The sequence below is a fragment of the Silene latifolia genome, chromosome 2 (genome assembly GCF_048544455.1).
Source record: "Silene latifolia isolate original U9 population chromosome 2, ASM4854445v1, whole genome shotgun sequence".
NCBI classification, from domain to species: domain Eukaryota; kingdom Viridiplantae; phylum Streptophyta; class Magnoliopsida; order Caryophyllales; family Caryophyllaceae; genus Silene; species Silene latifolia.
Genome location: NC_133527.1, coordinates 139,507,909 through 139,575,015, shown reverse-complemented (window position 1 = coordinate 139,575,015; position 67,107 = coordinate 139,507,909). Strand labels below are relative to the sequence as shown.

At 39.4% G+C, this 67,107-nt stretch overlaps 1 protein-coding gene and 2 non-coding genes across 3 annotated transcripts; 2 read left to right on the top strand and 1 right to left on the bottom strand.

Moving 5' to 3' along the window:
- Positions 1-13,671: 13,671 nt before the first annotated feature.
- Positions 13,672-13,778, top strand: LOC141644894 (small nucleolar RNA R71). Its single transcript, XR_012544496.1, has one exon. It is a non-coding gene; the product is annotated as a small nucleolar RNA R71 (small nucleolar RNA).
- A 2,620-nt stretch (positions 13,779-16,398) lies between these two features.
- On the bottom strand, positions 16,399-51,479 carry LOC141641382 (uncharacterized). Its single transcript, XM_074450047.1, has 7 exons — positions 51,358-51,479; positions 50,462-50,862; positions 50,067-50,375; positions 49,841-49,982; positions 23,456-23,789; positions 16,683-16,735; positions 16,399-16,609 (listed from the first exon to the last, which is right to left on the bottom strand). The coding sequence occupies exons 1-7, from the start codon at positions 51,477-51,479 to the stop codon at positions 16,399-16,401; spliced, it is 1,572 nt and encodes a 523-aa protein (XP_074306148.1).
- LOC141644470 (small nucleolar RNA R71) lies at positions 47,262-47,368 on the top strand. The gene has a single exon (XR_012544086.1). It is a non-coding gene; the product is annotated as a small nucleolar RNA R71 (small nucleolar RNA).
- Positions 51,480-67,107: the final 15,628 nt, after the last annotated feature.

Sequence of the window (67,107 nt, the reverse complement as noted above, 5' to 3'; positions counted from 1 at the left end):
GTTATATTACTTTTTATAACATACAGAGAGTTAATAATTCGTGAGAAAAAGAATGAGGTCCAAAGCTCAAGAATTCAATTTTTAAAGGATTTTGCAACTCAGTTGGTCCAAACAAGTATGTGACAGCAATTGGTCCGAAATTTGGGTCAGTTTGCAAAACTTACCATTTAATATAGAGACATCAAAAATTTTCGTGGCTTATCAATTTGAAAACATATGCGAATCTTCTGATCGATGGAGTTGGAATTATGCAAAAATTATTAATAAAATTTAAATGAGGATTTTTACAAAATCGTTGGTCAAAACATCATTGCACAGGAACTTCCTGACCACAGCCCACTAAAATATTTATTACCCCTAATCCGTATATCCTATAAGCATGAAACCAATGCCAAATGAACACTAACTCACGACTCTATCTCTCATAAAATTATCATCCATAGGCAATAAACAGAAAGGAAATGGCAGTAAGGTCAATTAAAGAGTAAAATCAAACAAAACGAGTTTCAGCACTGGGTCATTCTTTACTATGTTACAAGCTCTTATGAACGTACTATGTATACTAACCCATCCCCACTTAAATCTCACACTTTGTACTTACGTAAACATCTATCCCATAGAATCCCTTCGCATCTCGATCTACTCCTTACATCTAATCACGATTGCTATGACTAGAAACATGCAATTCAATAGTGTGTCTCATTATTATCACAATACTATACTAGCAGGGCTTCGGGATCACATAACCGCATATCACTAGACATAATAGTACTATCATCACATCATTCAACATCCATCCAGATAAATATCATCAATTCGCAATTATTTTCACGCTCACGATTACCACAATCCAACACTTCATTGATTATCAACCAGAACACGAAAATTTTATTTCTCATCTCCACAACATCATATGATCACGCCGTCATTCATACAAAATATTTACCGTAACGTTGTCCTGCAGCATGGTTAGAATATATGGGTGTCAAGGTATACATCAACTCGATTATATCCAAGGTTTTCCTTCTAACTACCCCATTCATTCAATTTCTCTCGGGTTACCTGGTTCAAAACTGAGAGGGCAAAAGAGCACGTATTAAGGGCGCCTTCTTAACCGCACTGTGAGCTCCTAACAGTTTATTCCCAGGGGTTCATTTTATTTAGACACATCCTACGTTCATTGGGTTCATTGGTTTAGGCCTGAGGATCGTTCTCTCTGATACCACTTTGTAACACCCCGATTTATAAAGGAGCCTCTAGCAAGACATTCCCTAATAAACCGGACTGTTACCATCTCGGTTTCCCGAGGTAGTGAATAACAAATTAAACTCCAAGGCAAATTACATAATTTCTTTAACTTAATTTTTACAAAACCTCATTTACATCAAATTACAAAGACTAACATAAATAAAAGTGAAAGTCTTCTAAATGATGATCTAGCTACTAAGTCTTCTGATCCAGTGTCTCACGCCCATCAAGCTCTCATCCTATCTCATAAACCTGTCAAGTCTGCTCCCCGATATTTGGATCGTCACAGGTGTTCATGAATACACAGGGTCAACCACGAGGTTGAGTAGGGAATACAATGAAACAACAAAATATGATATGCATGCTCCTCCGTCACCACCACCATCTCATCACAACTCATAACCCGGACCACCCAACCATACCGATCCCCGGTAGACTATATATCGACCGTAGCCGATCTGCCAGCTCGCAGCTGAGGACACCAGGGCAAGTCCTGCAGAACCCGCCTGAGCCTTATCACAACATCACAACGTATCACAACCACGTCACCACCACACCATCCTCCAAACTCCAATGCATATGAAATGCTCAACAGTAATCAATGCAATGCAATATGTAAATCATTGAACAGATCAGTTTTAAAATCATGCCAGCTACCAAATGTTGTGATAGTCAACTCAATATGATCGATTCGGTAAATCACAATCCAGTATATAGCATAAAGCAACAACCACGAAACAATCATCGTTCACAACTTGGTCATATGAAACACAACAAATCGACACCTTTCAACAACAACGATAATAAGTCAAGTGTATTTCCCTACCTTTTCGCAATCCAAGCACACAAGCAATCAATTATGATCCTTCACATATCCATCACCTACATAACATAATTATGTATAATTACCACCTACTCAATCAAATAATCATGCACATAACCTAGACTCATCATAACTTACTAGGAATATCAACTTAAAGGACAAACACGATTTTTCCTGATTTTCCAGCACATGACAGACTCGGAAGAAAATACATAACTAATTCCAGAAAAATCAAATTGATACAGGGCCACTTGGATTGGAACCCCATGAGTCTTAGCTACAAATTATATCTAACGTATTTTTCTCAAATTCCAAACTTATCAAGGGTTTTCAGTCTGATTTCCAAAAACTGACAGAAACCGTCGCATAAAAAGTATTGATTCATAAAACGAGTTTAAAACATTACTTTGCAGTAATTCCAAATCCTATTATCATCTAGACTATACAAAGATGATGTATGAAGAAGCCTCATAACTGAATCGACATAAAAATTAGGGTTTCAAATCATTTTCCACAACCAAATCAGATTCGCTGACTTTTCAGCGACATGTTCATAAATAAATCACCTAGGACAAACCATAAAGAATTTGACTATGATATTTTATATGCATAAACTAGACATCAAATAAACAGGACTCTCTTTTCAAACTTTTTGAAGACGAACACTTTAAAACAGTATAAACAATGGAATGAAATCGACTTACAAACAGGGAGATCGAATTAGGTTGGAATCGATGAGAAATCTTCAATCAAATGAAAGGCTCGACAATTCTTCTTCCTCTCCCTCTCTCTAGGTTTAGAAATGGTTTTATGAATGATAAAATGAAATTAGAAATGACTCAACTGTTAAAAGAGGGGAGAGGGAGAGCGGCTCTTAGATTAGGTTTAGGGTAAATGATGGTTACATGTTCAAGGTAAGGCAAATGGTTTAACGGGTATGGTAATTGGGTAAATGTAGATGGGTAGATGGGTGATACGATTCTTGACCCAAAAGACAAAATGTGATGTAGCCCGACTCAACATATACGATATAAACCCGACTTAATAACATTCACGATATTACGATGCAACCAATATGAAATGTATAATAACTAATATATAATAATATCCGTTTAATCGATTATATAAGATACGGGGTATTACATTAAATGCACACGTCGTGATGAATCATATGCTTGGAGCATAATAAGTCAATAACAAGATAATTTCCATGATATGGCTTCTGGAAAGCCTTATAGAACATCCTAGAGATTCTTGAGAAGAATTAAGGATTCGTTCATATGTTTGAAGGGTTGCACAAACTTTAGTTTCCAAACTTAAAGGGATTTGTCGAAATCCTAGGCTGCTTTTTATTGACTAAGGAGTAAGAAACTAATACAAGTGTTTTAGTTTTATGCATTGCAAATTCTACAAAAGGAATCTAAGTAAATTGTGATAAAATCGTCAATGTAGGGATTAAGGATGAATCCCTCTGCAAAAGATTTTGTCACAAGTTTTGCGATAACAGTGGGAGTATCTTTCAAGTTAAAGAGCCCAAGTCTAGTAAGAAGTCTAGACATATACTTAGATAAATTCATGTCATTGGAGATGACATTGAATGGAAGGAAATAGCAATTGAAAAGTTGGAATATATGGATATAGGGTATATTCACTTTCCAAGCTTTTATTGCATTTAAGCTAGTGTTATTAATACACTAAAGATTATGGGATATGAAGTAGTAATAGTGTATTGACTATTCATATGTGATAATCGCATTTATCGTTTGAGTTTCATTAAACTCACCCGCTACCTTGTCGTATCCGAATGGATTGTAGAGACAAATTGAACCCCATTAAAGTGAACTGGATTGACATGGTATTCGCCCCTAGTTACTTATATGAGGTGACGTCTCGAAGTGACTAGAGTGTGATGCGATTGATGGCAAGTTCAAGTACCATAAAATCATATGGGATGACTAGTCGATCACATAGGCAGACTGTATGGGACACTGTCGGGCAGTGACCGCTTATAGAGTTCTGGTAATTCATAAAGCCTGGTCGTGGCAAGAGCTACTATAGTATTCTTATGAGTCAATTCTTTTGACTAGTGACTATTCGCCCAAGTTGGCACAACTTCTGATTAGCTTTGGTTTATACTCTACGATTTCGTAAATGAGGTCAAACTGGGTATATTTTGGGTTATGATGGACTGTGGCTGAACGAAGGGAATAGGGCGATAGGAATTGTCCACCCCTTGTCAGGGTTGTTTCACATCTCAAGGCCACTCGAGGAGTAGTTAACTGGAAATGCGTGGCCACGCTCGGAAGGTATCTATGGTAGATAATTTCGGTCAGACAGTTACTCTCCAGATCGAGGAAACCACTCAAGATATGATCAAATGTAAGTACGACCTGCAAGACACCTTGCATTGAGTGGGAGATTGTAATAGGAAAACAAAATTGGTGACGCACACTTGTCTCGGACAAGTGGGAGATTGTTGGAAAATGTGTCCTCAACAATAGTGCGATCACATGATTTAATATCATAATTAAATCTCATATAAAGAATACGTAAGGGATGATTCATTATATAGTCAATTGATCAACATTAATCGGTAACGATTGGCTTGCTAGAGTTTGACGTTACTGTCGTGGGACGGTGGTGGTCAGTTGATCCCTTAAGGTCACACCTAAAGGATGATGCCCTTATCTGTAAAGTTGATTAATTGTATGCCGATACAAGTTGATCAATTCCTTAAAATTGAACAATTCAATTGTGAGAGAGAATATTAATATCTTATTGTAATGGGATTAAATAAGATTTATTTTAGTAATTGAAATACTTTATTACTAAAATTGTTTATTGTTTGATAAACAATAGAGATAAGAATGAATGGTTAATTATAATTACAAGATGTTGTGAATTATAATTATATGACCCATTTTATTTATGTGCGTGATCAAGTATCACTAGTCAATTTGGTGTATGTAATTTAATTAATTTATAAAAATGATATTTATGTGATAAATGTGCATTAAATTAATTAATAACATGTAACATACTACATGTGACATATTGTGTGACAAATGACAAATTGACAAAATAAAATGGTAGTCCATTTTACATGAATGGACCGAAATGTAGGAGGTATTAGTGGGTTGTGCTTATATTATTTTATGTGATAAGATTTAAATAATAAGCCTAACCTACTCATAGCCTTACACTACCTATATTTTGATAAGAGTAAAAGCATAAAGGGGATTCCATTTTGGCCTCTTCTTATTGCCTCCCACCGGTCGCATGCCCTATATTGGACTACTCCAACCGTCCACCCTCCATTTATCTTTAGAGAATTTTAGTCTCTTATAATTATTCATTCACATGCATCATTTACTTATGCATCTTTCCTCTTTTCTCTTCCATCTTTCTCATAAACTTGAGAAATGATGATCCAAATTGTTCAATCACATTACTAATATTATTAATGTAATATATGAGTATTAGTAATCAATTTTAAGGTAAACTACTAAACAAATATCTAGCACATATTATTTAGTAGAGATAAGGGATAATCTTGGGTGCAATCAAGAGGAGTGGCTTCTATACTTGAAGTCTTTGGAGGATCATCCTATTACTCATCATAGCTCAAGAACAAGTGAAGGTAGGAGACCTTACTTGTGCCCATAAATCGAAATTTACAATGTAAGGGACATTGTTTTCTTATAAATCTTTTATTTTGTTATGCATGCACTAGATCTAAAGAACAAATAATTAAAATGTTAATTAGTTCACTATTAGAGGAGTCTAATAAGAGGTAAATAAACCTAATAGGTACCTCTCCTCTTTCCTTCTATCATATGCTCTCATTATCTTCACCTTAATCACAAGGAAACATCTACATCCCCCGAATTCATGTTAGCTTGGGGAAGGCTAGCAAGTCGAGTGTGTTTTTATTCTGCTTTGCATATTAGTTTAGATCTTGCAACCCATTAAACATCACTCCTAGTCCTTCTAGTTTTGTGCTTTGAGCCATTTTTATGGTTTGATTGGGTGATTTGAATAGTTGGCACATTGAGGACAATGTGATGTTTAGCTTGGGGGGGGGGGGGATTGCATTTGCATATAGTGTAGGTTGCATGTAGTGTAGACAATTTGAAAATTTTTGAGAGAATTTTTTGCTTTGTGCTTGCTTGTAACCTACTTTCCTCTTTGCTTATCCTAATAATGGCTTGTTGCTAATGATTTATTCTTTAATGATGGGATATTAGCTACATGGAGATGTCTTGACATAGTATGTGGGAGATGGAGAATGAACCGAATAGTCTTGATCTTGACTTGTGGCAAGCTACAAAATGGTAAGGTAGAGCCTCTTTTTGATCGATGCATCCATATCCGGTCTCTCTTAGGTGAGTGTAGGTGTCTCCTTATAATATGTGTTTCATCAAAACGCACAAGTATGGTTCTCATGTCATCTCTTGGTAAGCATGCATTCATTTGTTATAGCATTTTGAAGCCATTCACATGATAGTTTAGCCTTTTTGACCCCTTCACAAAATTTATCCCTAGCTACATCATTGAAATTGCCTACCCTTGTTGAGCTAGCAGCTTAGTTGGATAGTGTTTGGGTGCTCATTGGGATATGATTTATTGTTTGAAGTCATGTGAGCTTGGTCTTAATGCTCAAAAAAAAGGAAAAAAATGAAAAAAAAAAAAAGTTGAAAAAAATGAGAAAAAAAGAAAATGGAAAAAATGAAGAAAGAAAATGAATGAATGAATGAGAAAAAGCATGAAAAAAGAAGTATGCATTGAAAAAAGAAGAAGAAGAAAAGATGTAAGAAATTCTCAAGCATTATTCATATTATTTTGGAGAATTTTCTTATGATTTGAATTAAAAATTGGGTTATAATTGGGATTGAGCATCCTTGCATTTTGGTAGTTGCTAGATTGACTTAGCTCCACATTACCATAACTCTTTTGTCCCCCTTTCTTACCCATGTTTATTTGCCTTCTTCCTACCCACTTGGCTTCTTTATCATGCTTACATTTGATTGTCTTTGCTTGCTAGTTTTGACATGTTTACCATATTAGATTGCGGGCACATTGTTATAAGTTGAGGATAGTCGAGTGTTCATTCACAAAATTGTCCTTTCACAAATAAAAGAGTTTGAGTCCCCCGTGAGAGTCCATAAGTCAAAAGATCATGCAAGAGCTTAAAGGTTCATTTCAAGTTTTCCATGCTACGCCGTCCTGTAAATCTCATCCACGTTTTGCTTTATTCCTTGCCCATGTTGTTTCGGGTTTTTAAATCATTATGCGTGCTTAGCTTGTTTGGGATATTGCAATTGATGGGATTTGGTTTCTTGCTTGGGGACAAGAAAGAGTTTAGCTTGAGGGAGTTTGATATGTTCATTTTATATATACTTTATCCCTCATTTTAGCTTGGTTTCTATTCTCTATCGTACTTTAGTTAGTATGTTGTGAGCTAATCTTGTGTTCTATGTGTATTGGTTGCATTTGTTACCTTTTGTAGGAATCTAAGCATTTAGAGGCTTTTTCCTATCACATTAGCATACACCAAGTTCACTAAGCTAAGTGGAAACAAGATGGACCAAGCATGTCAATGAAAGGTGTTTCCAAGCCCAAGCAAGTGTGTGTGAGAAATGCAAAATGATCCTACAAGAGTCCAATAAGAAGTCCAAAAATCATGTGGAAAATATCAAAGCTTAGGATGCTCATTTGGATGCTCTTAGAAGGATTTATGAAGCATTAACCGGGTTCATTAAGGATCATTTATAGCAAACATTGGATTCCCTCGAGCATTAAACAAGAATTGAAGCCAAAATACCCGGAGACACACGACCCCGATCGGGGTGGCATGGCCCTGATCGGGGTTGCATCCCTCTTGAATGCTTACGTTTCTTCTCCCTCTCCTATAAATAGGAGAGGTATTCCAAGGCTTAGGGCATCTCATTTTCACGTCTCATTTTATTCTCCATAGCCTTAAGCATTACAATTTCTCTCAATAGTTTTCATATTAGTTTACAAATTAATTAAGCTTGTAGTTCTTAAACATTTGGTTTTTAATACATTTTCAAGCATTTGGTTATATATTGTTCTTCCATTCAAGTTCATCTCCTTAAGGTATTTATATCTAGTTTACATTTTCACATATCTATTTAGTTTACATTAGTTTATAATTAAGCACTCCATTTAGATTACTTTAGTTTAATTTCTTTTACACGTTAAAACATTTAGTTCATATAAATCACTCAACCATGTTTATCATTTCTCTTTATATAGTTTACAATTTACACCTTAACATGAGTAGCTAAATCTCTTAGTCTAAGGGCTAGGGGAGCCATGCAAAATCAAGTATATAACATGATAAAATAGGTTAATAATAATATTGTTCAAATTGCTTCTATCACATGCTTGTGCCATAACGTTTAATCTTTGTTTAAGGCCTTATTCAATTGATTAAGTTTGTTCATTCGTTCTATAAGTCGAGAGGCAAAGCATGTATAGTAGGACGACGTAGTCATGGAGGAGAGTTTATCTAGGACCCGGTCTATGGTAGACACTAATATCGTAAGGCGGGTATCTTTAAGCCTAAGCAATTGACAATGTTATTAGTACCGAATTTATCATAATCATATGTTTATCTTTGCATGCGTGACCCGAACCCCTTAGACTCCTTTTTATTATATAATTTACATTACAACCTTTGTTAATCATTTATCAACCAAACCAAACTAAAAACGAAATCGACCTTGATAAAAATCTACCCATAGCAATTCACGACGCAATTCCCGTTTCCTTGTGTTCCACCCCTATTACTACATTTATTTGTGTTTAGGGAATTTATCTTTGCATAGGTACGCGATAAGCCTATCACAGTGCAATAAGTAAAATGCAAGTTAGTGGGTTAAAATATTTACAAATGGTGGTTTAGAGAGGACTCCACCAAACTCTCATCCATGTATTAGATGTCAAGGTGGCATAGCCAGGGTGTTGTTGATGTTTCTCAACACCTTGAAGAAGTACTCGAAGTCTTGTTCATTGTTATAATTAAGATCTTCAATAGACCTTTGCACATGTTGTTCTTCATTGTGGTCTTGGGTCATAGCATTACCGAAATAAGGATAAAATAACCCTTCAAACTCATCATCCCACAGACCGTATACTTCATCTACTTGTTCCCCAATAATGTCATGAGTTGACAAGAGCAACTCTTCTTTCATCTTGTCATGGCCAATGATGCCTTCTTCTTTACTTGTCATGAGTGAGCTTTTCAATCTCACATTGTCGAAACTTTCCTGCTCTTTGGATTGATCATCTTGAGATTTATCCACTTTCTTTTTCCATATGGGTGGTGATTCTTTACCCATAGCTTGTTCTTTGTGTTGAGATGCCAACTTTTTCCTATAACTTTCTCGGCTATAATGATCAACCATGAAACATGGCTCATGTAGTCGGGGAGCTCTCATTGTCTTGTCAAGATTAAAAGTGATTGTTTCATCTCCCACTTCAAGGGTGAGCTCTCCATGTTTCACATCAATTACTGCTCCCGCGGTGTGCAAGAAAGGTCTTCCTAAGATGATAGGAATGTTAGAATCCTCCTCCATATCAACAATAACAAAGTCTACCGGGATGAAGAATTTGCCAATTCTCACGGGCACATCTTCCCATACCCCTAAAGGTATCTTTGTTGATCGATCCGCCATTTGAAGCGTGATATTGGTGCACTTGAGCTCTCCCATTCCTAGCCTCTTGCATACCGAGTATGGCATGACACTTACACTTGCTCCAAGATCACATAAAGCTTTGTTGATTGTAGTGTCACCAATAGTGCATGGAATAGAGAAGCTTCCCGGATCCTTGAGTTTTGGAGGTGAACTTCCTTGAAGAATAGCACTACTCACTTTAGTGAAAGCAATAGTTTCAAGCTTCCGGATGGATTTCTTCTTGGTAAGAATGTCTTTCATGTATTTTGCATAGGCCGGAACATGATTAATCAATTCCGTAAATGGGATTGAGACTTCTAAGTTCTTCACGATCTCCATGAATTTTCCAAGTGTAGATACCCAGTATCTGCTGAGACTCCAACAAACACCCGATGATTATCGGACTATAACATGTTTTGGAATCGCGATGTTTGATCGACAGTTTGTGTACAACTTTACGTCGGAAAACTTAAAACGATTTCTAAAATAAAACATTTTAAAACATTTCAAAAATACCTGGAGTGTTTAACGCACGACGACGGGGTCGCAATGACACTAACTAGAGTCAAAATCGACACCGGACCAAAAACCGACTCAAAAATTCAAATCCCGACTCCAGCAACGAGTCAAACCGAGTCAACCACAAAAAACCAAACATTTCAAATATTCTACCTTAAGTTTTCCCGGATTCATGTTGGTCAAGTACCAAACATGTGACTACAAAACCTAGGATAGAACAAATCATGATTGCGTTTGTTGTGACAGTGACAACACAACTCAAAAAACCGCGACGTGCTCGCGCCTCTTTGAGCAGCCCAAGTGGCCACGTCGCTCAAGACTCAAACAACCACTCATTCTCCTATAAATACCCCTCAAATGCCACCCATTTGAGACTTACGCGAGTGTCCGCCCCCTCTTTTCTCCCTTAAAATTCTCCACTCGACTTCTTAAGTCACAATCCGACGCGTATTTACGATATACCGATCGTAAATACAAGCCTTACACATTGTTTGGTACCGTCATCGTGCATTAAATCACTTGATCGACCACTTCGACTACTACACCATCACTAAACTTAAAACACTCTTTTTACTTACCAAAACGGTTTTAAACCGAGTTTTTTCCAATCAAACGAGTTGTTACACTTACGTCGGTCACTCGCCATAACCAAACATGTAAGTATGAGGGTGTAAAAATCCTCTTTTATTATGTTTTTATTTGTTTCATGACTATAACATGCTAAAACATGCTAAAACATGCATAACATGAACCAAAACATGGAATAAACGAGCCAAAACTGATTTTTGGTCTGAGGCAGAAGCCCCTTAGGTAGCCAACTTGCCCGCGCCTAAATGGGGTGTTCAAACCAGAGATCAACCGTGTTTGTTCTCGTCATTTCCCTTTAATCCATTTTTCATATTTGTAATCGGTTTCACCATTTCAAGTATTTTCGAACCCTTTTTATTTTATTTCACATGTTTTAACCATAAAGCATTTTTCACCCTTGGTTCCTCATACCATGACGGTTAAATCCGTGTTTCGGTGATAATATTTGGTTAATGACATTTAAAAGGTATTTTAAAACCTTTTATTTCATTTCTTTACATTTTCAAACAAGTATATTAGTCACCAACACAAAGTCATCCTTGGTTCTACATACCATGCCGGATTTTAACACGGGTACGATGATGAGTATCAACTAATTACATTCAAATGGACTTAAAATAATTAGTCCATAATTATTTTCAAAACTATTCACGTCAAGTTTGCCAAATCGAACCCGACACCGAATATTATCCAAATAATGATGATTATTCGAGTCTAGTTCTTCAAATCAACAAATGCGGTCTCTAACGACCCCCTTTTAAATCAAACCGGGTTCAAATACCCATTTTCAACACGTTTTATAACGTTTTCTAAAAGGTCAGAACACGGCACATAAACCGTGGGCTAACCCGCGCCTAAAAAGGCTCTCCATTTCTCACTTTCAAAACCAGAGGGAGGCCCCTTGTATCGCCGGCTGGCTCGCGCCTCATATAGCCGTCTGGTACAGGGCATGTTCCCTTCCAGCATTAGTACAAGACGATCCCGACTCCAGTTAGCCCGGATATAGGACGGATCAGATGACTATTCGATTATTCAAAACCATATTTGCAAAATGCCTTACTAAGACAAATGGATCATGTTATGCACCCTAAACCTAATACGGTAAATGGATGTTTAATTTCTGTCTTGCATGCAAATCAATCATTAATCCAACTCGACATCTTATACTTGATACTTGGATTAAATCAACCGACTTAGAAAGCTCTCACATGTTAGGTTTAAATTATTGGATGCGCATTCATGCATTTAAACCGTTTTATCAACTTTTGCATTCAACCAACCAAGATCGATCAGTAGAGGCCGCTAACGCGGGCGGGATTGGGTGTCTGATTAAAGGGCTTCCCAATACGTACCTTCACCTCTTACTCAGAAACTTTGGATAGTGGACGACCTTATCCAGGGCGTACGAGAGTCATTCTAGAGATAGGATGCTAAAGAGGGACGATTTCCTTATCTTTAGTACCTATGTCAAACGCTGCTTTGTGCTTCGATTTGACCGAGGTATAAAGTGGAATTCGAACAGGTTCCAGGCAACCCACAAATGCTTGGTGGCGACTCCGAACATCTCTAATCGTTTTGAGACCCTAACCGAGACGAAACCGACCGATCTAAAACGATCCGGTCGAAAGCATTTTTACGCCGTCGAGCGTGGCTTTCAAAAGACCGCTGCATGTCCATAGATCGAAGTGGGATCACAGGTGGGCCGTGTCCACACCAAGTTGTTCATCAAACTGAGGCTTAGCTTGACGACTTTGGAATGGAAGTCTAATCACAATAGGCTCTTTCTCTTTAGCCTTCTCTTCATTCTTCTTTGAAACTTCTTGAATGGTGGGTTCTTCTTCTCCAGAGTTTTCCACAACTCTTTCGTTGTCACTAGCATCCACAATGTCTTCCTCAATTTGCTTCTTTGGCCCTTTGTACCTTGTACTACTCCTCAAATGGATGTCACTCACCGATTCATGTCTTGGGGGATTACTTTGAGGTGGTAATTGCCCCTTTTGTATTTGAGGCTAGAAGATGCTAATTGAGACATTTGGGTTTCCAAGATTTTGGTGTGGGCTAGGATGTTGTTGATGGTGATGTATTTTGCTTGGCTATCTTTTTGTATTTGAGTGAAAAATTCTTGTTGGTTCTTTTGCATTTGAAGTACCGCTTTTTGAACATCAAAGCTTTGGTCATTGGGTTGGTATGGAGTTTGATTTTTATAACCTTGGCTTTGGTTGTAAAAGGGTCTTTGAGCTTGGTTTCTCATTGGAGGTGGGGTGTATGTTGGTTGAGGGTTTTGAACATTTTGGCTTTTGTATGAAAGGTTTGGATGAAATTTGGTGTTTTCATTATAATAGCTGGAATAAGGGGTACCACTCCTGTATGCTTGAAAAGCATTCACTTGTTCCCCTACATTCACTTTGGTCATGTCCCAAAGTTCCATAACTCTCACATACTCCACTTGGAATTGAGGATGATGCTACCATAGCATTAACATGTTGCTTGGGTGATTTGGAGGCCTCTTCAAGTTTAGCCATTGCCTTTTCAAACTTCAAATTAATAGTGTCAATGTGAGCACTAAGTTGAGCACCCAATTGAGTAATGGAGTCCACCTCATGCTTTCCTCTTCTAGTAGCCTTCCGAGGTCTACTATATTGTGAGTTATGGACCACTATTTCTTCAATCTTGTTCCATGTTTGATTGTCATCAACTTCGGTAAACATACCATTTGATCCCATATTGAGAATGTTTCGGGAGTCTTCATATAGACCATTCCAAAATTGTTGTACAAGAAACCACTCGCTAAGTCCATGGTGTGGATACGATTGGCAAGTGTCCTTGAATCTCTCCCATGCTTCACACAAATATTCCTCATCCCTTTGTTTGAACCCGGTGATTTGGGCTCTCAACATGTTAGTCGTTTCCGGAGGATATAATTTCTTGTAGAAAGCAAGTGCCAATTTCTTCCATGAATCAATACCAAGAGTAGCCTTATCTAGGCTCTTCAACCATTGTTTCGCGGAACCAATCAATGAAAAAGGAAATAAGACCCATCGAATTTGGTCTTGAGTAACCCCGGTTTGAGAGATCGCATCACAATAGTCACAAAAAGTCTCCATATGAGAATGAGGGTCTTCACTAGGCATCTCCCAAAATTGACTTCTCTCAACTAATTGTATAAATGCGGATTTGGCAATGAAATTACCGGTTAAATATTGTGGTGTGGGGGTACCATTTGATAGGTTCTCCTCGGTTGGTACGGAATGTGATGAAAATTTAGGCATTGTGGGTTGATTTTGTGGTTGGTTTTGTGTTAGGTTATCCTCTCCTTCTCTTGCAAAAGGGTTGGTAAACTCAATGTTATTTGGTTGAATGTCCACAATCTCACCAATACCTCTCAAAGTATTTCTAGCAAGTCTTCTATTGTTGGTCAAAGTTCTTTCAATCTGAAGATCAATGGGTAACAAGCTACCTTGTGATCTCCTGCACATGCAAAATATCAAACAACTCGAAAACAATTAGAACAAACCTTGAGGAGATTGACTTCCCCATGGTAAAGAAAGACACAACTAAAAACAATTAAACAAAATCAAATCAAGTTAACACCGTCTCCGGCAACGGCGCCATTTTTGGTCGGAGGTTAAAATCGTCGTCAAAAGTCACCTAACCAAAACAATATTTATAACTTTACAAACTACTCTTAGTAAAGAGGCAAGTAAAGATCGGATCCCAAGGGACGGGTATTGATGTAGGATTTTCAATTGCAAATGGTTGTGTCTCAGGGTGTCACAATTTGGGTTGAGGTAGGAGATCAACTAAACTAATCGACAATATGAACGTAAAGTAATAAAAATAAGAAAGATGATTAAAATGAGATGAAAACAATTGATTAAAAGCACTAGGGTGTCATGGGTTCATAGGGGATTCATGGGATTTGATCATACAAACATGTTCTCTACTAGATGCAAGCACTTATTGCTGTGATGGGATCGAGTTAGTGTATATCTTACAATCCCTAAGAAGGTTTGGGTCCCGGAGCCGAATCGATTAGATTGTACAACACCTACAAGTCGACTTAGTCCTTCCTATCCAACTATATGCATGATCTAATGAGACTCGAGTTGGTTTATGTCTTACAAGTCTCATTGAAAAGAAAAGTGATGGGTAAAAAATGCAAGGAATCATAGGCTCGCATTTTATCAAACATAACATGTGCATAAGTTGTAATCACAACAAGGAAGCAAATTAATTATGAAAACATATTAGATTAAGCATGAATCAATCCCCATGTTTATTTCCCCTAATTCCCCATTAACCCTAGTTAAGGAAACTACTCACTAATTATCAAGTTTAACATGCTAACAAGGTTGTCAATCATACTAGCAAGGCAAAACATGATGAACAAATGAAAGTGATTAACAATAATTAAAAAGGATTAAGAGAGAATTATACCTATGAAGATGATTCCAAATAATAAAGCAAAGAATAATAGAAGTACTTGATGATTGATGGAAGGTTGTCAATCCTCCAAATAAACTCAAATAATCTTCTAATTACCCAAAATAAATGATGAACAATAGAGAGATTAAGAAATGAGATTTGTATTAAGACTAGATTAAGAGTTGATTACAAGATTAAGGTGAGATTATTAATTGATTACAACTTGATTAATAGAGTATTCAGATTGTTTGCTAATCTAGGTAGTACAAAGGGGTATGTAAAATAAATATTAGGTACAAAGATTAAGGTTACTAAGGGCTTAAATAACTACTAAGACCCTTAAGAAAAGTTGAGGAAGTGCTCTTCTCCCAGGAGATGAGCATCTCCGTTTTGCTAGTCCCGCATAGATATGCTCGTCTCGAGCATCTTGGAAGCTAGCATGGTAGTTCCTGGAAGAAGATCCGAGTGGATCATTAGAGGAGACGCTCGGATTGTGAGGCTTCAAGTCGAGCGTCTTGAGCACGGGACGCTCGGATTGTTGTGCATGAGACATCCGGATTGCTTGCAATCCGCTCGGATCCTGGGTCAGGCACTTCTTTTCTCTTCTTTCCTCAACAATACGTGGGGATCTTGTTGAGGATGCAAGGATCCTTTCATCATTGCCCAATCTACTTTATTATCGTCTACCCTTTGATGCTTGGTCATTAAATGTGATCAATTTAGCTCCATTTCGCCATATAAATGATAGGTTTGCACTCCTCTCCTACCAAGGAAACAAAACCTCAAAGAATATGCAAAATGGGAAACTAAAGATAGTAAATGATCCAATTATGCACTATAAAGCATAGGAACGAGGCTAATTCGGGGACTAAATGTGCTCAAATATGAGTCACATCAACTAGTCTACCAGAATAAGAAATTTTTCTTTTGTTCTATCCTCTTATTCTAGCAACCATTTATTCAACCAGTATATTACAATCAATTTTTGTCAGTCTTTTATGTGATATGTTGACCGCAAGGTATTTGAAAGGAAGTTGACCTCTTTTGAACCCAGTGAGATCAATTATTGCCCCTACCACTGAATCTTTCACCCTATTCATATATATAAGACTTCTCACTACTGATAGACAGGCCAGTAGTAGCAGAGAACACTATAAAAATCTCCATGAAAATGGTAACAGACTTTACATCACCTTTACTGAAGAGGAGCAAATCGTCAGCAAACATTAAATGAGTCAACATCAACTTCTTGCACAATGGATGGTAAGAGAAAGCAGGAAGTTCAGCTACATTTTCCAAAAGCCTAGACAAGTACTCCATATAAATAGTGAACAAAAGTGGAGAAATGGGGTCCCCTTATCTAAGCCCTTTCTTACCTTTGAAATATCCATGGGTCTAGCCATTTAATCCAATGGAGAAAGAGGGAGAACTGATACATTGCATAATAAGTGAAATTAAATTGGGAGGATAGTTAAGGATGTTAGAAATAAATAATCTCATTATACAACATATTCATATATGTTACAATTAATTTAGTCATAAAATTAAATATAGATCTTGTGCATGCAAACATGAATAAGTATAGAGAAGAAATCGTTTTCCTTACTATAAAATTTCGGATCAAAGGGCACAAGTAAGATCTACTTCTTACTTGTTCTTGAGCTTTCCTTATATGGATGAACAAGGATTCAAAGATAGAATCCCTCCCAAAGATGAATACCCAAGATAACCTCTTAAAAGATTAAAATTACTTGATCTAGAATAATAATAATCTTTACTAAAATTGACCCAAAACTATTGTTTTTGTCTCTTGTAATTTCGGCCAAGAGAGAATGATTTTGGAGTTTTTATTTCCCTAGTTTTTCTTAGAGTGTTTTTGTATTTCTTACACTAGAAATATTATGTGAAGTATGAATGAGAAAATTAGAGAGAAAAACTCTCTAAAATGGCTCTAGAAAACCGGTGGGGGGAAAGAGGGAGAGCCAATGCATGGGGAAGTTATTCTTCTCAAGAAAACATAGGCTTGCATGGCTACAAGCTAGGTGTGTAATCATTTTGTTTCCACTTAAATAATTTACACAAATTAAACATTATACTCCCTCCAATATTTCGGTCCATATAAGATAAAATGGGTTCCATTTTATCTTTGTCAATTTATCAATTTGTCACATGTCACAAGTCATGTAAAATTGTCATGCATTTTTAACATATTAAAAATCAACGTATCAATAAAAATACGTCATGTACAAAATCGAATTAGTAATTCATAATTACTTGTACCAAAATGGTTTACCAATTATAAATCACAACATCTTGTATTTATAATAAATTATTCATTCAGTTTCAATTGTTTCCGTAAACAATAATTTCATCTAAGTAATAAAACAATTCGATCACTTAGACCGTATCTTATTTAATCAAATTACAACGAGACACGTAAATATTACTTCCAAAATCGTCCGTCAATTTTAGGTAATTTAATTGACTCGCATCGTCATACGATCAATTAAATATTCAATTAAGCGTGTTACCCTTTAGGTATGACCTAAGGGGATCAACTGATCACCACCGTCGCACGACAGTAATGTCAAACTCTAGTCACCCAATCATTACCGATATGTGTGGACCAGTTGACTGTAAAATATTACATCCCCCATGTATTCTTAAAGATGAGATTTAAACATGTGATCATCATGATCAACAGTTGTGATCGCATTATTGTCGGAGGACACATATTCCAACAATCTCCCACTTGTCCTCGACAAGTGTGCGTCACCAATTCTCTTGTCCTATTAATATCTCCCACTCAATGCAAGGTGTCTTTCAGGTCATACTTGCAAGTGATCATATCGAGAGTGGTTTCCTCGATCTGGAGAATAACTGATTGACCGGAATTATCTACCATAGATACCTTCCGAGCGTGGCTACGCATTTCCAGTTCATTACTCCTCGAGTGGCCCTGAGATATTGTTATAACCCTGACAAAGGGGTGGACAATTCCTATCGCACTTATTCCCTTCGTCTAGCCACAACATTTCCAGTAGGGTACGGTGGGATAGGCACATAGGATGGTGGGGGAATGGGCCTTGCCGGTATCCCGCGAGGTTGTGGAGGTGGGCGGGGTACTTCTTCTCTTAGAGGGGGGTTGCCGAGGATTTGGATGTCAAGAAGACAGCTCGACCTAGGCGGATATGGGCTCAACCTTGGGTCGGTACCGGGTATATTCCACCCCGAAAGAACAATAGAAGTGCACCCTTTTGTGAACCATTCTACACTCCCTTCTTGAGTGTAGGCACACCACCGGTGGTGGTTGAAGACATCATCCTCATCAATCAAAGTACTCTCCTCAAGGGGTGTATAAGTCCCATATTGGTTGAACCCGGGATAAAGGTAGTTTGCCAAGATAGTAATTAGACCTCTCATCACGAAGGTCTTAAGTTGGGTGTTTCCTTAAGAGAAATCAAAGAATCTCGTAAGCATCTCAAGGGGGGTATTGAAGTAGTACCTCCTTGTCCCCCGGACATTTAGATAGGACTCAAGGAATGTCAAATCGAGGAGAGTGCACCTATCTTGCTCATATCTCCCATTAATTATGCCGGCTACGAAACGTTCGGTGATTCGAATCACCGGGTGTTGAATAGCAAAGGTGTAGCATTGTTTTTGGTGAATGAAATCCCTCCCGGAAATAGCCTTCCATACTAGGTCCACATCAAAATCGGAGGGTTTGTTGATGTTGTTTGTTGGTACAATGAGACCAAAAATTTGAGCAAATTGGTCAAGTGATAGGCTATGGTCAATGTTGCACAACCTAAACTCCATACCAACATTCACCCTCGTGTTCGAGACAATACGAAGGCTACTCAAAAATTCCAAGGTGAGGCTAAGGTACGTCTCTTCATGGGCATGGAATAATTTTCCTATCCCTAGACCGTCAAAGAACATTTCGGTCTGGTACCTTATCCCTAGGGTTTCTAGCACCCTAGTATCAATAAACTGAGTCGGTTCGTAATGCTTACCTAGCAACTTGACGAACTTGGTACGGTGGGCATCGGATGTGAAGAGTACCTCCGGAAAGTACTCAAGTTGCTCCACCCATCCTCTTATCACGGGATGAATGTTTCTTGGTATCACCATTTGTTTAGGGGATGAAGAAGATGAGCCCTTGCATTTCTTGGTAGCGGCTTCAACAAGTTTCTTGGCTTTTCCCTTGATGTTCATCATTTTCGATTTGGGAAAGTTAGGGTTTTGTTATTTTTGTTGAGAAGGGAGTGTTTTGGGGATGAAGATGAGTAGATTGTGTTTAGATAAGATGAGGAAATGAGGGATGGTGGGGGTAGTTTTATAGAAAAGAGGGTCGGACGAGCGGCTTCGGGTCGGACCTGGGCGGATAATCTGAGAAAAATGTAGGAATCCGAGCGTCTTCGCGTGTGGGACGAGCGTCCTCTCCTAGGTGGTTCGAGCGTCGTGTGAAGAATCCGCTCGGATTTCATTACAGGGTCTTACCTTTTCTGGGAGAAGCAAAAGACGAGCGTCTTTGCTTTGGGACGAGCGGCTTAATCGGGACGGGCGTCCTCTTTTGAATCTGCTCGTATTTTTTTACAGTCCCAAAATTTTCTTCAGGTGTCAAGCAGGACGAGCGTCCTACAAGGAATACGGGCATCTTTTTCAGGATGAGTGTCTTGTGCTACAATCCGCTCGGATTCTGCTACAGAATTGGACACCACATGGAGGGAGGCTCAGGACGAGCGTCCAAGCCTCGGGACGAGCGTCTTCCACTGTTCTTCAAACTTTTCTTTCTTTTCTTTTTGCAAGACCGTACCCTTGCACCCTTTTGATATTCCTCCTTATCTTTCTCTGAAATTTTGCTCAATAAGAATGTAAGAAAACTCTCTCTCACTATTCTCATGTAAGAATTTGTAAACGAAAATACGAAAATGTACAATATTATACAAGGTAAAGGTCCTAGAAATATCTTACAAATGGTGGTTTGAGATAGGACTCCACTAAACTAGTTCAAATTGTAGAGGTTCTTGTCCATAGAGCTCAAGGCTCTTAGTAGAAGATCAAAAGCTTGTGAACAAGCTCCAAATAAGCATAAGTATGGTTTGCTTAACTTCAAGACGAAGCTTGGCCAAGGGAATTTGTCATTCATTCTTGTTTTCTTCCTCTTCTTGGCACTTGAATATTCACGATGCTTCAAACCAATTAGCCCATGATTCTTGTCATTATAAGGTAAGAAGTATGGTTCATGGTTGTTCGGAGACTTCCACTCACTACCTTCTCCTTCAGCTTTGGTGACGATGATAGCATTTGAATTTATCAATCCTTCAAGAGTAGAAGGAGAATTCTCATGACCTTGATGACCGAGTTCCTTAGAAGTTGACATTGTGGGTGCCAAATTTCCACAAGTAGCTTCACGTGCAAGTTTCTCTTTGAGCTTTTCCACCAAGTACCCTTTGTATGATGCTTTGACCTTTTGAAGAAGGTCCACCATATCCTCTCCAACAATCATTGGCTCCATGGTAGGTGCCAAGTAGTCTTCACGGGAAATAGGGAAAGGACATTCATCTTCATGATAAGATATCTCGAATATCTCAAGGATAGGCTCCTCAAGCAAGGTGATATCACAAGTCCATTCCTCTCCCCTATTCCAAAGGTCTTTGTAAGACACGTATTCTTCATAAGTCTCTTTTATGGTCTTGTCATCATCGCTATCTTCATATGAATCATAAGTGGGCGCTTCATGCAATTCTCTCTCCAACATCCCAATGTTCACATCAAAAGACACACTCTCATACTCACAATGGCTAAGAGTATTTGGCTTACTCAACCTCATGTCTTCTTCATCAAACATCACACTTTCAAACTCACAAGAGCTCAATGAGGTTGGCTCTTCCCATTCTTCATTTTCCATGTCAAAGGTTACTACTTCAAATTCACATTCATGATCAATGTTCAAAGAACGGTGGGGAGTGATTGCTTGGGATTCTTTCATTTGGGTAATTTGAATCTCCAATTCCTCACCTTGGGCAACAATGCCTTGAAGAACATTGTCCCTCTTTTGGCTTTCCTCTAGCATTTGTTTGAAAAAGTTTTGTTGATCTCCCATTATTTGGAGAATCACATTTTGAATTGGTTCATCATCTTGTTGTGGGCATGTGTGAAAGTGGTTGTATTTTGGCAATTGAAATTCATTATGAAGTGGGTATTGGGTGGGTGGTTGTTGTGGATATTGGATGTGGTGATTTTAGTGGGAAAAATTGGGGTAGTGGTTAGGATTTTCATTGTACAAATAGTAAGGTAGGTTTGTATTGACTTGCTTCTCAAACTCCCCATACCCATAGTCATACTCAAAAGATCCACCACATAGACAGTCTTGAGCCATCATAGCTAAGACAAGGAAACAACTACAAGCATGGAAACTACACAAAAATGGTAAGAACAATCCTTGAGGTACAAGTTCCTCAAGGTGAAAGCAAAATCAAAATAGACAAACAAGTAAGAACTTAATCACATAGCACCGTCTCCGACAACGGCGCCATTTTGATGGGTTATGTCGTCGGGTCACATCCAATCAAACACATTTATAATACTCAACAAACAACTAGTTAGTGGTAAGTCGAGGTCGATCCATGGGACGGTGTGCTTTGGGTCCTAAGTCTATCTATCTTAATTTATGCTAGTGTCACAATTGATTTGGGTTTGTAGTTGTGTTCTAGACTAATGCAAGCAATAATGTAAAATAAGCAATAAAAGAGAGATGTAAACAAATGATTAAAAGTACTAGGATATCATGGGGTCATAGGGGATTCATGGCGTTGATCATACAAACATGTTTACAAAGTTGCAAGCAATTAATGTTGTGGAGGAACCGAGTTGGTTTATGTCTTACGGTTCTTAGGAAGAGTTGGGTCCCGGAGCCGAATCGATTAGATTGTACAACACCTACAAGTCGACTTACTTTCCTCCTAATCACTTCTATGCATGGTCTAACAAGACTCGAGTTGGTTTATATCTTACAAGTCAAGTTGAATAAGTAAGAGATGGTTATAAATGCAAGGATTCATAGGCTTAGCATTTCATCAAACATAACATGTGCATAGGTTGACATCACAACAAGCAAGCAATTTAATTATGAAAACATATTATATTAAGCATGATAAATCCCATGTTTCTTGCCCCTAATTACCCATTAATCCAAGTTAAGAGACTACTCACTTCTTATCATGGTAAACATGTCATTAATGGTGTCAATCATCACAACAAGTGTACACATGATAAGAGAATGAGGAAATGAACAATAAAGAGTAAAGAGTAAAGGTATTATACCAAACTTGAGATGATGCAAATAATAAAGCAAAGAATAAAAGAAGAGAACTTGATTGATTGATGAAGGGTTGTCAATCCTCCAATAATTACCCAATAATCTTCAATTACCCAAAAGTAACAAACTTGAACAATAATTAAGGAGAGATTAATGTGAAATTTGTGGAAAGATTAAAGAGTAATCTAATCTAATCTACTCCTAATCTATTCTAAGAGGATTTTCTAATGTGTAAGCCCCCCTTTGATTTTCATCAAAATGGGGTATTTATAGTGGTGCTTCATTTTAACTAAGGCTAAACTAGTAATTAACAATTCTAAGTTCTAAGCAAGGAATCGCTAATATTTCGGAGAGATGGGCATCTTTGCTGAGGACGCCACGATCCGCTCGTCCAAGAGGTAAATCCGCTCGGATTGTTTCATGGAAGGACGAGCGGCTGAAAGGCTTGGACGCTCGGATTTCAAGCTTCTTGGACGGGCGTCTTGGTTTCTTCGACGCTCGGATTCTTCTTCAGAATCCTTCTCTTCGCAAACTCCGTATTCTCGCAATATTAGTCTTTTGTTATTGCCCTTCCTTCAATACCCGTTCAACCAAGTTCGTCAATGTCCTTCCGAATAGGCTCAAGAGATGGGAATTTTCCGCCTAATTGTCTCCTTTCCTACAAATCAAACACAAAGTAATAGGAAAGCAAAATAGGAAGTATTTGACGGGTAAAATGGATATGAGACGCTATAATAGTATGCAAAATAGGTTCAAGTAGGGGACTAAATGTGCACAAATAATGGTCACATCAAGAAGTCTGCCGGTAACAAAGAAATCTTGTACAGCTGCACAGATGTCATGCTTAATGATATCCCAGCATGACTTAAAGAATTTACTGGTGTACCCATCTGGGCCTACGCTTTTCTCATCAGAGATACCAAAAACAGTATCCTTAATCTCCTCCTCACTTGGCCCTCTACACATTTCCACCCAACTTGAGCTATTAATTTTACTGCCAAAATCAACAATATGCTTCAATACATCAATTGTTGCAGAACTGGACCCTAGTAATTCCTGGTAGTAGTCTACAAAGGCATCTAAAATCTCCTCAGGGTCATTACAATCCACACCAGCACCATTTTGTTTTTGCAGAACCTTATTATGCATCTGTTTCTTCCTGATAATTTGATGAAACATAGCCGAATTGGAATCTCCATCCTTTGCCCATGCACACTGATGCGATCCCGCTAGGTGTTCACAAATTAAGATGTGGTCGTTGGTCACGGTCGAATCAAAACACAATTTATAACTTCACAAACAACTCTACAATTAGTAAAGAGGCAAGTAAAGGTCGGATCCCAAGGGACGGGAGTTGAAATGAGATTTCTATTGTAACTAGTGGTGTCTAAGGGGTGTCACAAATTGGGTTGATGTAGAAGGTCACTAAACTAAAATAGCAATGAAAATAAACAAGCAAGATGAATTAAAGGGGTGTAAATAATTGATTAAAGGCACTAGGGTGTCATGGGATCATAGGGGAATCATGGGATATGATCATACAAACATGTTCTCAAATTATAAGCAAGCAATTATTGTTGTGATGGATTGAGTTGGGTTATATCTTACAATCCTAGGAAAGTTTGGGTCCCGGAGCCGAATCGATTAGATTGTACAACACCTACAAGTCGACTTAATCTTCCCTACTCAACAACATGCATGGTCTAATGAGACTCGAGTTGGGTTATGTCTTACTAGTCTCATTGAAAAGATAGAAGATGATAGTAAATGCAAGGATTCATAGGCTTAGCATTTCATCAAATATAACATGTGCATGAGTTGAGATCAAAACAAGCAAGCAAATAAAACATGAAAGCATATTAATTTAAGCATGAATCATTCCCCATGTTGGTTTCCCCTAATCACCCATTAACCCTAGCTAAGAGACTACTCACTCATTATCATGTTGATCATGCTAGCAAGGTTGTCAATCATACCAACAATATGAAACATAATGAATAAATGAAAGTAATTAACAATAATTAAAAAGGGATTAAGAGATTATACCTACTAATGATTCCAATAATAAAGCAAGAATAATAGAAGTACTTGAATGCTTGATTGAGAGGTTGTCAATCTCCCAACAATAACCCCAATAATCTTCAATTACCCAAAATAAAGGATGAACAAAAGAGAGATTGAAGAACTAAAACTTGGATTAAAACTTTGATTAATACTTGATTACAATATTAAAGAGAGATTTGATTGATATTAACTACACTAATTATTGATAAGAAGAACGTGCTCCTCTAATTAGACTAATGGGGTATTTATAGTAGAAATTAGGGAGGATGCATTAGGGTTAACTAAGGGCTAAACTAGTAATTACACTTTTTAAGTTGAGCAAGGAGACTCCGGTATTTTCTGAGAGAAGGGCTTCTTTCTTCGTAGCTTGGAGAAGACAATCCGTGCTGTGCTAGAATCCGGGCGGAATAGGGTCGGGACGGGCGGATTCTGGCGTTGGAATCCGAGCGGATTCAGGGGAATCCGGGCGAATTGTGGAGGGGGAATCCGAGCGGATTGTGGCAAAGCCGCTCGGATTGTGCTGCTGCGGGACGGACGGATTGGTGACAATCCGCTCGGATTGTCAGTCAGCAACAAATCTTCTTCTTTTCTTCCCTTTTCTTCATAAATTCCTTGGGGATTTCCTTGGGGACTCAAGGATCTTTTCTCAACATTGCTCTTCTACTATGATATGTACAAAGGCCTTCTAGTCTTGTCTCTCCTTGATGCTTGGTCATTGGATCAATTTAGTCTCGTTTTGCCATGAAAATGCAAGATTCTTACTCCTTTCCTACCAAGGGATCAAAATCTCAAAGAATATGCAAAATAATGAACTAAAGATAAGAAATGACCCAAATAAGCACTAAAAAGCATGGAAACAAGGCTAATTCGGGGGCTAAATATGCGCCAATTATGGTCACATCAAGTATCCCCAAACCGAACCTTTGCTCGTCCCGAGTAAAGAGGTGACAAAGACTAGGACCAATACTAACCTATCCTAATAATAATAGCCGATATGAGACAATTAGCAGGTCTCACTCCGCCCCTTCAACTCACAACAAGACAACCATGAGGTAGGATGCCTTCTTGCAAGGCAAGGTGGGTCTTGCCAAAATGGCGACACATCCAATCATTAGGCACACAAAAACACATAATGGATGCATCTACAAAAAGAATAGCCACTTTCCTCATCTAAGTGGCGGAAATTATCTCAAGGGAAGCAATTCAAGGGTATACACTCCTTCATAGATGCAATTTCTTCAAACTACTAAGCCTAGAAGGATACCAATAAATCACCTCCAAATTGTGTCAAGCTAGGGTACCTTTGTCCTCAATCGTTAAACGCTTTTGTCAAGAGTAGACTCCCTGTGGTGTTAGAAACACTGGAGGATCGCGGAATTCCCCCTCTTGCCTAGACAAGAAGAAGGATCTTCCCCTCTCTACCATGCACAAAAATGGATAAGATGGAAAAGGGATCGATAGTATTTGAGTTTCATTTTGGGAGTTTGCTTTCTTGTTGTTTTTCCCCCAATTTCTTGTGACATATAACATTTGAGAACACTTTCTTTTTGCCATTTCTTTGGATTTTTGGCTTTTCAACACTTGACAATTTTTCAACTTTTTGCATTTTCTTTTGAACATTTTCAAAGTCACCCCAATTAGTAACGAGGGTGCCTTGTATTTGAAGCTTTAGGAGTTTTAGTTTTGCTCCTCTTCATTTGATGCATTTTTGCAAACTTTCTTTCATTTTTCATTTCATTGAACTCAAATTGATTTCTTTTTGTGCCCATTCCCTTTTGTTGACAAAAATATGGTAGAACATGGATGAATGATGGTTGCATGGTTTCAAGGGTCACCTTGGAATAAACGGTAGCCAAGGAGTTATCACACCACAAGGTACTATTGACTAGGCCTTAATCCATGGGTCAAAGGATACTAGCATGACACATCCTAGGGTGTTTTACAAGTATTCTAACAAGCAAAGTCTTAAGAACAAAAGGCATCTACTAGGGCCTATATACACTTGTCAAGCTTCCCAAGTAGACGGTTTCGCAAAATTTTTCTAACAAGCAACTACATGCCATGATGCAACTAACATATACACATCCTAATGCAAATGATTCTACTAACTAATATGCCATATAAACTAAATGCAAGTCCTAAGTTCACATTGTTGTTACCGCATCAATCAAAATAAAGCCACATAGTCATTAACATAAATGGGAAAAAGGAGATTGGAAAGATCATACCATGCGGTCTTCAATATCCTCATGTCTCGGATGTGGCGTAGTCAATCAATGTGAAAAAGGATGAACCAACACAATATATACAAAACAATATATACAAGTCTACACTACAAAGGAAATGAACTTGTTTTTGGGTTTTCAATTTTCAAATTTTTATGATTTTTGAAATTTTTCAATTTTTTTGGATTTTTGAAAAAGAGTTAAATGTTAGAATTCCCATCCCCACACTAATATGGGCGTTGTCCTCAATGGCCAAAATGATGGAAATTATGCAAAGATGATGCATGATTTCTACACTAAATGCAATCTACACTAAGCTACACTACATGATGCATGGTTTTTGTTATGACGGAGAGGATAATTTAGATTACCTCCCGTTGTGTATGCATTAACTTCCCCAAACCGAGTGAGACACTATTGCTAATGTCCAAGGATAGGTGTAGTTCATGAACACACTATGCTATGCATGAAACTAAATTGTCATTTTGGATTTTGAAAATGGGAACAATAAAATGAGAACACCTCAATGGTACCGAGGTGTGAGTCCTCTAATGGGGCTAGGACTACTTCCAACAATGATCAAAATTATATAAAATACAAAGAGAGAAATACACAAACCATGAGAGTGTAGAAGTCTCCAAGGCTTGCTAATCTTCCATCATGCTATCATCATCACTTCCCTCATGAGAAGTGGTCACATTTCCACTTTCCTTGTCATTTGCTTCTTCACTTTCTTCCTCATCTCCATCTCCATCATCTTCACCATCCTTTTCCGATCAAGTAGTCCTTGCCTAGCTAAATGTAGGAGGGGTGGATATAGAGCCAAGTAGGCATTTTTCCGATCTTCATAGGCTTGCTTGTGCATTGCTTCCATGAGAAGAGTCACATAGTCTTTCCCAACTTCAACTCCTTCCGGCTTGAACTCTTCATACTTAAAGGGGTAAGGTGGTATGACAATGGAAGAGGAGGGCATTTCAAGATCACCCTTTTGTTGTTGAATGATATACTCGGCTTCTTCGGAAAGGGGAAGTAGATAATTGGTCCGGTGGACGCTTAGACGGCAAATCTTTGAAGGCAAGGTGAATGATCTAGCTTCACTAGTTAGCCATCCATACTTAGTGTCAAGGGGGTTATGGGCAACTCACTTGAACTTGTGAATCATAATATGCATATCAACAAGATGGCCACCCTCCTTTGCTTTGCACTTGTTATCCTTATTGAAGTTAGGATCAAAGTGCTTGGCTAGGAGTGTGACTAGGCCGCCATTGACAATAACGGTCGTGCCCTTTGATGCGTGTCTTTTATATAAGGTTTTCACCTCATTTTTACACGCATTTTTGTGCTTTTTGTGTAGCATCTGGCTACAAATACCCCCGAATATTCTACTTTGGTCCGTTTATTGTAAATTGCAGGAATTGACCGAGGAGGAGCTAAATCGAGCCTTAATTGTCCTAATTGTACGCATTCATGGGAAATAAGGAGCCGGAGCTTAGAAATCTTACACTTGGAGGACGTATGAGCTGAGTTAAGGAAGATATTCAAGTCCTGATGCGCCTATATAGCTCGATCGAGTGCTTTAGTGCTCGATCGAATGCTTTACACACTCAAGACTGGTCGATCGACCAGCTTAAGGAGTCGATCGAGGATGTTCAGCAAGCAGTGCTCGATCGAGAGGTAGTTCTAGCTCGATCGAGTGACTTGGAGTTCGATCGAGTGATCATCTTACTCGATCGAGGGGATTTTGTGTGTTTTTGGTTTATTTCCGCCTAATTTTCTATGGGCTTTTGTAATCAGTCCATAGATTAGGTTTAAGACAATTTTTCAGTATAAGACTGAGGAGAACATCACGTTACTCCTATCTCCTTTACGACGTACATTTCGTCTGTTACTTTGGTCACTGTTCTTTGGAATTCTATTCTCTACCTTGCTACTCGAATTCGGTATTATCAATTTTAATTTATTTCTTTATCATATTTATTGCTTTTAATTCCTTTTCTCTCTTTACTTTATAATCGTTCAATCAATTAGATTATTTCATCATGTTTAGTTTTAATTGTTTGGTTATTGTAATCGTTAATCCGATGATTATGAGTAGCTAATTCCCTAAGCTAAGACTATAGGGGACCCATGATTTGAAGGGAGAGTAATCGAATTACTAGATCAATGCCGGTACCGTCTTTGTTGTTTAAATGCTACAAATAATTGTAATTGCCTAATTGAGTCGACGCAATTAGACCCTTATTCTTAGTGGACCTTGACCTGGACCGAAAGGTTGGAAGGGGGAGACTAGTAGCGAACAATAGAGTATTGCAGCGAGGGCGAAAGTTAAACTGTTTACACTTTAGGGTGAATTAAGGACCGAAAGGTGACGTTCGCTACCCCTTAGACCGTACTGCATTGACCTGGGACCTAGATTACTCGACCAGATATTATGGCGAACCGCTTGTCTTAGCTATTCTCTTTTATCTGTTAAACTCCTCCTTTCATTTCTCTTTCCCTTACTCTTTTAGTTAGAAATCACAATTTATAAACCCCCAAATTGGTTACTTTGGCGAACCTAGTTTAGAAGACAAATTCCTACCTCTCTGTGGATTCGACCCGACTTCCCTAGCTATATTAGTTAGTTGGAACCAGTTGGTTATTTTTGACAGGTACGCGACGACGTGTCAAATTTTGGCGCCGTTCTTGGGGAGGTGGCGCAATTTTGTTGCTTTAATTAAGTTTGTCTTTCGTCTCAAGGAATTTATTCCTTGAGGTCGATCTTATTTTTCGCAAAGTTTTTGACGGTTTTTGCAGATTAGCTGTTGCTTCGAAGGTTGGTTAACAATATGCCTACGATTACAGAGCATACAGAGCCATGTGGTAGATGTGGCGAGGAAGGACATGACCTCTACGAATGTGTAGCGAGTATAGAGCGCGCTCTTGCATATAAGAGGTACAAGCAGGGAGTTCCTTTCTCCCAGCTATATGAAGAGATAAAGAGCGTTGCTACCCCTTCTACGCCAGTATCACGACCGGCCTCTCCCTCTGCAAGAGAAGAAATTGCCGAGTTGAAATCCATTATGTTGAGTATGTCACAGAAATCTGATACGGTTATATCGGAATTGAAGGAACAAGTCGCACAGTTGACACAGGCGACGGATCAAGCCAAGTTTTTTCCAATTTGTGACCCAGTCAGTGCAATGAACTTCCAAAATGACCCTCCTCATGAAGAAGACAAGGTATTGGCAGCTAATGATGACTCAGATGATGATCTAGACGAGTTCCTGCAGGAAATACTTGCTGCGTGTGCAGTAACCACTCGATCGAGCAACTCATCTACTCGATCGAGCAGTTCTAATCATCCAGTCACTCGATCGAGTGACACTGGCGATCGATCGAGAAGTACAGAACTCCAAGTTGGTCGATCGAGTAACTATGCTGAAGAAAACACTCGATCGAGTGTCAAGATAGGTCGATCGAATGAAATCGAAGAAGAAGCTGGTCGATCGACCAGTAAAAGTACTCGATCCAGTGCATTAAGTGGCGGAATTCCTAATTCAGTATCTAATACCGCCACCGTGTCATCTTCCCCTGCTGTGGAGACGTCACGCATCGATAAGGGTAAAGAAAAGTTTGCGGGACCACTCATCGCTACCAGGGTACCCTTCCCAAGTCGTCTGAAGGACGCAAGGGTCGAGCAACAGTACGGTAAGTTCGTGGACATCGTGAAGAACCTTCAGGTAACTGTCCCTTTCTCTGAACTTGTTACTCAGGTTCCCACTTACGCTAAGTTTATGAAGGATATTGTGACGCGTAAGAGAAATTTGAGCGAATTTGAGACAATTTCATTTATGGAAGAGTCTAGTAACTCTTTGTTAAATAAGGCCCCTCCAAAAATGAAAGACGGGCAGCTTTTCTATTACCCGTGTCATAGGTAATATGGTTATTGATAAGGCCCTTTGCGATTTAGGTGCCGAGTGTCGGTGTCATGCCCCTTCTTGTCTGCAAGAAATTGAAGATGAGTCACTTCAAGGTGACTAACATTACCCTACGAGATGGTGATAGGTCTGTTAGGAGACCTTTAGGTGTCTTGGAGGATGTGCCTGTGAAAATAGGCAAGCTTTACATCCCGAAGAGATTTCATTGTTTTGGATATAGCGAGGACACCCGGACCCAAATTATTTTAGGAAGACCGTTCCTTTGTACAGCTGGGGCCGTTATTGATGTCAGACAAGGGCGTCTGACCCTTGCAGTAGGGGATGACGCTATCACATTTAGTTTGCCCAGCACTTTAGCCCACCCGATGATAGAGGACACTTTTTATTCGGTCGATATCATTGATGAGTCTATTTATGACTTCTGGTCGGGTTCTTTTATGAAGGACCCACTGGAAGCTCTCATGCTTTTTGATGAGTGTGCAGGTAGCCCAGAGGACGATGACGCTGCATTGGATTTGCTTGTTGATGATTTAGATGAGCATGACGGGGAGCAGGTGGAACAAATGATCAGCACTCTTTGCTCCATTGAGGTAAAGGTACCGGAACGTAAGCCTCTCCCATCTCATCTTAAATATGCTTTTCTAGATGATACAGGGAAGTATCCAGTCATTGTTAGTGCCAAACTTAGTGATGATCAGCTGACTTCTTTGTTAGTTGTACTTAAGAAAAACAGGAAAGCAATGGGCTATTCACTGGATGATATCACGGGGATTAGTCGCGATATTTGTATGCACAGGATAGAGCTGTAGGAGGATCACAAGCCTTGCAGACAGGGTCAGCGTCGGCTGAACCAGAAGATGCAGGATGTTGTGATGGCTGAGGTAATGAAGCTGCTGGATGCGGTATTATTTATTCTGTAGGTAATTCTAAATGGGTAAGCCAGACGGGTAGTCCCGAAGAAAGGAGGGACAACTGTAGTTAAGAATGAGAAGAATGAATTAATACCCACCCGAGTAGTGACTGGTTGGCGGATGTGCATAGACTGCAGACAGCTGAATGCCGCCACTAAGAAAGATCACTTTCCCCTTCCTTTTATTGATCAAATGGTAGAAAGGTTAGCTTCTCATAAATTTTTCTCGCTATTTAGATGGGTATTCGTGGTTCTTTCGGATCCCTATCCACCTGCACGATCGGCCAAGACTACATTTACCTGTCCTAAGGGCGTTTTTGCGTATCGCAGAATGCCTTTTGGTTTGTGCAATGCCCCTGCCACCTTCCAAAGGTGTATGATGGGGATATTTTCAGAGTATATTGAGTCTATCATGGAAGTTTTTATGGATGACTTTAGTGTATATGGAAGTGATTTTTCTAACTGTCTGTCTAACCTTGAGAAAGTGTTGTATTTGTATTGAGGTTGATCTTGTGCTGAACTGGGAGAAGTGCCACTTTATGGTCAACGAGGGAGTTGTCCTAGGGCACTTAGTTTCTGATAGGGGAATATAAGTTGACAAAGCAAAGGTGGAAGTGATTCAGCAATTACCACCCCCTGTTAATGTTAAGGGGGTGAGGAGCTTCCTTGCTCACGCTGGCTTTTATCGCCGGTTTATCAAGGATTTCTCCAAAATTGCTAAACCACTTACACAGCTGTTGCTTAAAGATGCCCCTTTTGTGTTCACTGATGCTTGTCTTTCTGCTTTTAACAGGTTAAAGCAGGCCTTAGTCTCCGCGCCGATCATACAGCCTCCCAACTGGGACTTGCCGTTTGAGATCATGGGCGACGCGAGTGACTATGCACTAGGAGCGGTGCTTGGCCAGAGGAAAGACAAAGCCTTGAATGCTATCTACTATGCGAGCCGAACTTTGAATGAGGCTCAAGTGAAGTACACTACCACTGAGAAGGAGCTGTTAGCTGTAGTTTATGCCTTAGAGAAGTTTCGTACTTATTTAGTTGGGTCAGAAGTCACTGTTTTTACTGACCATGCAGCTTTGAGGCATCTCCTTGCTAAGAAGGAGGCTAAACCGCGGCTACTGAGATGGATACTCCTTCTTCAGGAGTTTGACCTGCAGATCAAGGATAAGAAAGGGGCCGAGAACGTTGTAGGCGATCACTTGTCGCGATCGATGCGACAAGAAGGGGAAGATTCTCTACCTATTGATGATTCTTTTCCTGATGATACTTTAATTGCTGTTATATCGTCTATTGTTGACCAGGAACCCTGGTATGCAAATATAGCTAACTTCGTTGTCAGTGGCAAGCTGCCGCCTGACCTTTCTTCTCAGCAAAAGAAGCGTTTTCTGTATAACGCTAAGCAGTACTTCTAGGATGACCCTTACTTGTTTAAAGAATGTGCAGACGGTCTCTACAGACGGTGTATTCCGCAGTGGGAGACCAAAATAGTCCTGGAAGGCTGTCACTCCTCTTCATATGGTGGTCACCACGGTCCATCGCGTACCGTGGCTAAGGTACTTCGATCTGGTTTTTCTTGGCCCTCTTTGTTTGCCGACGCCAAGTCTTTTGTTTCACTGTGATGCATGCCAACGATCGGGGAACATTTCGAAGAGACATGAGATGCCACAAAACGGCATCCTAGAGGTTCGAGTTTTCGATGTCCGGGGCATTGATTTCCAAGGACCGTTCCGGCCCGATAAAGGTAACAGGTACATTTTAGTAGCTGTAGACTATGTGTCAAAATGGGTTGAGGCAATTGCTTCACCTCATTGTGATGGTAAGACCGTGATAAAAATGTTCAAAAAGATCATATTCCCCCGTTTTGGTGTCCCTAGCGTCGTCATTAGTGATGGGGGGATGCATTTTAAGGAAAAGATACTCACTTCCATACTGTCTAGAGTTGGTGTCCAACACCGGCGTGGTTTGGGGTATCATCCCCAAACTAGTGGTCAGGTAGAGGTCTCTAATCGCGAGCTGAAAGAGATCTTGTCTAAAGTAGTTTCTAAATCACGGAAAGACTGGAGTCTTAAGCTAGATGACACATTATGGGCTTATAGAACTGCCTTTAAGACACCAATTGGTGCATCACCTTATAGGTTAGTTTATGGGAAATCGTGTCACTTACCTGTTGAGCTGGAATGTAAGGCCTGGTGGGCAATCCGTGAGCTTAATTATGATCCTAAATTGTGTGGTCAGAATCGTCTTTTGCAGCTAGATGAATTAGAGGAGTTTAGGCTTAATGCCTATGACAGCTCGCGCATTTACAAGGAAAAGACGAAGAGATGGCATGACAAGAGAATCCTACCTCGGGAGTTTCATGTGGGGCAGAAGGTGTTGCTGTTTAATGCCCGGTTGAGACTGTTTCCTGGCAAGCTGAAGTCCAGGTGGACTGGTCCATACACGGTGACGGCCGTCACCAAATTCGGATCCGTGGAGCTTGAAGATTCCGAGGGTCACAGATTCAAGGTGAATGGCCAATATGTGAAGCACTACCATGAGGCGAGTGAAGCGGACAACCGTGTTGAAGTCCTGCGCTTCGACGAGCTCGACGCGCCAGTTACTTGATACCAGAAAGGTCGTGCGGGACCTCCTAAACCAGCGCTCTCCGGGAGGCAGCCCGGACTGCTGTTTTATTTGTGCTTTTGTTGAACTATTTGTTTTTTTTGTTTTATTTGTTTTTCTTTAGCTTTACCGTTAAACGTTAGACGCTGCTTTATGAACAATTTTTGTGCCTTCCTTGCTTTTATGCGTCCTTTGCAGGTTAAAGTACTCGATCGAAGGGTTTTTGTGTTCGATCGAGCACGTTCTGATGCGGCTGCTACTCGATCGAGGGATGATGTCCTCGATCGACCAGATCCCTACCCGTGCTTGCTCGAACGAGTGGATTATCACTCGATCGATCCCCTTCCAATACACTGGATCACTCGATCGAGCTATTCCAGGCGCTCGATCGAGCAGTTATGACCCCCAGCCGCTGTTTACGTCTACAAAGCCACGGTTTGACTTTCCTTGACCTCCCATGTTCATGGTCGGTTTGGGGAGGTCCCGCTATATGACGTTTTGTAAGTTTTCCGACTCCACTCCTCGTTTTCTTTTCAGTTTGCATTTCTTTCCCTGTTTTTGGTACAATGAGGGCATTGTACGGTTTGGTTTGGGGAGGTATGCATCCATATCTGTGTCTGCATGTTTCTTGCATTTTTGCTTGCACGTTTATTTATTTCCGCATGCATTGTTGTTTTAATTAATTCAAAAAATCATATAAAATTCAAAAATTTTTAATTATTTTCATGTTTAAATTGAGTCGGAACGTTTGAACATTGACGATACTTTGAATCTTTACTTGAGCCTTGCATATTCTTGACATTTAGTTGGCATGATTATGTGCATAATCTACGAGTCTTTGTTTCTCTCTTATCTAAACGAATAGACTTGATTCATTATGTCGGCAAGCTACATTACATTCTGAGGTTAGAGCTTTATAAACTGGTGACATTCATGACCGGTTTCATTTAGGATGTGAGTAGTACTCTCTTTAAGACATGTAACATCAATTTGCATAAGCATGAGTCTAGTCTTTTTAATACCTGTATGCATTCGGTCTGTGGATGGTGACACGTGTTAGGAGAGGCAGTCCCCCTTATTTCATTCTACCCATGAGCCTCACATAGCCAAATTGCCTTTTTGTCCTATCAACTACTTTCTATAATACTTCCTACCCTAGCCGAGCTAGTAACGAGTAGTTCTTGGAATGTTTTATTGCAATATGGTTATTTCATCTGATTTCAGAAGATGGTGGAAGAATTGAAGGGAAAGAAAGAAAAATTGTGTTGAATTGTTGAAAACATGAAACGGAAAGAAAAAAAAACGAAAAAAAAAAAGAAAGAAAGCGAAAAGAAAAAAGAGAGACAAAAAAATTCAAAATGGAAAAAAAAGAGGAATGAAAAAGAATGAGAATTGCACAATGTTTCACACTCCCATGCCTTATTTATATTTTATGGGGAGTTGACGACTTTTTGGTGTTTGGTGAGTTTAGTGCATAATTTTGCACCATGTCATCTTGCTGTTATGAGTATGAAGTTGGGATGCAGTCTATATTTGGATCCGTTGTTGCTAGCCTGGCTATTAACCCCACATATCCAAATTCATTTTAGCCCCTTCTTACCCATTACCTCACTAGCCCAAATGTAAGTCCTCGGCACGTGTCTTGGTCACTAGTATGGTTGGAATGCATATGTACGGTTGTAGAGACTTTATTCATGTTAACTGCATGCATGTTCTTATAGGTCGAGTTAGGTGAGTGTCTTGCTTCTTCCTATCTTTCACATATATACTCACCCTATACCTGATTTTAAGTGACGAGCGACCCGTGAGAGTCCGACATCTTTGAATCTTGCAAGGTCGACGGTTCAGTAGCTTGAAACACTAATTTGACTTGTTTGCACTTTTCAGTTGCCACTTTGTCGTTTTGTTGCATTAAATTGGTTCTAGTGGATGATTTGTAGCTGGTGCGTTGGTCCCGTTCTATTGTTCACCCTTAGTTGCATTCGTATTTGCTTGGGGACAAGCAAAGGTTTGGTTTGGGGAGATTTGATGCGTGTCTTTTATATAAGGTTTTCACCTCATTTTTACACGCATTTTGTGCTTTTTGTGTAGCATCTGGCTACAAATACCCCCGAATATTCCACTTTGGTCCGTTTATTGTAATTTGCAGGAATTGACCGAGGAGGAGCTAAATCGAGCCTTAATTGTCCTAATTGTACGCATTCATGGGAAATAAGGAGCCGGAGCTTAGAAATCTTACACTTGGAGGACGTATGAGCTGAGTTAAGGAAGATATTCAAGTCCTGATGCGCCTATATAGCTCGATCGAGTGCTTTAGTGCTCGATCGAATGCTTTACACACTCAAGACTGGTCGATCGACCAGCTTAAGGAGTCGATCGAGGATGTTCAGCAAGCAGTGCTCGATCGAGAGGTAGTTCTAGCTCGATCGAGTGACTTGGAGTTCGATCGAGTGATCATCTTACTCGATCGAGGGGATTTTGTGTGTTTTTGGTTTATTTCCGCCTAATTTTCTATGGGCTTTTGTAATCAGTCCATAGATTAGGTTTAAGACAATTTTTCAGTATAAGACTGAGGAGAACATCACGTTACTCCTATCTCCTTTACGACGTACATTTCGTCTGTTACTTTGGTCACTGTTCTTTGGAATTCTATTCTCTACCTTGCTACTCGAATTCGGTATTATCAATTTTAATTTATTTCTTTATCGTATTTATTGCTTTTAATTCCTTTTCTCTCTTTACTTTATAATCGTTCAATCAATTAGATTATTCATCATGTTTAGTTTTAATTGTTTGGTTATTGTAATCGTTAATCCGATGATTATGAGTAGCTAATTCCCTAAGCTAAGACTATAGGGGACCCATGATTTGAAGGGAGAGTAATCGAATTACTAGATCAATGCCGGTACCGTCTTTGTTGTTTAAATGCTACAAATAATTGTAATTGCCTAATTGAGTCGACGCAATTAGACCCTTATTCTTAGTGGACCTTGACCTGGACCGAAAGGTTGGAAGGGGGAGACTAGTAGCGAACAATAGAGTATTGCAGCGAGGGCGAAAGTTAAACTGTTTACACTTTAGGGTGAATTAAGGACCGAAAGGTGACGTTCGCTACCCCTTAGACCGTACTGCATTGACCTGGGACCTAGATTACTCGACCAGATATTATGGCGAACCGCTTGTCTTAGCTATTCTCTTTTATCTGTTAAACTCCTCCTTTCATTTCTCTTTCCCTTACTCTTTTAGTTAGAAATCACAATTTATAAACCCCCAAATTGGTTACTTTGGCGAACCTAGTTTAGCAGACAAATTCCTACCTCTCTGTGGATTCGACCCGACTTCCCTAGCTATATTAGTTAGTTGGAACCAGTTGGTTATTTTTGACAGGTACGCGACATACGTGTCACCCTTCTTCCCACAATCTATGTTGAGCCATCTATCTACCAAGAGCCTCAAATAATTGTAAGGCTTGGTGTGTACTCTTCCGATATTCAAAGCCGATTCAAGGAGAATAAAATCAAGTCTTGTGAAATGGTTGGTATCTTTCCTAGCAATTATGGTGTTACCCACGACCTTGTGCCATACTCTTATGCCCGGATGGTGGACCAAAAGAGCACGACTCGCATGAAAATCCTCAAATTTCTTCCCGGAGATTGCCTCCCAAAGAGGTGCGGGGTCATACTTTCCATAACTCTTGAAATAACTTGGTTCATCACTAAGACCCAAAATTTCACCCAATTCCCTAAAGGTAATGCGTCTACTAACATTAGCTAGATGAAACTCGATATTCTCCTTATTCTCAACTTTGGTGACTTTCAAAGAACTTAAAAATTCCAAGGTAAGGGAGGGGTATGTCAATTCCCTTGTTTCAAATAATTTCTTCAACCCCATGGCATTGAAAAAGGCTTTTGTTTGTTCAAGAACACCCAATTTTTTTAAGGTATCTTCACATATAAATTTGGTGGATTGTAATGACTTCATAGAAAACTTGACAAAGGTATTTCTATGGGTATCGGAAATAAAAGTTACCTCCGGATAATGCAAAAGTTGATTAATTACCGGAGGGGAAGGTGTTGTTGCTCCCATAGAAGGTGGTTGTTGTTGTTGCACTTCCAAGTTTGGTGTTGCTACCACCATAGCCAATGATTTCTTTATTTGAAGAGCCTTTTGCCTTTGTGAGAGTGCCTTAGCCTTTGGTGCCTTTGTTGCTCCCTTAGTCCTTGCCATTGATGAACTAACCAAGAAAAGAATGAAAAATATTCAATATGTAGTATGCCCAAATCGATTTGAAGGTGAAAGGCTTTGCCTTTATGAAATCAAAAATCGACTCAAAGGTTGAAGATTTTGTGCTTGGTTGAAGAAGGAGTGATTAATTTGTTGTTGGAAGGATGGTTTGATTTGTGTTTGGTGAATGTTGTTGAGGGTTTTTGTTTTTGTGATGGAGAGGTGATCGGAGCCATTTGGTGTTCACAATTAAGCATATGTGGTCGTTGGTCAATGGTCGATACAAAACACAATTTATACTTCACAAACAACTCTACAATTAGTAAAGAGGCAAGTAAAGGTCGGATCCCAAGGGACGGGTATTGAAATAAAGATTCTATTGTAACTAGTGGTGTCTAGGGGTGTCACAAATTGGGTTGATGTAGAAGGTCACTAAACTAAAATAGCAATGAAAATAAACTAACAAGGTAGATGAAATAAGGGTGTAAACAATTGATTAAAAGCACTATGGTGTCATGGGTTCATAGGGGAATCATGGGATATGATCATACAAACATGTTCTCAAATTATAAGCAAGCAATTATTGTTGTGATGGATTGAGTTGGGTTATATCTTACAATCCTAGGAAAGTTTGGGTCCCGGAGCCGAATCTCTTGGATTGTACAACACCTACAAGTCGACTTAATCTTCCCTACTTAACACATGCATGATCTAACAAGACTCGAGTTGGGTTATGTCTTACAAGTCAAGTTGAAAGGATAGAAGATGATAGTAAATGCAAGGATTCATAGGCTTAGCATTTCATCAAATATAACATGTGCATGTATTAAGATCAAAACAAGCAAGCAAATAAGATATGAAAGCATATTAATTTAAGCATGAATCATTCCCCATGTTGGTTTCCCCTAATCACCCATTAAACCCTAGCTAAGAGACTACTCACTCATTATCATATTGATCATGCTAGAAAGGTTGTCAATCATACTAACATAATGAAACATGATGAATAAATGAAAGTAATTAGCAATAATTAAAAAGGGATTAAGAGATTATACCTACTAATGATTCCAAAATAATAATGCAAAGAATAATAGAAGAACTTGTTGATTGATGGAAGGTTGTCAATCTCCCAATAAACCCAATAATCTTCTAATTACCCAAAATAAAGTAAGAACAAGAGAGAGATTGAAGAACTAAAACTTGGATTAAAACTTGATTAATATTTGATTACAATATTGAAGAGAGATTTGATTGATATTAACTACTCTAATCTTTGATAAGAAGAACATGCCCCTCTAATTAGACTAATGGCGTATTTATAGTGAAAATTAGGGAGGATACATTAGGGTTAACTAAGGGCTAAACTAGTAATTACACTTTTTAAGTTGAGCAAGGAGCCTCCGGGATTATCCGAGAGAAGGGCTTCTCCATTTCGTAGCTTGAAGAACGAAACGTGTCTTTGTCTTTGTGATCCGTGCGGGCTGGGAGTCGGGACGGCCGGATCTGGGATGGACGATCCGAGCGGATCAAGGAACAAGACGCTCGGATTGGGCATGGGGAATCCGAGCGGATTCCTGGTGAGGACGCTCGGATCGGGCGAGGACGGGCGGATTCTCTACAATCCGTTCGGATTGTTGTTCAGACTTTCCTTCTTCTTTTTCTTCCCTTTTCTTCATGAATTCCTTGGGGATTTCCTTGGGGACTCAAGGATCCTTTTCTCAACAATGCTCTTCTACTATGCTATGTACAAAGGCCTTCTAGTCTTGTCTCTCCTTGATGCTTGGTCATTGAATATGATCAATTTAGCCTTGTTTTGCCATGAAAATGCAAGATTCTTACTCCTTTCCTACCAAGGGATCAAAATCTCAAAGAATATGCAAAACAAAGAACTAAAGATAAGAAATGACCCAAATAGGCACTAAAAAGCATGGAAACAATGGTAATTCGGGGGCTAAATATGCGCCAATTATGGTCGCATCAAATATCCCCAAACCGAACCTTTGCTCGTCCCGAGTAAAGAGGTGACTAAGACTAGGACCAATACTAACCTAACCTAATAATAATAGCCGATATGAGACAATTAGCGGGTCTCACTCCGCCCCTTCAACTCACAACAAGACAACCATGAGGTAGGATGCCTTCTTGCAAGGCAAGGTGGGTCTTGCCAAAATGGCGACACATCCAAACATTAAGCACACAAAAACACATAATGGATGCATCTACAAAAAGAATAGCCACTTTCCTCATCTAAGTAGCGGAAATTATCTACAAGGGAAGCAATTCAAGGGTACACAATCCTTCATAGATGCAATTTGTTCAAACTACTAAGCCTAGAAGGATACCAATAAATCACCTCCAAAAGGTGTCAAGCTAGGGTACCTTTGTCCTCAATCGTTAAATGCTTTTGTCAAGAGTAGACTCTCTATGGTGTTAGAGACACTGGAGGATCGCGGAATTCCCCCTCTTGCCTAGACAAGAAGAAGGGTCGTCCCCTCTCTACCATGCACAAAAATGGATACGATGGATAAAGGGATCAATAGATATTTGAGTTTCACTTTGTTAGTTTGCTTTTGTTTTTGTTTTTTTTTTCCCCAAATTTCTTTGGCATTTGACTTTTTGAGAACACTTTCTTTGCCATTTCTTTTTGATTTTTGGCTTTTCAATACTTGACAATTTTTTTGCATTTCTTTTTGAACATTTTCAAAGTCACCCCAATTAGTAACGAGGGTGCCTTGTATTTGAAGCTTTTAGGAGTTCTATTTTTGCTCCTCTTTTCATTTGATGCATTTTTGCAAACTTTCTTTCACTTTTCATTTCATTGAACTCAAATTGATTTCTTTTTGTGCCCATTCCCTTTGATGACAAAAATGTGGTAGAACATGGATGATGGATGTATGCATGGTTTCAAGGGTCACCTTGGAATAAACGGTAGCCAAGGAGTTATCACAACACAAGGTACTCTTGACTCGGCCTTAAACCATGGGTCAAAGGATACTAGCATGACACATCCTAGGGTGTTTTACAAGTATTCTAACAAGCAAAGTCTTAAGAAGAAAAAGCATCTACTAGGGCCTATATACACTTGTCAAGCTTCCCAAATAGACGGTTTCACAAAGTTTTTCTAAACATGCAAACTACATGCCATGATGCAACTAACATTTATACATCCTAATGCAAATGATTCTACCAACTAATATGACAAATAAACTAAATGCAAGTCCTAAATTCACATTGTTATACCGCATCAATCAAAATAAAGCCACATAGTCATTAACATAAAGAGGAAAAAGGAGATTGGAAAGATCATACCATGCGGTCTTCAATATCCTCATGTCTCGGATGTGGCGTAGTCAATCAAAGTGAACAAGGATAAAACAAACACAATATATACAAGACAATATATACAAGGGAAATGAACTTGTTTTTGGTTTTTTCAATTTTTTCAATTTTTTATGATTTTTGAATAAAAGTTAAGTGTTAGAATTCCCATCCCCACACTAATATGGGCATTGTCCTCAATGGCCAAAATGATGGAAATTATGCAAGAATGATGCATGATTTCTATACTAAATGCAATTCTACACTAAGCTATACTACATGATGCATGGTTTTTGTTATGACGGAGAGGATAATTTAAATTACCTCCCGTTGCGTATGCATTAACTTCCCCAAACCAAGTAAGACACTATTGCTAATGTCAAAGCATGGGGGAGTTCATGCACATGCTATGCTATGCATGAAACTAGATTGTCATTTTGGATTTTACAAAAGTGGGAACAATAAAGAACACCTCAAAGGAACCGAGGTGTGAGTCCTTTGATGTTGCTAGGACTAAACCAACAATGATCAAAATGAAATAAAATACAAAGAGATATAGACAAACCGTGGGAGAGTAGGAATCTCCAAGGCTAGTCTTCCATCATGCTACTATCACCATCACTTCCCTCATGAGAAGTGGTCACATTGCCACTTTCCTTGGTACTTTCTTCTTTGCTTTCCTCATCACTATCTTCTTCATCATTATCTTCACCATCTTCACCATCTCTTTCTTTATCTCCACTTGCTTCTTCCTCAATGTTATCATCAAATTCCTCATCATTTCCAACAACCTCATTGCCTTCCACCACGTCCCTTGATGCACCCGGAAATAAGGCTTCTCTATCCGCCCAACTAGGCAAAGGACAAGATGGATCAAGGAGTCCTTGCCTAGCTAGATGTAGGAGGGGAGGATATTGAGCCAAATAAGCATTCTTCCGATCTTCATAAGCTTGCTTGTGCATGGCTTGCATTAGAAGAGTGACATAATCTTTTCCAATTTCAACTCCTTGCGGTTTGAACTCTTCATAATCATAGGGGTAAGGTGGTATAACAATGGAAGAGGAGGGAGTTTCATGATCACCCTTTTGTTGTTGAATGATGTACTCGGCTTCCTTGGATAGGGGAAGTAAATAGTTGGTCCGGTGGACACTAAGACGGCAAATCTTTGCGGGTAGAGTGAATGATCGAGCCTCACTTGTAAGCCACCCATACTTGGTATCAAGGGGATTGTGAGCAACCCACTTAAACTTGTTAATCAAGGTGGACATATCAATAAGATGGCCACCATCCTTAGCCTTGTACTTGCTATCCTTATTGAAATTAGGATCAAAGTGCTTGGCTAGGACCGTGACAAGGCCGCCATTAACAATTACGGTTTGACCCTTCTTCCCACTATCTACATGGAGCCATCTATCAACCAATAGCCTCAAAGAATTGTAAGGCTTGGTGTGAATTCTTCCAATATTCAAAGTTGATTCAAGGAGAATAAAATCGAGTCCCGTGAAATGATTGGTGTCTTTCCTAGCAATTATGGTATTTCCCACAACTTTGTGCCATATTCTTATGCCCGGATGATGGACCAAAAGAGCACGACAAGCTTTAAAATCCTCAAATTTCTTCCCGGAGATTGCCTCCCAAAGAGGCTCGGGATCATACTTCCCATATTGCTTATAAAATTTATGTTCATCGCTAAGACCCAAAATTGCACCCAATTAGGAAAGGTAATGCGTCTACTAGTGTTAGCTAGACGAAACTCAATATTTTCCCTATTCTCAACTTTTGTCACTTTTAAAGAACTTAAGAATTCCAAGACAAGGGAGGGGTATGTTACTTCCTTCATTTCAAACAATTTCTTTAAACCCATGGCATTGAAAAAGACTCTTGTTTGTTCAAGAACACCCAACTTCTCTAAAGCATCTTGGCATATGAATTTGGTGGATTGAATTTGTTTCATAGCAAACTTGACAAATGTATTTCTATGGGAATCAGAAAAGAATGTTACCTCCGGGTAATGCAAGAGTTGATTAATTACCGGAGTAGAGGGTGATGCTTCCATAGAAATTTGTTGAGGTGGTTGCACTTCCAAGCTTGGTGTTGATACCACCATTGCCAAAGCCTTCTTCATTTGTAGAGCTTTTTGCCTTTGAGAGAGAGTTGTAGTCTTTGGTGCCTTTGCTTTTGCTTTTGTTGCTCCCTTTGTTCTTGCCATTTGATGAGCTATCCAAGAAAAAGATCAAAAATCTTCAATTTGTAGAATGCCCAAATCGATTTTAAAGGTAAAAGGCTTTGCCTTTGTGAGAACAAAAATCAATTCAAAGGTGAAGATTTTGTGCTTGGTTTTGATTGTTAATGAAGATGGAGTGATTGATTTGTTATTTGAAAGATGGTTTGATTTGATTTTGGTGAGTTTTGTTGAGGGTTTTTGTTTTTGAGATGGAGAGGATGAGGGTTTTGATGTTATGGGTAGTGTTTATGAGTGAATGAATGAATGAATGAAGGTGGGGTGGGTATTTAAAGAACTCGACAATATTAGGACGCAGGGACCATCCGTGCGGATTAGGCGCAATCCGCTCGGATTCTTCAGCTTCAAATTTTCAAAAATCCCGCCTAGAGACGGGCGGATTCTGGGGAATCCGCTCGGATTCTTCTGAGATGAGACGGGCGGATTTTGCGGGACGGACGGATTCTTGTCCGAGATTTTTCTTTGTTTTTTTCTTCACTGCAAGACGGGCGGATTGTCCATAAGACGGACGGATTCTGTGAGACGGGCGTCTTTCAAAATCCGTTCGGATTCTTCAACGATCAAGAATTTGCAGTTTTCAGCTCGGCCCAAGACGGGCGTCTTCTCGGCAGACGCTCGGATCCTCTCGCAGACGGGCGGATTCTCGGGAATCCGCTCGGATTGGTCCTTGTGTACACGGATTGATTCCATCCGCGCACCAACGCATTCCCTTATCATTCTTTCTTTCTTTCTTTCAAATCTTGTGTTCTTCATTGTGGGGGCACTACTAAGGCATGAATAGCCTAGGCAATTGCCATCCCCACACTAAGGTAAAGCACTACACATCAATTAAAATCATTAGTCCCTCCCTCACTTCTCTCTTTTCATGACAATTATTTTGATCAAAGTAAATAAATCCAAAAATGACAAAAAATGCAATACAAAAATTGAATGTAAGTTAGGGAGTTAGAAATATTTACAAGTGGTGGTTTAGGGAGGACTCCACCAAACTCTCATTCTTGATGAGATGTCAAGGAGGCATGTTCAAGGTGTTGTTGATGTTGCTCAACACCTCGAAGAAGTAATTAAAAGCTTGTTCATTGTTGTGGTAGAGGTCCTCAATAGACCGTGGCCCTTGTTGTTGATCATGATCGATGGCATGCCCAATGTAGGGATTAAAGATCCCTTCAAATTCATCGTCCCAAAGACCACAAACTTCATTGAGTTGATCATTGAAAATCTCTTGCTTGGATGGAGACAACTCTCCCAATTTCTTCTCTTGGCCAATGAGGCCATCATCTTCTTCCTTGGTTGATTTTGATGAGCTTTGCAAGCTCTCCTTTTCACAATTCACTTGCTCTTTGAATGGAGCATCTTCAACTTTCTTCCTCCATTGGAGTTCCGATTTCTTCTTTTCATCTTTTCGGCTATAATGATCAATCATGAAACATGGCTCATGCAAACGAGGAGCTCTCATGGTCTTGTCAAGATTAAAAGTTATGCTTTCATCTCCCACTTCTAGAGTGAGCTCTCCATGTTTCACATCAATCACCGCACCCGCAGTGTGTAGGAAAGGTCTTCCTAAGATGATTGGAATGTTGGAATCTTCCTCCATATCAACTATGACAAAGTCCACCGGGATGAAAAACTTCCCAATTCGCACGGGGACATCTTCCCATATCCCTAGCGGTGTCTTCGTCGATCTATCGGCCATTTGAAGAGTGATATTGGTACATTTAAGCTCTCCCATTCCCAACCTTTTACTTACCGAGTACGGCATGACACTCACACTAGCCCCTAGATCACATAAGGCTTTGTTGATCGTTGTGTCGCCAATGGTACACGGTATTGAGAAGCTTCCCGGATCCTTTAATTTTGGAGGTGAACTCCCTTGAAGAATTGCACTACTCACCTTAGTGAAGGCGATAGTCTCAAGTTTCCGGATTGACTTCTTCTTTGTGAGGATATCTTTCATGTACTTTGCATAGGCCGGAACGTGATTGATTAATTCCGTGAAAGGAATTGAGACTTCTAAGTTCTTCACAATTTCCATGAACTTTCCAAGTTGATCATCAAATTTAGGCTTGGCTTGACGACTTGGAAAAGGAAGTCTAATCACAATGGGCTCCTTTTCTTTGGCTTTGTCTTCATTTTTCTTTGAACTTTCTTCTTTTGATGATTCCCCTTCCTTAAGACCTTGCACCACAACTTCATTCTCACTAGCTCTCACAACTTCATCCTCAACTTGCTTCTTCGGTGCTTCATATCTTGTACCACTTCTCAAGTGAATGGCACTAACCGTTTCATGTCTAGGGGATTACTTTGAGGTGGTAATTGCCCCTTTTGTCTTTGTGAGTTTGAAGATGCTAGTTGGGTCAATTGTGTTTCCAACATCTTGGTGTGAGCTAGAATGTTGTTGATGGTGGTGTCTTTTGCTTGGCTATCTTTTTGCATTTGGGTGAAAAATTCTTGTTGATTTTTTTGCATTTGAAGGACCGCTTTTTGGACATCAAAACTTTGGTCATTGTGGTGATTGTATGGATTTTGATTTTGGTAGCCTTGGTTTTGATTGAAAAAGGGTCTTTGATTTTGATTTCTCATGGGTGGTGGAGTGTATGTTGTTTGAGGGTTTTGGACATTTTGGCTTTTGTATGAGAGATTTGGATGGAACTTGGTGTTTTCATTGTAAAAATTTGAATAAGGGGTACCACTTTTGTAAGCTTGGAAAGCATTGACTTGCTCGGTTGTTCCCCTACATTCACTTGAGTCATGACCCAAGGTTCCACAATTCTCACATATCCCGCTTGGGATTGATGAGGATGCCGTCATGGCATTGACATGATGCTTTGATGATTTTGAGCTTTCCTCAAGTCTAGCCATAGCTTGTTCAAACTTCAAGTTGATTGTGTCAATGTGAGCACTAAGTTGAGCACCCAATTGAGTAACGGTGTCCACTTCATACTTTCCTCCTCTAGTAGCCTTGCGAGGCCTACTATATTGCGAATTATGGACCGCCATTTCCTCAATCTTGTTCCATGTTTGATTGTCATCAACTTCGGTGAACATTCCATTTGATCCCATATTGAGAATGTTCCTTGAATCTTCATATAAACCATTCCAAAATAGTTGCACGAAAAACCATTCGCTAATTCCATGGTGAGGACATGAGCGACAAATACCCTTGAACCGCTCCCAAGCTTCGTACAAAGATTCTTCATCCCTTTGCTTAAAACTCGTAATTTGAGCTCTTAGCATGTTGGTCTTCTCCGGTGGGTAGAATTTTTTGTAGAAAGCTAGAGCTAGCTTCTTCCAAGAATCTATTCCAAGGGTGGCCTTATCAAGGCCCTTCAACCATTGCTTTGCGGTGCCGATTAACGAAAAAGGAAATAAGACCCATCTTATTTGGTCTTGAGTCACGCCCGTTTGAGAGATAGCTTCACAATAATCACAAAATGTTTCCATATGAGAATGAGGGTCCTCACTAGGCATTCCCCCGAATTGGCTCCTCTCAACTAGTTGGATGAAGGCGGACTTGGCAATAAAGTTTCCGGTAAGATGTTGTGGGGTAGGAGTACCATTTGGTAAATCCTCCTCGGTGGGTACGGAGTGTGACGAGAATTTTGGCATTGTAGGTGGATTTTGTGGGGTATTGTGTAATGGGTTTTCTTCTCCTTCTATTGCGAAAGGATTGACAAACTCACTAGTGGGTTGGACAACTTCACCAATACCTCGTAAATTCCTCCTAACAAGTCTCATATTATTCGTCAAGGTTCTTTCGATTTCACGGTCAAAAGGTAACAAATCACCTTGTAACCTTCTAGACATGCAAAATATCAAACAACTCGAAAACAATTAGAACAAACCTTGAGGAGTTTTACTTACTCAAGGCGAAGAAAGACACAACTAATGACCATAAAAAGAAAATCTAAATCAAACAAACACCGTCCCCGGCAACGGCACCATTTTTGATGCGATTCCGCTAGGTGTTCACAAATTAAGATGTGGTCGTTGGTCACGGTCGAATCAAAACACAATTTATAACTTCACAAACAACTCTACAATTAGTAAAGAGGCAAGTAAAGGTCGGATCCCATGGGACGGGAGTTGAAATGAGATTTCTATTGTAACTAGTGGTGTCTAAGGGGTGTCACAAATTGGGTTGATGTAGAAGGTCACTAAACTAAAATAGCAATGAAAATAAACAAGCAAGATGAATTAAAGGGGTGTAAATAATTGATTAAAGGCACTAGGGTGTCATGGGATCATAGGGGAATCATGGGATATGATCATACAAACATGTTCTCAAATTATAAGCAAGCAATTATTGTTGTGATGGATTGAGTTGGGTTATATCTTACAATCCTAGGAAAGTTTGGGTCCCGGAGCCGAATCGATTAGATTGTACAACACCTACAAGTCGACTTAATCTTCCCTACTCAACAACATGCATGGTCTAATGAGACTCGAGTTGGGTTATGTCTTACAAGTCTCATTGAAAAGATAGAAGATGATAGTAAATGCAAGGATTCATAGGCTTAGCATTTCATCAAATATAACATGTGCATGAGTTGAGATCAAAACAAGCAAGCAAATAAAACATGAAAGCATATTAATTTAAGCATGAATCATTCCCCATGTTGGTTTCCCCTAATCACTCATTAACCCTAGCTAAGAGACTACTCACTCATTATCATGTTGATCATGCTAGCAAGGTTGTCAATCATACCAACAATATGAAACATGATGAATAAATGAAAGTAATTAACAATAATTAAAAAGGGATTAAGAGATTATACCTACTAATGATTCTAATAATAAAGCAAGAATAATAGAAGTACTTGAATGCTTGATTGAGAGGTTGTCAATCTCCCAACAATAACCCAAATAATCTTGAATTACCCAAAATAAAGGATGAACAAAAGAGATATTGAAGAACTAAAACTTGGATTAAAACTTTGATTAATACTTGATTACAATATTAAAGAGAGATTTGATTGATATTAACTACACTAATTATTGATAAGAAGAACATGCTCCTCTAATTAGACTAATGGGGCATTTATAGTAGAAATTAGGGAGGATGCATTAGGGTTAACTAAGGGCTAAACTAGTAATTACACTTTTTAAGTTGAGCAAGGAGACTCCGGTATTTTCTGAGAGAAGGGCTTCTTTCTTCGTAGCTTGGAGAAGACAATCCGTGCTATGCTAGAATCCGGGCAGAATAGGGTCGGGACGGGCGGATTCTGGCGTTGGAATCCGAGCGGATTCAGGGGAATCCGGGCGGATTGTGGAGGGGGGATCCGAGCGGATTGTGGCAAAGCCGCTCGGATTGTGCTGCTGCGGGACGGACGGATTGGTGACAATCCGCTCGGATTGTCAGTCAGCAACAAATCTTCTTCTTTTCTTCCCTTTTCTTCATAAATTCCTTGGGGATTTCCTTGGGGACTCAAGGATCTTTTCTCAACATTGCTCTTCTACTATGATATGTACAAAGGCCTTCTAGTCTTGTCTCTCCTTGATGCTTGGTCATTGAATTCGATCAATTTAGTCTCGTTTTGCCATGAAAATGCAAGATTATTACTCCTTTCCTACCAAGGGATCAAAATCTCAAAGAATATGCAAAACAAAGAACTAAAGATAAGAAATGACCCAAATAAGCTCTAAAAAGCATGGAAACAAGGCTAATTCGGGGGCTAAATATGCGCCAATTATGGTCACATCACGCACTTTGATTTTTGCCTTAGAAATTCCTCTTTGGAAACAGCCAATAAATGATAGGTGTCCCTAGTCTGTTTCTCCTTGTCCATCAAGTTGCAATTATAAGGATCACCATGAAGTTGAATTTGAACATCAATCATAATTTTGTATGCTATATCAGCATTCCTTTCAATATCATAAAATAAAGATCAGTTCAACTTCTTCAAATCTGATTTCATTAGTTTGAGTTTCTTACAAGCGTTAAACATAGTTATTCCATATATTTGAGCATCCCACTGTTGTTGAACAATCTGAAAGAATTCAGGAGCTCTACACCACATATTAAAGAATTTAAAGTATTTCTTCTTTACTGCTCTTTGAACCCCAGCAGAAATTAAGCAAGGACAGTGATCAAATTCCCCTTCAGGGTTAAAATGTGCAGAGAAATCACCCCAATCATTAAGCCAACAATGATTAACCAGAGCTCTGTCTATTCTGCTGAAAACTCTTGTGGCACTTGGTTGTTTATAACTCCAGGTAAAAAATGCCCCATAGGACTTGAGATCTTGTAATTCACAATCAGCAACAGTATTTTGGAATGGGAACATTTCGTGATCTTTGACAAGACCGCCAATTCTTTCATTAGCATACAAAACATTATTGAAATCCCCCAAAACAAAACAAGATCTTGAACTTGAATTCTAATCAAATCATTCCATAAAGGCACTCTTTCCTCAATCTTATTAAAACCATAAACAAAAGTAGCATAAAAACATCTACCATTTATTTTATCTTTGACTTTAGTATGAATATATTGAGCTGTCATCTCAAGAATATCCACAGAAACCATATTAGCTTTCCATAATAACCATATTCTACCTCCATGATGATAATCAATATTAGTAACAAACTCCCAATTAGAACACACATTATCAGCTACTCTACTTTTAGACTGAGATTTGACTCTAGTCTCCAGGAGTCCAAATAGGAAAACATCATGCTGGTAGAGAAACCACTTCACATCCTTTTGCTTATTATAACTATTTAGACCCCTGACATTCCACACACCAAAATTAGTTATTATGAGAGAGATCCACCACCTCTCCTCCCCCTTTATCAACCACTACAGCACATCCTGACATTTCTGAATTAAACTCAACCATAAAATCACCTTCCTTAGCACCATTTAACCTTGACTCATGTCTAGTAATACGAGTGAGAATTCTGGCAGGGGTAAAGATCTCCTTGGGCTTAGTTGGTAAAGGAGTAACCAGAGAAGTAGAAGGAATGCTGGGATCCCCCCATTAGTCCTCTGAGTACCTCCCAGGACAGGAAACTCAATCACATCAATCTATGGCACCACCTACTTTGCTTTAGGGATCCAGGCTTGCTTAGCTTTAGGCTTAGGCACAGGCTAATGAAGATAGAATTCCTTCCTCCTACACATTGCAGCAGAATGACCAATTCCTTTGCATTTTGCATAGGTGATAGGCAACCAATCATACTCAACTGCAACCTAAACCTCCTTCCCTAATTCATCCTCAAACATGATACGTGTAGGAAACTTCTGATCAATCTCTACCTCTACTAAAGCTCTAGCAAATCCAAGCAAAGTTTTACCAATCGTAACCTCATCAATCCTAACAAATTTTCCAACCAGAGAAGCCATTTTTTCTAAACATTTTGCACCCCAAAACTTCAAGTCTAACCCAACTAATTTAACCCAAATAGGAACAGTTTTAATCACAATTTTGGAAATTCTAATTTCTGGTTCCCAAGCCCTAAGGATTAGGGGTTTACCATCAAAGATAGACATTCCATTTTCCAGAACCAATTTAAAAGCAGGAGCTTTTGGAGACGGAAGAGCAATTAAACGATTAAAGGTAAAACCGTCTTAAAAATAATTTATTTAATTCAAAAGCTTGTAGACGTAATAATATACATCCACCGTTCATCACCCTAGCAACCACCATAGGACTCGTAATTTGGACCTAGAGCGACCCTAGACTGCCGTGACTCTAACCTGACCTTCATTAACCGTGCTGGGGTGGTTTTTGAGGCGGTTAAAGGTGGCTGGTTGGGGAGTGTTGCGGGTTAGGTTGTGGGTGATTATAGTGGGTAATTGAACCACTAATTGGCCATGTCGTGACCTGGTTATAGAGGGCTTGTGTTGGGGTGGCTGAGTCGACCACAGTGGAGGTGTCGAGGTGGTGTCAGCTGGTGGTTTATGGTGGTGGTGGCGGTAAACAGGGGAAAACAAGGGGGTAGTGCCGTGGCTGCATTAGGACAGTTATTGTGGTTGCGTTTCTGACCGTGAGTAAGGTTGGAGGTTACCATTGGAACCGCCATGGACCAGAGATTGCAATGGTGGTGGCCGTTGGGTGCAAGAGGGGCTGTAGTGGTTGTAGTCGTGGGCTTTATACACAGTGGGGGTGGTGGTTTGTTCAGTGATGGCGAGTAAAGAGGGGAGTTAGGGCATAAGTTTATGGGTTGCTGGTGGTGGTTTAGCTGGTGCTTAGGGTGTGGTGGAGGACGTTGGGTTGCAGGCTAGTGGTGTCAAGGTTGGGTGGTGATTGGGGTGCTATGTGGTGTCGGGTTTGGTGAGTTTTGTGGGGGGGGGGGGGGGGGGGGGGGGGGTGGTTGGTCACGGTTTGAAACCGTGTGTGAGGAGAGTGTTTGTGTTTGTGACAGGTTGGTTTGGGTTATTCGGGTTACTATTTAATCGGTTTGTTTTGTAAGCGGGTTTTAAGTATCGTGAACCATTTATAATTATAATAAATAATTAATTTGAATAATTAATATAATATAAAGAATAAGCAAATAAATAATTGAATTATAATATTTTGTATAGGTGACGGAATTGGTTGAACGGATTTATTGAAGAATAATATTTCTAGTTGATTGCTTTAATTATTTGGATTGCTTGAGCTGCTTAATTGGAATTGCTTGCCAAGTAGGGATAAATCCTACTCAACTCTTATTCGATAATATTTGGTTTATTGGATGCCTTATATTAAAGTGAATTGATCGTATGTGAATTGTGTTGGTGGATGTTATCGTAATTGTTGGAAGGGAGAATTATATTGCATATGTTGGTTGATCATACCGTAATTGTTGGAAGGGAGAATTATATTGATTTGTGCTAATAATATTGATGGGGTGATTTGAATTGTTATTGTTGGTTGTGAACATGATTATTGTGTAAAGCTGTGCGACAATCAGTTGTACGTTATTGAGGGAGTTTGTACACTGGGGTGATGGTAGTATGTGCGTTGTGAGGGAGGGGTACTATTACATGTTGGTGGTACGTTGTTAAGGGAGGGGTATCAAAGTAATGTGAGCACGTTGATGCGTGTCCCAAATATGATGTTTTACACCCCATTTTACACGCATTTCAGAGCTCATCTATGTAGTTTATGCTACTATTCTCCCTATATCCGTCCACTTTCGTGTTTTTGTACATTATTGCAGAAATGTGAAGAATCCAGCGGAAATCAAGCTAAATCCGTCCTCGAGTACTTTGCATTGCATTTGACATGAAGTATTTACGCAAGGAACGAGCTTGGTGCGCATTTCGAGGCCTGAAAGATAACTTCATGAAGAATTTAGAAGCAGACTATCAGCTATTCCAGTCGATCGACTGGCCTTCATGGTCGATCGACCAACGCACGACTTACAGAATCTACTGTGCACTGCAGTCCAGTCGATCGACCGGTCACAGTGGTCGATCGACCAAGCCGCTAATTCAGACATGAATTAAGAGATCGATAATTAGGAAGCCCATAGTAGTTAGGTTTCAGAAATAAGAACTACGCTGTATTCCTATATAACGTAGCTTAGGTTTCAGAATAAGCATGTAGTTTTTATCATACAGTTCTGAAGATACAATTCAACATTCATTAGTTTAGATTAATTTCCGTCAAAAAAGTTTACTGTTGCATTCAGTTTTGATCCTTTCTCTGCAATCCCTTTCACAGTATTCTTCTGTTCTTATATTCAGATTATTGCTTATTTCGTTCGTAGTATAGAATTGCTAGGTTAGATCTCCCGAAGCCAAATTATCTTTTTATGTTAATTGTTCGTTTAATTAATTTAAGTATGAATTCGAATGTTTTAATTGTTAAGTTTATTGCTGTCATTATTTCTAGTATGAGTAGCTAAATACCTTGTGCTAGGATGTAGGGAATCTGTAGTATAGGCGGCATTAGAATAGGAGACCAGAAATCGCGCCATAGTCGATCGACTGGGTTCCCTGGTCGATCGACTGGCCACGAGAGATATGCTTCGTTTTAATTAATTTAAATTCCATATTTGACGAATCGAGTGCACGCGACTAGTTGAATGTTTAGGAATTGACCGACCCAATAAAGATCGAAAGATAGGGAAGGGAGATAGCCTACCTAATTAAGACGACTAGATTAATGAGATCGAAAGATGAGTTAATTTAGCCTTTTAAATCACTTTTCAGGACGAAAGTTAGCATTAGTGATATTAGGGACCTGTAGCGAGATCGAAAGATGCTACCTGTTGAGAATGGACCGAGAGGACTTCTTATTTTCCCGCCTCACGTGATTGTTTTAGACCTACCTAGTATACTGCCGCCGAAACTATAGTGAACCGACTATCTTAGCACCCTTTTTAATATTTGTTTTCATCCGTCTATTTAGTTTACTTTTTACTGCCTTTAGTTATAGAACAACTCAAATCAAAACCCCCACACACTGTTACTTTAAGACTAAAATCAGACAACTATTAATTGCATCGTCTCTCTGTGGTTCGACCCTGACTGCCACTAGCTATAGTAGTAGTTTGGACTATAAATATTATCTTTGGTGCACACAACGACAGGCATCACACGTTGTTAAGGGAGGTGTGCTAAATTAAAGAAAGAAGCACGTTGTCAGGGGGTTGTGCAATGAAAAAGGAAATTGGATTGCTTATCGTATGTTCTTGTTGTTAGTATTTATTCCTACTCAACCTCGCGGTTGACTGTGTATTTGTGAACACCTGTGATGAACCATAATTGGGAGCATATTTGACAGGTACTAAAGATTAGCTTACATGGGAGCTTGTGGGAATGCGCGAAGCCTTGGGCAATCTACCTAGAAGTCTAGACCACATAGATTACGAGATCACTTTATTTATTTCCGCTGTGAGTTGTAGTTAGTTTATATCAAGTTTGAGTTGATTAATTTGTAATAAACATGTAATTGTTAAAGTTTTAAATAAAGTACTTTGGTGAATTGTACTTTGTTATTCACTACCTCGGAAAACCGAGATGGTAATAGTCCTATTTATTTGGGAATGTCTAGCTAAATGCTCCTAAATAAATGGGGGTTATACAAAGTGGTATCAGAGCAAAACGATCCTCAAGCCTAACCAATGAATAATAATGAACTTAGGATGTGTCTAAATAAAATAAACCTCGGGTAGAAACTGTTAGGAGCCCCTCTTAGTACCGTTAGGAAAGCCCGCCTAATTTGTACCTTGGCCCTTCCAGTTTTGAACCGGTTACCTTGAGAGATATTACAGTGTGGGTTAATTTAAAATGAATATTGTTTATTTTGCCTTGGAAGTTTTTGTTGCCTTGTTTGAATAGTGTTTTCATTAATGATTGCGGTTAGGGGGACGTAACTTTGCTTTTACAGAGGAGGGATGTGATATGATTTCTTTTGAGTATTGTTATAAGCATGTTGATATGGGAAAATTATGTTGGCATGAATGTGGGAGGTGTGAGTATGATTAACATGTGAAATATTGTGGAAATTGCGTGGAATTGTGAAGAATGTGACTTGCTTGATTTCTCGAAACTTTATCCTTGATTGTTTTGGCTGCCATTTACTGCCTGTTTAAAATCCTTGCATGAAATTTTTATGTGTGATACCCTTGTGAGTTAGATTTCGTATGACACTGGTCTCATATTCAAATAATATACGGTTTAGGAAAAATAAATATATTAGTGGACAATGGTCAAAATTTTCCTCTACAGTAATGTTTTCGCGCCATGTTTTTGTACAATTTGCCATTTAAAAACTACTTCTGGATTAGGCATGATTCCAACTCCACCGTTTAAAATATTCGTATATGTTTCTAAATTGATAAGCCACGTTGCAAGAAAATATTATGACAATTTATAGTGATATTCCCAAAAAATAATTTATAAGATATTCTCATATTATTCTATCCTTAATCTAAAGATATGATAATATTTTCCATAACAAGAATATCTATATCATAAATAACCATATCAAACTTTATATAAAAGATATGTTAAGATAATTTTTAAGATAATTTTTAGAGAATAAAATCTTAACAATAATAATCTTTTATTCATTAGGTTTACACGAATTAACACCGGCCCATATGCCTCGTTTTCCGTGAAAAACCCTAGCTTGAAAATAAGTTAGATTTTAGGGTTTAAGAGTATGCCATGTTAAAACCCTAATTAGTAATATGGCTCAACTCATAAGTTGATCCAACATGATTACTAATTATAACCTTAAAATAATACCATGCTTCATATTAATATAGGCTTCTTTAATAAATACTTTTGCTAGAACATTTAAAAGAAACAAAAACATTTTTCAAAAACAATTTTGAAAACATCTTAAGTCGTGTAGTATAAACTCAGCATCTCAATGTTATAGTAGAAGAGCTATAACATTGAGCTCTTTCACAAGTAATGTAATAGCTGTTAAGCTATAACTTTACGAGTATAAGAAATTCATTCTTATGTTACCAATATGAGATAATCACCTACACTATTCTAATCTTCTTAGGAGATCTTCGAGTGTAGACTACTTCATCATTCAAGCTTGATTACTCTTCAGACGAGCTTCGTCTTCTCATTATGCTTGAATAATTCTTTCACAATCTTGATTTATAATTGAGGGCATGATCATAACATAGTTTTGTATACGTTCATCACAACTTGCTAAGCTTGACAAATAGTAAGTCTAATCTGAAGAGACTAAACAAACGATTACGCGCAACGAGTATATAAAAGTAAAGTACTCTTGACATCATCAAAACATAAATATATATACTATATGGTTCAACAAATCCCCCCTTTTTGATGATGGCAAGTCTCCTAAAATTGTGACTAAGTATAAAGTTCCCCCTCAATATAATACCGTTATCTTGATAATAAAGATCAACATAAGATCAATACGATTAACACATAATCGAAATTTAAAGGACTTTAAGAGACAACCGGTCTTGACAAGGAGCAAGCTTAGGTAGATGCTTACCATAGACGTTCTTTCCTCCTCATGACATCATCAGAAAGATAAGAACAAATATAAAATGACTAGAATAATATAAGAAGAGACAAGAGATAAGAAATTAATAGACCATAGATAAGCATAAGTACCTAGAAATTAAAGTAACACACAAACTAAAGGAAAACATGTCTAAAGTCAAATGGGCCGAATGAACATGTTTAGAGCTACTTGGGCCATAACCACAAGTAGATTGCCAAAATAGGCCAAATGGTGAAAGTAAGCAAAATACACCAATTAGAAAAACAAAAGAACATAAAGCTAATAGAGGAAAGTGCTAAAATAAGCGAGAGGCAGGGCAAGGCTAAAAGTGACGGGTCTTATAAGGGTTAACATAGTTGGGACGAGTGCGATGTTCCAAGGCATCCAGACGAATAAAATAGCTCCTCACAAGAGTAGTTAGAGCTTGAAGGCTCTTTTCAAAGTTAAGAACCTTTAACGACAAAGCTTTTGTCGCCTCCAAAGTAAGTGATTTATCGACTGCCATTGCTTTCCCGTGCATAACTAACGCACCTCCTTGACTAGTGAGAAAAGAAAGATGATCTCCGTGTGGGAACACTTCCCCACGAATTGCCTTCAACTCCCTATCGATACATGATAGCCTCTTATCAACCCCGTCCATCCATTCATAAATCCGAGCACTATCCAATCCACCATTCCAAGGATCGTGAAGTCCCCACCTGAGACAAGGCCGTGGTTTTATACTCAAATTTTCCCATCAAAGAACCCATAAAACTTACCAACTTATCCTCCATAGCTACCAAACCAACATCGCTAGAATTCTTTTCAACATTCTTACCAAGGACCAATTCGGGTCCATCGAACCCGAGACCCATCAATTTGATGACACGATCACACATGCAATCCTTCGCACTAACACCATAACGTTTCCGTCCCACAACTTGTTTTATCTCCAACAACCTCGATATCCATATCCCATATGGAAGATCAAGAGTGGTACAAAATTTCTCCTTGGTGACGGTTAGACTAGTTTGATTCATACTGTTTAGAACAAGACTAGCCAAATTGATTTTACGACCCTCCAACCAAGAGTATACAATGATTGCCTCATAACTCGACACTTTATCCCTTCCACCCCTTCTCAGCACAACCGTATTCCACAAGAAATTCAAGACAAACTTGATTTTTGCCGAGAGAGTACAGACTATAATATTACCATTATTCGACCCAACTTCATCAAAATACCTTCTAATGACTACTTGTTTATCATCATCCACATTGGACCATTCCAAACATGGATTGATATCGATTCCATCATGAGGAACCGAAAAGGCCGAACGAAAATCTCTTTAGGGGGGTACCTAAACAAGATCCATGCAGGCATATAGAGCTGTTTACGGAGTATTGCTCTACCATTCCTCTTTCTGGTGGGGTGACACATGACAAAGTGAAGGGAATTCTCTTTCCCTTTTCTTTAGCTGATGAAGCCCGAGAATGGTTGAGAGATCTAGATAGGGCGGCAGCCGGTGTAACCGACTGGAGTTCCCTTGCTTTGGCCTTTTACAGGCGATATTTCCCACCACAGCGCACCAATGCTTTAAGAGCTCAGATTACTTCTTTTAAGCAATTGTCTACTGAAGACTTGGATGGGGCTTGGACTAGGTTCAAGAAGCTTGTCAGTTCTGTGCCTCATCACGGGTTCAAGCGTTGGTTCCTTTGCACCCAATTCTACAATGGGTTATATCAGAGCCAGAGAGCTATTCTTGACAGTGTAGCTAAGGGGAGATTCACCAAAAACGTGGAAGATGATCAAGGGTGGCGTCTCATTGAGGAGATGGCTATTCATGTCTCTGAATATGGAAATCCCCGAGGTAGTGAGCAAGCTAATGAGTTGGTACCAGCTGCAGTGGAAAGTCCTAGCAAAAGTCTAGGTAATGTGGAGATTACAGAAGCTATAGGTGAGAGTGCACAGGTTTGTTCAATTCTTGAACATGTGGAGATATGTGGTAGATGTGGCATGGAAGGGCATGACCCTGTTGAGTGTTTGGCAAGTATAGAGCGCATCCTTGCTTATCTGAAATACAAGCAAGGAGTTTCTTTTTCCCAATTGTATGAAGAAATGAAGAATGTTGCTACTCTTTCTACGCCAGCGCCGCAGCCGGTCTCTCCTTCCGCGAATGACGAAATTGCCGAACTGAAATCCTTGATGTTGAACTTAACACAACAGTTTGGGGAGAAGTGCAATAGGAATGAAACCGTCATAGTGGAATTGAGAGAACAAGTCGCGCAGTTAACACTCGCGAAAGACCAAGCCAAACTTCTACCGACATGCGATCCAGTTAATGCAACGAATCTCCAAGGTGGCCTTGTTCATGAGGGGCCAAAAGTACCAGAAGACGGGGTTTTGATAGCTGAAGATACCCCGGAAGATGATATGGATGAGTTTTTGGACGAAATCCTTGCTGCGTGTTGTCCAGATACTCGATCGAGTGAAAAATCTACTCGATCGAGTGAAATAATTCATCCCATCACTCGATCGAGTGAAAATTGTGGTCGATCGAGTAGTGCCCAAATTGAAGATGGTCGATCGAGTGATATTTTTACTCGATCGAGTAAAATTGCTGAAGAAATCACTCGATCGAGTGATAAAAATGGTCGATCGAGTAAGCCTGATAAAGAGATTACTCGATCGAGTGAAGAGAATGGTCGACCGAATATTTCCCAACGTGAAACCACTCGATCGAGTGGTAAAAGTGGTCGATCGAGTACCAGAAGCAGCGGAGACCTTATTTTACTATCTAATTCCGCTACCGTGTCATCTTCCCCTGCTGTGGAGATGTCACGCATTGATAAAGGTAAAGAGAAAGTCGCGGGTCCACTCATTGCTACCAGAGTACCCTTCCCAGGTCGTCTGAAGGACGCAAAGGTCGAGCGACAGTACGGTAAGTTCGTGGACGTTGTGAAGAACCTCCAGGTAACTCTCCCTTTTACCGAACTTGTTACCCAGGTACCTACTTACGCTAAATTTATGAAAGATATTGTGACGCGTAAGAGAGAGCTAAGTGAATTTGAGACGGTTTCATTTATGGAAGAGTCTAGTAATTTGCTTTTAAATAAGGCTCCACCTAAAATGAAAGACCCGGGTAGCTTCTCTATTACCTGTATTATAGGCAATGTGGTTATTGATAAGGCTCTTTGTGATTTAGGAGCCAGCGTCAGTGTCATGCCCTTATCTGTCTGTAAGAAATTGAACATGAGTCATCTCAAAGTGACTAACATTACCCTACAGATGGCTGATAGATCTGTTAGGAGACCCTTAGGTGTCTTAGAGGACGTGCCTGTGAAAATAGGCAAGCTCTTTATACCAGTTGATTTCATTGTTTTAGATATAGCTGAGGACACCCGGACCCCAATTATCTTAGGAAGACCATTCCTTTGTACAGCTGGGGCCATTATTGATGTCAAACAAGGGCGTTTGACTCTTGCAGTAGGGGATGACGCGATCACTTTCAGTCTGCCTAGTACTTTGGCTCGGCCAATGATAGAGGATACATGTTACTCTGTTGATATTATTGATGAGTCTATTTATGACTTCTGGTCGGGTTCTTTTATGAAGGACCCACTAGAAGCTCTTATGCTTTTGGATGAGTGTGTAGATAACCCAGATGACGATGACGCTATGTTGGATTTGCTTATAGATGATTCAAATGAGCGTGGACTCACCGACGCTGAGGGAGAGCAAGTGGAACAGATGATTAGCACTCTTTGCTCCATTGAGGTAAAGGTACCGGAGCGTAAGCCTCTTCCTTCTCATCTAAAGTATGTTTTCTTAGACGATACTGAGCAATATCCAGTCATTGTTAGTGCTAAGTTTAATAATGATCAGCTGACTTCTTTGTTAGCTGTGCTCAAGAAAAACAGGAAAGCACTGGGTTATTCATTGGACGATATAAAGGGGATTAGTCCCGATATTTGTATGCACAGGATAGAGCTGGAGGAAGATCACAAACCTTGCAGACAGGGTCAGCGCAGATTGAACCAGAAGATGCAGGATGTTGTGATGGCTGAGGTAATGAAGCTGCTCGACGCAGGTATTATCTATTCTGTTGGTCATTCTAAATGGGTGAGTCCAGTGCAGGTAGTCCCGAAGAACGGAGGGACTACCGTGGTTAAGAATGATAAGAATGAGTTAATACCTACTCGAGTAGTGACTGGTTGGCGGATGTGTATAGATTACAGACAGCTTAATGCCGCCACCAAGAAAGATCACTTTCCCCTTCCTTTTTTTGATCAAATGGTAGAACGGTTAGCTTCTCATAAGTTTTTCTGCTATTTAGACGGGTATTCAGGGTTCTTTCAGATCCCTATTCACCCAGACGATCAAGCTAAGACTACATTTACTTGTCCTCAGGGCGTGTTTGCTTATCGCAGGATGCCTTTTGGTTTATGTAATGCCCCTGCCACCTTTCAAAGGTGCATGATGGGGATATTTTCAGAGTATATTGAGTCTATTATGGAAGTTTTCATGGACGATTTCAGTGTTTATGGAAGTGATTTTTCTAACTGTCTGTCTAACCTTGAGAAAGTGTTGCAGCGCTGCATTGAGGTTAATCTTGTGCTGAACTGGGAGAAGTGCCATTTCATGGTCAACGAGGGAGTTGTCCTAGGGCACTTAGTTTCTGATAGGGGAATAGAAGTTGATAAAGCAAAGGTGGAAGTGATTCAGCAATTACCACCTCCTGTTAATGTTAAGGGGGTGAGGAGTTTCCTTGGCCACGCCGGCTTTTATCGCCGGTTTATCAAGGACTTCTCAAAAATTGCTAAACCACTTACACAACTTCTGCTTAAGGATGCCCCTTTTGTGTTTACTGATGAGTGTCTTTCTGCTTTTCACAGGTTAAAGCAGGCTTTAGTCTCTGCGCCGATCATACAGCCTCCCGACTGGGACCTGCCGTTTGAGATAATGTGTGATGCCAGTGACTATGCACTAGGAGCGGTGCTAGGCCAACAGAAAGACAAAGCTTTGAATGCTATCTACTATGCGAGCCGAACTCTGGATGAGGCTCAAGTGAAGTACACTACCACTGAGAAAGAGCTACTAGCTGTAGTTTATGCCTTAGAAAAATTTCGTTCTTATTTGATTGGGTCAGAAGTTACTGTTTTTACTGACCATGCAGCTTTGAGGCATCTCCTTGCTAAGAAGGAGGCTAAACCACGGCTATTGAGATGGATAATCCTACTTCAGGAGTTTGATTTGCAGATTAAAGACAAGAAAGGAGCTGAATACGTTGTAGCTGATCATTTGTCGCGGCTGTCGCGACAAGAAGGGGAAGACTCTCTACCTATTGATGACTCTTTCCCTGACGATACTTTATTTGCTGTTTTATCGTCTATTGTTAACCAAGAACCTTGGTATGCAGATATAGCTAACTTCGTTGTCAGTGGCAAGTAAGCGCCCGACCTTTCATCATCGCAGAGGAAGCGTCGTATAACGCTAAACAAGATTTCAGGATGATCCTTATTTGTTTAAGGAATATGCAGACGGTCTCTACAGATGGTGTATTCCGCAGTGGGAGGCCAAAGTAGTCGTGGAAGGTTGTCACTCCTCTTCCTATGGTGGTCACCATGGTCCATCGCGCACCGTGGCTAAGGTACTTCAGTCTGGTTTTTACTGGCCTTCTTTGTTTGCTAATGCTAAGTCTTTTGTTTCAGCTTGTGATGCTTGCCAACGATCAGGGAATATTTCAAAGAGACATAAGATGCCGCAAAATGGTATCTTAGAGGTTGAGGTTTTCGATGTCTGGGGCATTGATTTCCAAGGACCGTTCCCGTCTAGTAAAGGTAACAGGTGCATTTTAGTGGCTGTAGATTATGTGTCGAAATGGGTTGAGGCAATTGCCTCACCTCATTGTGATACCAAGACCGTGATAAAAATGTTTAAAAAGGTCATATTTCCTCGATTTGGTGTCCCTAGGGTCGTCATTAGTGATGGGGGAATGCACTTTAAGGAAAAGAAACTAACTTCCATTCTGTCTAAAGTTGGTGTCCAACACTGGCGTGGTTTGGGGTATCATCCCCAAACTAGTGGTCAGGTAGAGGTCTCTAATCGCGAGCTGAAAGAGATCTTGTCTAAGGTAGTTTCTAAATCACAGAAGGACTTGAGTCTTAAATTAGAAGACACATTATGGGCCTACAAAACTGCCTTTAAGACACCAATTGGTGCATCACCTTATAGGTTAGTTTATGGGAAATCATGTCACTTACCTGTTGAATTGGAATGTAAGGCTTGGTGGGCAATTCGTGAGCTCAAATTTGATCCTAAGTTGTGTGGTCATAATCGTCTTTTAAGCTAGATGACTTGGAAGAATTTAGGCTTAATGCCTATGATAGCTCGCGCATTTATAAAGAAAAGACGAAGAGATGGCATGACAAGAGAATTCTACCTCGGAAGTTTCATGTTGGGCAAAAGGTGCTGCTGTTTAATGCCCGATTGCGATTATTTCCTGGCAAGCTGAAGTCCAGGTGGAGTGGTCCTTATACGGTGACGGCTGTTACCAAGTTTGGATCCATGGAGCTAGAAGATTCCGAAGGTAGTAGGTTCAAGGTGAATAGGCAATATGTGAAGCATTATCACGTGGCAAATGATGCAGACAATCGTGTTGAAGTCTTGTACATCGACGAGCTTGACGCGCCAGTTAATTGATGCCAGAAAGGTCGTGCGGGACCTCTTAAACCTGCGCTCTCCGGGAGGCAGCCCGGACTGTTTTATTGTACTTTTGTTGAACTTTTTATTTTTCTTTAGCTTTATGTTGAACTTTAGACGCTGCTTTTATGCAACATTTGTATTTTCCTTGCTTTAATGCGTGTTTTGCATGTCAAGCCACTCGATCGAGTAGTTTTTCTACTCGATTGAGCACTTTTGGGGTAATATTCACTCGATCGAGTGATATATATACTCGATCGACCAGTTGCATAAACACGTTTACTCGATCTAGTGATTCTTTTACTCGATCGAGTCCTTCCAGACACCAGTTTACTCGATCGAGCTATTCCAAGTTGCTCGATCGAATGGTTTCGTCTTCCAGCTGCTACTTTTCATCTATAAGAGCTCCTGCTTGACTTTCTTTGACCTCCCATGTTCATGGTCGGTTTGGGGAGGTCCCTCTTCACGACGTTTTGTAAGTTTTCCGACTCCACTTATCCTTTTCTCCTCAGTTTGCAATTCTTTCCCTATTTTTGGTACAATGAGGGCAATGTACGGTTTGGTTTGGGGAGGTATGCATCCATATCTGTGTCTGCATGTTTTCTTGCATTTTCACTTGCACGTTTATTTATTTTCGCATGCATTGTCGCTTTTAATTCAAAAAATCATATTTATTTTCGCATGCATTGTCGCTTTTAATTCAAAAAAATCATATAAAATTCAAGAAATTTCACGTTTAATTTGAGTGGGAACGTTTGAACTTTGACGCTACATTGAATCCTTACTTTAGCCTTGCATATTCTTGACATTTAGTTGGCATGATTATGTGCATAATCTACGAGTTTTTGTTTCTCTCTTATCTGAACGAATAGACTTGACTCTTATATCGGCAAGCTACATTACATTCTGAGGTTAGAGCTTTATAAACTGGTGACATTCATGACCGGTTTCATTTAGGATGTGAGTAGTACTCTCTTTAAGGCATGTAACATCAATTTGCATAAGCATGAGTCTAGTCTTCTTAATACCTGTATGCATTCGGTCTGTGGATGGTGACACATGTTGGGAGAGGCAGTTCCCTTTTATTTCATTCTACCCATGAGCCCCACATAGCCAAATTGCCTTTTTGTCCTATTAGCTACTATCTACAATTTTTCCTACCCTAGCCAAGCTAGTGATGAGTAGCCGTTTGGAACGTTTTACTGCAGTTTGGTTATTTTTTATCTAATTTCAGAAGATGGTGGAAGAATTGAAGGGAATGAAAGAAAAAATGATGGATGAAAAATGAAAAAATGAAATGAAAAAGAAAAAAAAAAAAAAAAGAGAACGAAAAAGATGTAAATAAGAAAAGAAAGAAAAAGTCATGTGAATAAGAAACGAGAAATCGTATGGATGATTTTCACTCCCATGTTTTATTTATATCTTATGGGGAGTTGACGAGTTCTTGGTGTTTCGTGAGTTGAGTGCATGGAATTTGCACCGTTTTGTTTTGTTATATTGAGTACGAAGTTGGGATGCAGTTCAAAATTTGGATTCATTGTTGCTAGCCTGGCTATTAACTCCACATATCCAAATTCATCTTAGCCCCTTCTTACCCATTACCTCACTTACCCAAATGTAAGTCCTCGGCATGTGTCTTGGTCATTAGTATGGTTGGAATGCGTATGCACGGTTGTAGAGACTTTATTCATGTTAACTGCATGCATGTTCTTGTAGGTCGAGTTAGGTGAGTGTCTTTACTTCTTTCTATCTTTCACATATATACTCACCTTGTTCCTAATTTTGAGTGACGAGCGACCCGTGAGAGTCCGATATCTTTCGAATCTTGCAAGGTCGACGGTCCAGTAAGTTTGAAACATTGATTTAATTCATTTGCACTTCTCATTTGCCACTTTGTTAGTTGTTGCATTAAACTGGTTTTGGTGGGTGATTTGTAGCTGATGCGTTGGTCCCGTTCCACTGTTTATTCTTAGTTGCATTCATAATTTGCTTGGGGACAAGCAAAGGTTTTGTTTGGGGAGATTTGATGCGTGTATTTTATATAAGGTTTTTACCTCATTTTTACACGCATTTCTGTACTATTTATGTAGCATCTAGCTACAAATACCCCGGAATATTCTACTTTGGTTCGTTTTATGTAATTTGCAGGAATAAACCAAAGAGGAGCTAAATCGAGCCTAATCCGTCCCATTTGCATGCATTTATGGAGAACAAGGAGCCGGAGCTTGGAATCTAACACTTTGAAGACACATGAGCTGGTTTCGGAAGGTGTTTTAATGTCTAACGTGCCAAAATAGCTCTATCGACTACTTTTCTAGTCGATCGAATGCTTTATATACTGAAGGTTACTCGATCGAGCAGTTCGAGTATTCAATCGAGAAGACTTTGCAAGGAAGTACTCGATCGAGTGGTTTATTTCCACTCGATCAAGAGGTTTGATGTTTAGTTGCTCGATCGAGTGGTTTATCCTGTAGTAGACTTTTTCCGCCTAATTTCGTGTGGGCTTTTGTAATTAGTCCATAGATTAGGTTTAGGAGAGGATTTTCGTATGCTAAAAAGAACACGAGACTGCGTAACTCCTCTCATTCACTTTCACTCTATCCTTGGCTACTGTTTTCTTGGATTTTTCTCTCCTTCTACCCTTTTGCTACTCGAATTCGGATTTGTAATCGGTACTATTGTTTCCTCCTTAATTCCTTAGTCTTAATTGTTTCTTTACTTCTTTATCTCCTTTATTGCTATCATCATTACTCTACTTCAATCCTTATTAGTTTCGTTATCATGTTTAATTTCTATTATCTATATGTTGTTATTGTTAATTCAATGATGATGCGTAGCTAATTCCCTTTTGCTAAGACTAAAGGGGATCCATAATTATGAAGGGATAGTATTCGATTTATTGGGTTAATGCTGGTATAATCTTTGTTGTTAACTGCTGCATTTATCTGTATCTGTCTAATTGAGTCGACGCAATTAGGCATTTATATCATAGTAAACCTTGACCTGGACCGAAAGGTTGGAAGGGGTGAGACTCCTAGCGAACAATAGGGCACTATAGTTAGGGCGAAAGCTAAGCTATTTGTGCTTTAGGGCGAATTGAGACCGAAAGGAGATATTCACTGGTCCTCAGACCATACTTGCATTGACCTAAGACCTAGATTACTTGACCGAATGATTATGGTGAACCGTCTGTCTTAGCTGTTTTCTCTACTTGGTTAATCTTTATTCTCTTGTTCTTTCTTCTCTATCCTTATCATTAGTTTAGATCAAACAATTAAAAACCCCCCAATTTGGTTACCGTGACGAACTTAGACAAAGCTGACATTTTCCCATCTCCCTGTGGAGATCGACCC

Coding starts and splice junctions, on each gene's coding strand:
- LOC141641382 (XM_074450047.1), bottom strand. CDS start 51,479: ATGGCTTCTCTGGTTGGAAAATTTGTTAGGATTGATGAGGTTACGATT. Junction 50,863..51,357: donor AAGTTTCCTACACGTATCAT/GTTTGAGGATGA, acceptor GTGGAATGTCAG/GGGTCTAAATAGTTATAATA. Junction 16,610..16,682: donor GACCCATGGATATTTCAAAG/GTAAGAAAGGGC, acceptor GTACTTGTCTAG/GCTTTTGGAAAATGTAGCTG.